Source organism: Musa acuminata, chromosome BXJ1-5, assembly GCF_036884655.1.
Source record: "Musa acuminata AAA Group cultivar baxijiao chromosome BXJ1-5, Cavendish_Baxijiao_AAA, whole genome shotgun sequence".
Taxonomy (NCBI): domain Eukaryota; kingdom Viridiplantae; phylum Streptophyta; class Magnoliopsida; order Zingiberales; family Musaceae; genus Musa; species Musa acuminata.
In genome coordinates, this window is record NC_088331.1 from 37,485,120 (window position 1) to 37,555,090 (window position 69,971).

At 37.9% G+C, this 69,971-nt stretch overlaps 5 protein-coding genes and 2 long non-coding RNA genes across 12 annotated transcripts in view; 2 read left to right on the top strand and 5 right to left on the bottom strand.

Annotated features, from left to right (window-relative positions):
• LOC135586092 (ABC transporter C family member 13-like) overlaps positions 1-20,952 on the bottom strand; it is a 135,705-nt gene extending 114,753 nt beyond the window's left edge. For 4 of the 5 annotated variants that reach the window (XM_065183713.1, XM_065183712.1, XM_065183714.1 and 1 more), the window contains exons 1-6: positions 20,879-20,952; positions 20,631-20,671; positions 20,467-20,551; positions 19,997-20,161; positions 19,769-19,900; positions 19,333-19,433 (exon numbers count right to left, since the gene is read on the bottom strand). In XM_065183713.1, coding sequence (XP_065039785.1) covers positions 19,333-19,433; positions 19,769-19,900; positions 19,997-20,161; positions 20,467-20,551; positions 20,631-20,671; positions 20,879-20,908 — 554 coding nt within the window. In that variant the 5' untranslated portion in view covers positions 20,909-20,952. The remainder of the gene's footprint in view (positions 1-19,332; positions 19,434-19,768; positions 19,901-19,996; positions 20,162-20,466; positions 20,552-20,630; positions 20,672-20,878) is intronic. The other variant, XM_065183715.1, reaches the window with a different exon arrangement.
• A 4,542-nt stretch (positions 20,953-25,494) lies between these two features.
• LOC103985161 (WRKY transcription factor WRKY71-like) lies at positions 25,495-26,693 on the top strand. The gene is made up of 4 exons (XM_009402789.3): positions 25,495-25,642; positions 25,712-26,026; positions 26,101-26,217; positions 26,288-26,693. The coding sequence occupies exons 1-4, from the start codon at positions 25,571-25,573 to the stop codon at positions 26,555-26,557; spliced, it is 774 nt and encodes a 257-aa protein (XP_009401064.2). The 5' UTR covers positions 25,495-25,570; the 3' UTR covers positions 26,558-26,693.
• A 1,007-nt stretch (positions 26,694-27,700) lies between these two features.
• LOC135674166 (bHLH transcription factor RHL1-like) lies at positions 27,701-30,806 on the bottom strand. The gene is made up of 7 exons (XM_065183721.1): positions 30,162-30,806; positions 29,967-30,059; positions 29,733-29,870; positions 29,451-29,516; positions 28,645-28,710; positions 28,317-28,385; positions 27,701-28,234 (listed from the first exon to the last, which is right to left on the bottom strand). Exons 1-7 carry the CDS (start codon positions 30,690-30,692, stop codon positions 27,872-27,874), a joined length of 1,326 nt encoding a protein of 441 aa, XP_065039793.1. The 5' UTR covers positions 30,693-30,806; the 3' UTR covers positions 27,701-27,871.
• A 2,178-nt stretch (positions 30,807-32,984) lies between these two features.
• Positions 32,985-33,378, bottom strand: LOC135674167 (uncharacterized). Its single transcript, XR_010513536.1, has 2 exons — positions 33,240-33,378; positions 32,985-33,159 (listed from the first exon to the last, which is right to left on the bottom strand). It is a non-coding gene; the product is annotated as an uncharacterized LOC135674167 (long non-coding RNA).
• A 231-nt stretch (positions 33,379-33,609) lies between these two features.
• Positions 33,610-46,742, bottom strand: LOC135583872 (sister chromatid cohesion protein PDS5 homolog C-like). 2 transcript variants are annotated; one of them, XM_065183723.1, is made up of 15 exons: positions 46,584-46,742; positions 46,302-46,463; positions 45,295-45,498; positions 44,998-45,179; positions 43,219-43,345; positions 42,973-43,146; positions 42,134-42,184; positions 41,240-42,040; positions 39,112-39,222; positions 37,449-37,534; positions 36,462-36,513; positions 36,270-36,356; positions 36,158-36,201; positions 34,745-34,819; positions 33,610-34,670 (listed from the first exon to the last, which is right to left on the bottom strand). In XM_065183723.1, the coding sequence occupies exons 2-15, from the start codon at positions 46,401-46,403 to the stop codon at positions 34,118-34,120; spliced, it is 2,649 nt and encodes an 882-aa protein (XP_065039795.1). In that variant the 5' UTR covers positions 46,404-46,463; positions 46,584-46,742; the 3' UTR covers positions 33,610-34,117. The 2 variants fall into 2 exon arrangements, with proteins under 2 accessions (XP_065039795.1, XP_065039794.1); XM_065183722.1 differs by having other exon boundaries at positions 46,302-46,478.
• Positions 46,743-49,474: 2,732 nt separating this feature from the next.
• LOC135674169 (uncharacterized) lies at positions 49,475-54,770 on the top strand. The gene is made up of 2 exons (XR_010513537.1): positions 49,475-50,059; positions 51,045-54,770. It is a non-coding gene; the product is annotated as an uncharacterized LOC135674169 (long non-coding RNA).
• Positions 54,771-55,325: 555 nt separating this feature from the next.
• On the bottom strand, positions 55,326-57,232 carry LOC135674168 (temperature-induced lipocalin-1-like). The gene is made up of 2 exons (XM_065183724.1): positions 56,824-57,232; positions 55,326-55,710 (listed from the first exon to the last, which is right to left on the bottom strand). Exons 1-2 carry the CDS (start codon positions 57,199-57,201, stop codon positions 55,525-55,527), a joined length of 564 nt encoding a protein of 187 aa, XP_065039796.1. The 5' UTR covers positions 57,202-57,232; the 3' UTR covers positions 55,326-55,524.
• Positions 57,233-69,971: the final 12,739 nt, after the last annotated feature.

The following is a 69,971-nucleotide window of genomic DNA, read 5'->3' on the forward strand; positions in this document are numbered from 1 at the left end:
TTTTAGCCTAAACCAACTCTGACTTTGGGCCCAGTTGGCCTCTAACCAGGATATAGGATTATCTCTTAATCCTAATCCTAATTACAAGTGGACTACATAACCAAAACACATCCTAAGCAAATTTTCAACCGCGAACGTCGAGTCTTGTTCTGGCGAGCTTTCCGACGAACTTTCTGCTGACGGGCTTCTAGCAAGCTCCCGAACTTGTGATGACTTTAATGAGTAGCCGAGCCTTCTCGGTGATCTCCGTGAACCTCCGACGATCTCTTCGGCGAACTTCCGAAAATTCCGACAAGTTCCCGATTTCTTCTCGGTTGGTTCTGGCAGCATCTCCGACGATTCTTCGGACTCTTAAACGTCCATCGAACTTGACTCCGGTATTCTCGCTTTGTGTTTTCTGGTTATCGTAGTTAATCCTGCACACACAAGCAAACACTCTACTCCGATCTAGACAATTATTATAACGCAAATTGACATTCTGTTGCCCGGCACGTCATTGGTTGGCGCTTCATCCGATTCTTCGGTGCATCGTCCTCTCTTGCGGCTTGTTGCCCAATCGGCGGTTGACCTCCGCAACCCCGATATCCTTGGCGCAATTTCACTCTCCTTGGCCCGATGCCCGACGCCCGAAGCCTTCTGCCATCCAATATCCTGACGTGATCTCCTCCGACGCAACGTCAATTCCTCCTGCGTTAATTGTCTAATCCTGATCGAGTAGACCTGTATCACTCAAAATGTAGTCAAACATTTAAACATAATCAATTAGTTTCATCATCAAAATCCGAGATTCAACAATCTCCCCCTTTTTGATGATGACAACTAATTGATGACTAACGGAGTTAACCTTAACTCCCCGGAGTTTAACTAAACTCCCCCTATCAATATGCCATTGATAGAACACTTGGATTATCCCAAATCCAAGTAACATTCATCACATGTTATGAAAAACATTTAAACTATCATGCAAATATAAAATATTTAATTCAATGCATGAAGTCATCAATATACTTCTCCCCCTATGTCATCAACAAAAAGGAGAAGTAGCTCTAGCTATTTTAAAAGATATACAAGTTTTTGCAACATAAAGCGAGATTTTCATCACAACATATAAGCACAAAAGTATAGCAAGATTCTTAAGTTCAATCATGGCAATTCAACACTTGCTTCTTGTGCACGATTGCACTTTGCTTTTCTTTGCAATGTGCATGATAGTATTTCTTTGTAATATTCAAAATAGCAAATTGTACATCATGCTAGCTAGCATATTAAAGATGTTCAAGACAGTAAGTTTTTCTTCTCTTTTGAGAAGTGTTATTTTTGCTTCCTTTACAAAGTGCAAGCTAGCAAAGTATTTGAAAAAGTGAGCAAGTTTTGTAACATACAAGCTAGTAAAAATGTCAAAAGCAAATACAAGATAGCTTTCTTATTGAAGTGTGTAAGCTATCGATTCTTACTTCCTATTGCAATGTGCAGGTTGCAAGTCTTGCTTCTTGAGATGGGCAAGATAATGATGTTCAAGAAGACAACTTTTGCTTCTTGAAATAAGCAAGTTAGCAATCTTTGCTACTTAAGATAGGCAAGCAAGCAATCAAGTTTTTGCATCTTCTTGACTTGTGCAAGCAAGCTATCTCCCCCTTTGTCATTGTCAAAAAGAAGGGAAGACCCATTACATCAATTATGACAAAGGTAAGTATCAATCTTAATTGTGCATCATCATATTTTCAAATTAGAATATGCACATTTTCAAAAACCTTATATTCATTCATGCATGATATTGAATAAATCGATCAACATTATAAGGATATCATACATGATACTAAAATTTTTAACTATTTGTCAACATTTTGATCATGATACCAAATATTCATCATTTAGAGTATTCATGATACAAAACATTAAATCAATATTTATAATACATCATTTTAGCGACAACTCATAGTATTTTAAATCATGATTTACATCATATGTAATACATCACATCATAATTAGAAAACACAAGTATTGCATATATCATTGCAAATCATAAATGTTTCATATCATGATGGTATCAATTTGTCAAATTATATCCTACCAAAAACTTATCCCCATTTGTATTTCATGCATAATTTCACTTCATCACATTAGGAGTATCAAGAGGAATTAATTGGGTGATGAGATTAATATTTCACGAATACATGGAATTGTATAAAAAATCATATCATAAGTGTTTCATACATTCATATCATCACATGAAGGAATATAAACAAAAATTAGTGATGAGATCTTACTTCATGAATACAATAAAATTCATATAGCATATCATGGTTTATTAGAATTAGTCTTCCTTTTGGTGAATAGCAAAAAGAGTGGTAGGAGAGCAAGATCTCAATTCATGCATATCAAATATTCAATCATCAAAATCATGAACCATCTAGAAAATTCTCCTCTTTAAATATTCAAAGAGAGAATCATGATGAACATTCTTGGTTTACATAAAGTTTCAAAACATAATTGTCAAGATTATGAATACTAAAAGACTATGAAACATTTCGACAAATCTCCTTTTAAATAGAAAAGAAAATGTTGATTCATAAAGGATTTCATGTTATGAATTTCAAGAGATCAAGATCATGATTTCAATAAAAAATTATTTAAATTTAAATCATCAAAATCATTATCAAAATCCAAGAGATTCACAAAGATGATACAAATGAATTCATCAAAATCAATAAGATTGAGCAAAATAATTTTCAAGAATGTTATCCTCTTTTCGATTATTTCAAAACATATGATTTTGTTTCATTTATACCAAATAAAAACATTTATCATGTTTAAAACCGAAAGAGTAAGATTTATTACAACAAAAATCAATAAGGTACTTTCATTATGGTAAAAATCAATGATCCATAAATCGTAAAAGATTCATCATCCATAATTTCGAAATTTATTAAGCATGATCATTAAGCATAACACTAAAACATGGTTTCAAAATGTTTAATATTTTCATGCATATCAAATATTTTCAAATTCGAACATGCAAAATTTCAAAACTATATCTTCCATTTTTCATAAATAACTCAATCATCATTATGAGCATATTGTACATGATATTCAAGTCATAAATTATCAAGATGTCAAATAGAGTAGGTTAATTTGAATGTATCATTTTTAGTGAATACCAAGAAGAATCACATCATGAAAGAATTTTGATTCATGGAAAAATTTCATGTATCGAATATCGAGAAATCAAGATGAAAATATATATGTAAAAATATTACAATTTGTATTCAAGAGAAAAATCATCATTTGTTTACAACTCATTCAATTTTGTCAAATCAATATCATGATTTTGATATAACTCATTTCTAATTCAAATCATCAAACCAAAATCATTTTCAAGGGATTCATATAAATCAACAAGATAGAGAAAAATAATTTTCAAGAACAATGCTTTTCTCTTTTTAGTTATTTAAATTCATGTCATTTATGCTAGATAAAAAAGTGCATCAACATTTAGGATCGAAAAATGAATTTTATCATAAAAACCATCAAGACCAATAAATCATAAAAATCATCATGTATAACTTTACAATCTCATGCATAAAATCATCAAATCATAGCATCAAAACTTTCAATGGTTTCATTACAACATCAAGTAAGGTTTTATTGAACATAATTTTGAATGATTCTTATAGATATTTAAAATTTCTTTAGTTTTACTTTATATGATTGACTTTATATTAGCATGCTTCAAATTTTTGTTCTTATGTCAAAACTATACATCATGTTTGAAAACCAAAGATAAGGTTCATAAAAAATCATCAAGCCTTCCATTCAAAAGTCATGCATCGTCATTGAAAATCAATATGGAAATCGTCAAAATACAAATTCTTGCTTCTCAAGCACATATATAAGATTAATCTTACTAGGTGTATAAGCATTAGATTTATATTTAACATTTTACTGCATTAACATAACACATGCAATTTTCAAGAAAATTAATCCTAAACTAAATTAAAAATAACTCAAGAAAGTATTATGTAATTTCGAAATAAATTAGTGGGATTTTGATTACCTCATTGTTGTAAGAGGGTGAGGCATAGTTTGCCACCTCGCCTTTCTTGATTTTCTCCTCGTCTTCGGAAGAGCTCAATTCATCCCAACTTTTGTTCTTCTTGCGTTCAAAGCAAGTAGTTCCATTCTTTTTGCTTTTTAATTTTTGTTTCATTTGTAGTTTAAGTTCACCATCACTTGAGCTTATGCTCGAGTGGTCTTCATGTGTTCTATGTCCCAAATCCTTCCTATCATTTGGAAGGTTGTTCTCGAGTTTCTTTTTTGTCACATTATTCATTTCGTAGGTCATTAGAGACCCAATAAGTTCTTCGAGAGGGAATGTTTTAAGGTCCTTGGCCTCTTGAATGGCCGTAACTTTTGGATCCCAACTTTTTGGAAGGGATCTTAAGATTTTAGTGACTAGTTCAAAATTAGAAAAACTTTTACCAAGAGCTTTGAGTCCATTGATGACATCCGTGAACCGGGTGTACATGTCTCCGATGGACTCACTTGGTTTCATCCGGAAAAGTTCGTAAGAATGCACAAGAATATTGATTTTGGACTCTTTCACTCGGCTAGTGCCTTCATGAGTGACCTCTAGAGTTCTCCAAATATCAAAAGCCGAGTCACACATCGAAACGCGATTAAATTCACTTTTGTCAAGTGCACAATATAAGGCATTCATAGCCTTTGCATTTAAAGAAAACATCTTCTTCTCCAAATCATTCCAATGGTTCATTGGGAGAGAAGACATTTCAAATCCATTTTCGACTATGTCCCATAAATTCAAATCCAAAGAAAGTAAGAAAACTCTCATTCGAGTTTTCCAACAAGTGTAGTCCGTCCCATTGAAAAAGGGAGGACGAATGAGAGAGTGACCCTCTTGAAAGCCATAAAGAGCCATTTCTATTTGGGTGTTAAACCAAAGTAGAAAACCGTGGCTCTGATACCAATTGTTAGGATCGGAGTGGCACTAAGAGGGGGGGGTGAATTAGTGCAGCGGATTAAAACGTTGATTTCGACAAATTTTTCGTACGATAAGAACGGAACTTGAAAAGCTTAACTTGAAAGCGTATTCTTAAAGTTGCGCAGCAAAGGTAATGATGAAACAAAGCAAGTAAGAAGATTTGCAGTAATGTAAATGACAATAAGAAATGCAAACCAGAGATTACGCCGTTTTTAAAGTGGTTCGGTCAAGTGACCTACATCCACTTGCGAGGCCCCTCTTCGATGAGGCTTCCACCTTCCACTAGCAAATCTCTTGAAAGTGAAGGGTGAATACCCCTCTTACAACTTTTACAAGCGGTTCACTCTCTTACAGATTTTCAACAAGAAAGAAGGAGGTGAACACTAGCAAATTGAAAACAAGACAAGCTAACACTTTTCTAAGGCTTTTCTCTCAAACACTTGCTGCTCAAAAAGTTGTTCTCTCAGCTGAGATTTGAGGGGTATTTATAGGCCTCAAGAGGATTCAAATTTGGGCTTCAAAATTTGAATTCTCTTTGGGTTCCCGCTGTTGGAGGTGCCACCGCCCAGCCAAGCGGTGCCACCGCCCAGGGCTCGGGTGCTGGGCGGTGCCACCGCCCAGCCAGGAGGTGTCACCGCCCAGCTCTCGGGTGTTGGGCGGTGCCACCGCCTACAGTGTTTTCAGCCCGACTACAGTGTTTTCAGCCACTAGTTGGGCTTCAATCTTGGCTCTCTAGTTCGCTGGTTTAGCTTAATTTTTAGCCTAAACCAACTCTGACTTTGGGCCCAGTTGGCCTCTAACCAGGATATAGGATTATCTCTTAATCCTAATCCTAATTACAAGTGGACTACATAACCAAAACACATCCTAAGCAAATTTTCAACCGCGAACGTCGAGTCTTGTTCTGGCGAGCTTTCCGACGAACTTTCTGCTGACGGGCTTCTAGCAAGCTCCCGAACTTGTGATGACTTTAATGAGTAGCCGAGCCTTCTCGGTGATCTCCGTGAACCTCCGACGATCTCTTCGGCGAACTTCCGAAAATTCCGACAAGTTCCCGATTTCTTCTCGGTTGGTTCTGGCAGCATCTCCGACGATTCTTCGGACTCTTAAACGTCCATCGAACTTGACTCCGGTATTCTCGCTTTGTGTTTTCTGGTTATCGTAGTTAATCCTGCACACACAAGCAAACACTCTACTCCGATCTAGACAATTATTATAACGCAAATTGACATTCTGTTGCCCGGCACGTCATTGGTTGGCGCTTCATCCGATTCTTCGGTGCATCGTCCTCTCTTGCGGCTTGTTGCCCAATCGGCGGTTGACCTCCGCAACCCCGATATCCTTGGCGCAATTTCACTCTCCTTGGCCCGATGCCCGACGCCCGAAGCCTTCTGCCATCCAATATCCTGACGTGATCTCCTCCGACGCAACGTCAATTCCTCCTGCGTTAATTGTCTAATCCTGATCGAGTAGACCTGTATCACTCAAAATGTAGTCAAACATTTAAACACAATCAATTAGTTTCATCATCAAAATCCGAGATTCAACAATCTCCCCCTTTTTGATGATGACAACTAATTGATGACTAACGGAGTTAACCTTAACTCCCCGGAGTTTAACTAAACTCCCCCTATCAATATGCCATTGATAGAACACTTGGATTATCCCAAATCCAAGTAACATTCATCACATGTTATGAAAAACATTTAAACTATCATGCAAATATAAAATATTTAATTCAATGCATGAAGTCATCAATATACTTCTCCCCCTATGTCATCAACAAAAAGGAGAAGTAGCTCTAGCTATTTTAAAAGATATACAAGTTTTTGCAACATAAAGCGAGATTTTCATCACAACATATAAGCACAAAAGTATAGCAAGATTCTTAAGTTCAATCATGGCAATTCAACACTTGCTTCTTGTGCACGATTGCACTTTGCTTTTCTTTGCAATGTGCATGATAGTATTTCTTTGTAATATTCAAAATAGCAAATTGTACATCATGCTAGCTAGCATATTAAAGATGTTCAAGACAGTAAGTTTTTCTTCTCTTTTGAGAAGTGTTATTTTTGCTTCCTTTACAAAGTGCAAGCTAGCAAAGTATTTGAAAAAGTGAGCAAGTTTTGTAACATACAAGCTAGTAAAAATGTCAAAAGCAAATACAAGATAGCTTTCTTATTGAAGTGTGTAAGCTATCGATTCTTACTTCCTATTGCAATGTGCAGGTTGCAAGTCTTGCTTCTTGAGATGGGCAAGATAATGATGTTCAAGAAGACAACTTTTGCTTCTTGAAATAAGCAAGTTAGCAATCTTTGCTACTTAAGATAGGCAAGCAAGCAATCAAGTTTTTGCATCTTCTTGACTTGTGCAAGCAAGCTATCTCCCCCTTTGTCATTGTCAAAAAGAAGGGAAGACCCATTACATCAATTATGACAAAGGTAAGTATCAATCTTAATTGTGCATCATCATATTTTCAAATTAGAATATGCACATTTTCAAAAACCTTATATTCATTCATGCATGATATTGAATAAATCGATCAACATTATAAGGATATCATACATGATACTAAAATTTTTAACTATTTGTCAACATTTTGATCATGATACCAAATATTCATCATTTAGAGTATTCATGATACAAAACATTAAATCAATATTTATAATACATCATTTTAGCGACAACTCATAGTATTTTAAATCATGATTTACATCATATGTAATACATCACATCATAATTAGAAAGCACAAGTATTGCATATATCATTGCAAATCATAAATGTTTCATATCATGATGGTATCAATTTGTCAAATTATATCCTACCAAAAACTTATCCCCATTTGTATTTCATGCATAATTTCACTTCATCACATTAGGAGTATCAAGAGGAATTAATTGGGTGATGAGATTAATATTTCACGAATACATGGAATTGTATAAAAAATCATATCATAAGTGTTTCATACATTCATATCATCACATGAAGGAATATAAACAAAAATTAGTGATGAGATCTTACTTCATGAATACAATAAAATTCATATAGCATATCATGGTTTATTAGAATTAGTCTTCCTTTTGGTGAATAGCAAAAAGAGTGGTAGGAGAGCAAGATCTCAATTCATGCATATCAAATATTCAATCATCAAAATCATGAACCATCTAGAAAATTCTCCTCTTTAAATATTCAAAGAGAGAATCATGATGAACATTCTTGGTTTACATAAAGTTTCAAAACATAATTGTCAAGATTATGAATACTAAAAGACTATGAAACATTTCGACAAATCTCCTTTTAAATAGAAAAGAAAATGTTGATTCATAAAGGATTTCATGTTATGAATTTCAAGAGATCAAGATCATGATTTCAATAAAAAATTATTTAAATTTAAATCATCAAAATCATTATCAAAATCCAAGAGATTCACAAAGATGATACAAATGAATTCATCAAAATCAATAAGATTGAGCAAAATAATTTTCAAGAATGTTATCCTCTTTTCGATTATTTCAAAACATATGATTTTGTTTCATTTATACCAAATAAAAACATTTATCATGTTTAAAACCGAAAGAGTAAGATTTATTACAACAAAAATCAATAAGGTACTTTCATTATGGTAAAAATCAATGATCCATAAATCGTAAAAGATTCATCATCCATAATTTCGAAATTTATTAAGCATGATCATTAAGCATAACACTAAAACATGGTTTCAAAATGTTTAATATTTTCATGCATATCAAATATTTTCAAATTCGAACATGCAAAATTTCAAAACTATATCTTCCATTTTTCATAAATAACTCAATCATCATTATGAGCATATTGTACATGATATTCAAGTCATAAATTATCAAGATGTCAAATAGAGTAGGTTAATTTGAATGTATCATTTTTAGTGAATACCAAGAAGAATCACATCATGAAAGAATTTTGATTCATGGAAAAATTTCATGTATCGAATATCGAGAAATCAAGATGAAAATATATATGTAAAAATATTACAATTTGTATTCAAGAGAAAAATCATCATTTGTTTACAACTCATTCAATTTTGTCAAATCAATATCATGATTTTGATATAACTCATTTCTAATTCAAATCATCAAACCAAAATCATTTTCAAGGGATTCATATAAATCAACAAGATAGAGAAAAATAATTTTCAAGAACAATGCTTTTCTCTTTTTAGTTATTTAAATTCATGTCATTTATGCTAGATAAAAAAGTGCATCAACATTTAGGATCGAAAAATGAATTTTATCATAAAAACCATCAAGACCAATAAATCATAAAAATCATCATGTATAACTTTACAATCTCATGCATAAAATCATCAAATCATAGCATCAAAACTTTCAATGGTTTCATTACAACATCAAGTAAGGTTTTATTGAACATAATTTTGAATGATTCTTATAGATATTTAAAATTTCTTTAGTTTTACTTTATATGATTGACTTTATATTAGCATGCTTCAAATTTTTGTTCTTATGTCAAAACTATACATCATGTTTGAAAACCAAAGATAAGGTTCATAAAAAATCATCAAGCCTTCCATTCAAAAGTCATGCATCGTCATTGAAAATCAATATGGAAATCGTCAAAATACAAATTCTTGCTTCTCAAGCACATATATAAGATTAATCTTACTAGGTGTATAAGCATTAGATTTATATTTAACATTTTACTGCATTAACATAACACATGCAATTTTCAAGAAAATTAATCCTAAACTAAATTAAAAATAACTCAAGAAAGTATTATGTAATTTCGAAATAAATTAGTGGGATTTTGATTACCTCATTGTTGTAAGAGGGTGAGGCATAGTTTGCCACCTCGCCTTTCTTGATTTTCTCCTCGTCTTCGGAAGAGCTCAATTCATCCCAACTTTTGTTCTTCTTGCGTTCAAAGCAAGTAGTTCCATTCTTTTTGCTTTTTAATTTTTGTTTCATTTGTAGTTTAAGTTCACCATCACTTGAGCTTATGCTCGAGTGGTCTTCATGTGTTCTATGTCCCAAATCCTTCCTATCATTTGGAAGGTTGTTCTCGAGTTTCTTTTTTGTCACATTATTCATTTCGTAGGTCATTAGAGACCCAATAAGTTCTTCGAGAGGGAATGTTTTAAGGTCCTTGGCCTCTTGAATGGCCGTAACTTTTGGATCCCAACTTTTTGGAAGGGATCTTAAGATTTTAGTGACTAGTTCAAAATTAGAAAAACTTTTACCAAGAGCTTTGAGTCCATTGATGACATCCGTGAACCGGGTGTACATGTCTCCGATGGACTCACTTGGTTTCATCCGGAAAAGTTCGTAAGAATGCACAAGAATATTGATTTTGGACTCTTTCACTCGGCTAGTGCCTTCATGAGTGACCTCTAGAGTTCTCCAAATATCAAAAGCCGAGTCACACATCGAAACGCGATTAAATTCACTTTTGTCAAGTGCACAATATAAGGCATTCATAGCCTTTGCATTTAAAGAAAACATCTTCTTCTCCAAATCATTCCAATGGTTCATTGGGAGAGAAGACATTTCAAATCCATTTTCGACTATGTCCCATAAATTCAAATCCAAAGAAAGTAAGAAAACTCTCATTCGAGTTTTCCAACAAGTGTAGTCCGTCCCATTGAAAAAGGGAGGACGAATGAGAGAGTGACCCTCTTGAAAGCCATAAAGAGCCATTTCTATTTGGGTGTTAAACCAAAGTAGAAAACCGTGGCTCTGATACCAATTGTTAGGATCGGAGTGGCACTAAGAGGGGGGGGTGAATTAGTGCAGCGGATTAAAACGTTGATTTCGACAAATTTTTCGTACGATAAGAACGGAACTTGAAAAGCTTAACTTGAAAGCGTATTCTTAAAGTTGCGCAGCAAAGGTAATGATGAAACAAAGCAAGTAAGAAGATTTGCAGTAATGTAAATGACAATAAGAAATGCAAACCAGAGATTACGCCGTTTTTAAAGTGGTTCGGTCAAGTGACCTACATCCACTTGCGAGGCCCCTCTTCGATGAGGCTTCCACCTTCCACTAGCAAATCTCTTGAAAGTGAAGGGTGAATACCCCTCTTACAACTTTTACAAGCGGTTCACTCTCTTACAGATTTTCAACAAGAAAGAAGGAGGTGAACACTAGCAAATTGAAAACAAGACAAGCTAACACTTTTCTAAGGCTTTTCTCTCAAACACTTGCTGCTCAAAAAGTTGTTCTCTCAGCTGAGATTTGAGGGGTATTTATAGGCCTCAAGAGGATTCAAATTTGGGCTTCAAAATTTGAATTCTCTTTGGGTTCCCGCTGTTGGAGGTGCCACCGCCCAGCCAAGCGGTGCCACCGCCCAGGGCTCGGGTGCTGGGCGGTGCCACCGCCCAACCAGGAGGTGTCACCGCCCAGCTCTCGGGTGTTGGGCGGTGCCACCGCCCAGCTAGGCGGTGCCACCGCCTACAGTGTTTTCAGCCCGACTACAGTGTTTTCAGCCACTAGTTGGGCTTCAATCTTGGCTCTCTAGTTCGCTGGTTTAGCTTAATTTTTAGCCTAAACCAACTCTGACTTTGGGCCCAGTTGGCCTCTAACCAGGATATAGGATTATCTCTTAATCCTAATCCAAATTACAAGTGGCCTACATAACCAAAACACATCCTAAGCAAATTTTCAACCGCAAACGTCGAGTCTTGTTCTGGCGAGCTTTCCGACGAACTTTCTGCTGACGGGCTTCTAGCAAGCTCCCGAACTTGTGATGACTTTAATGAGTAGCCGAGCCTTCTCGGTGATCTCCGTGAACCTCCGACGATCTCTTCGGCGAACTTCCAAAAATTCCGACAAGTTCCCGATTTCTTCTCGGTTGGTTCTGGCAGCATCTCCGACGATTCTTCGGACTCTTAAACGTCCATCGAACTTGACTCCGGTATTCTCGCTTTGTGTTTTCTGGTTATCGTAGTTAATCCTGCACACACAAGCAAACACTCTACTCCGATCTAGACAATTATTATAACGCAAATTGACATTCTGTTGCCCGGCACGTCATTGGTTGGCGCTTCATCCGATTCTTCGGTGCATCGTCCTCTCTTGCGGCTTGTTGCCCAATCGGCGGTTGACCTCCGCAACTCCGATATCCTTGGCGCAATTTCACTCTCCTTGGCCCGATGCCCGACGCCCGAAGCCTTCTGCCATCCAATATCCTGACGTGATCTCCTCCGACGCAACGTCAATTCCTCCTGCGTTAATTGTCTAATCCTGATCGAGTAGACCTGTATCACTCAAAATGTAGTCAAACATTTAAACACAATCAATTAGTTTCATCATCAAAATCCGAGATTCAACAATCTCCCCCTTTTTGATGATGATAACTAATTGATGACTAACGGAGTTAACCTTAACTCCCCGGAGTTTAACTAAACTCCCCCTATCAATATGCCATTGATAGAACACTTGGATTATCCCAAATCCAAGTAACATTCATCACATGTTATGAAAAACATTTAAACTATCATGCAAATATAAAATATTTAATTCAATGCATGAAGTCATCAATATACTTCTCCCCCTATGTCATCAACAAAAAGGAGAAGTAGCTCTAGCTATTTTAAAAGATATACAAGTTTTTGCAACATAAAGCGAGATTTTCATCACAACATATAAGCACAAAAGTATAGCAAGATTCTTAAGTTCAATCATGGCAATTCAACACTTGCTTCTTGTGCACGATTGCACTTTGCTTTTCTTTGCAATGTGCATGATAGTATTTCTTTGTAATATTCAAAATAGCAAATTGTACATCATGCTAGCTAGCATATTAAAGATGTTCAAGACAGTAAGTTTTTCTTCTCTTTTGAGAAGTGTTATTTTTGCTTCCTTTACAAAGTGCAAGCTAGCAAAGTATTTGAAAAAGTGAGCAAGTTTTGTAACATACAAGCTAGTAAAAATGTCAAAAGCAAATACAAGATAGCTTTCTTATTGAAGTGTGTAAGCTATCGATTCTTACTTCCTATTGCAATGTGCAGGTTGCAAGTCTTGCTTCTTGAGATGGGCAAGATAATGATGTTCAAGAAGACAACTTTTGCTTCTTGAAATAAGCAAGTTAGCAATCTTTGCTACTTAAGATAGGCAAGCAAGCAATCAAGTTTTTGCATCTTCTTGACTTGTGCAAGCAAGCTATCTCCCCCTTTGTCATTGTCAAAAAGAAGGGAAGACCCATTACATCAATTATGACAAAGGTAAGTATCAATCTTAATTGTGCATCATCATATTTTCAAATTAGAATATGCACATTTTCAAAAACCTTATATTCATTCATGCATGATATTGAATAAATCGATCAACATTATAAGGATATCATACATGATACTAAAATTTTTAACTATTTGTCAACATTTTGATCATGATACCAAATATTCATCATTTAGAGTATTCATGATACAAAACATTAAATCAATATTTATAATACATCATTTTAGCGACAACTCATAGTATTTTAAATCATGATTTACATCATATGTAATACATCACATCATAATTAGAAAGCACAAGTATTGCATATATCATTGCAAATCATAAATGTTTCATATCATGATGGTATCAATTTGTCAAATTATATCCTACCAAAAACTTATCCCCATTTGTATTTCATGCATAATTTCACTTCATCACATTAGGAGTATCAAGAGGAATTAATTGGGTGATGAGATTAATATTTCACGAATACATGGAATTGTATAAAAAATCATATCATAAGTGTTTCATACATTCATATCATCACATGAAGGAATATAAACAAAAATTAGTGATGAGATCTTACTTCATGAATACAATAAAATCCATATAGCATATCATGGTTTATTAGAATTAGTCTTCCTTTTGGTGAATAGCAAAAAGAGTGGTAGGAGAGCAAGATCTCAATTCATGCATATCAAATATTCAATCATCAAAATCATGAACCATCTAGAAAATTCTCCTCTTTAAATATTCAAAGAGAGAATCATGATGAACATTCTTGGTTTACATAAAGTTTCAAAACATAATTGTCAAGATTATGAATACTAAAAGACTATGAAACATTTCGACAAATCTCCTTTTAAATAGAAAAGAAAATGTTGATTCATAAAGGATTTCATGTTATGAATTTCAAGAGATCAAGATCATGATTTTAATAAAAAATTATTTAAATTTAAATCATCAAAATCATTATCAAAATCCAAGAGATTCACAAAGATGATACAAATGAATTCATCAAAATCAATAAGATTGAGCAAAATAATTTTCAAGAATGTTATCCTCTTTTCGATTATTTCAAAACATATGATTTTGTTTCATTTATACCAAATAAAAACATTTATCATGTTTAAAACCGAAAGAGTAAGATTTATTACAACAAAAATCAATAAGGTACTTTCATTATGGTAAAAATCAATGATCCATAAATCGTAAAAGATTCATCATCCATAATTTCGAAATTTATTAAGCATGATCATTAAGCATAACACTAAAACATGGTTTCAAAATGTTTAATATTTTCATGCATATCAAATATTTTCAAATTCGAACATGCAAAATTTCAAAACTATATCTTCCATTTTTCATAAATAACTCAATCATCATTATGAGCATATTGTACATGATATTCAAGTCATAAATTATCAAGATGTCAAATAGAGTAGGTTAATTTGAATGTATCATTTTTAGTGAATACCAAGAAGAATCACATCATGAAAGAATTTTGATTCATGGAAAAATTTCATGTATCGAATATCGAGAAATCAAGATGAAAATATATATGTAAAAATATTACAATTTGTATTCAAGAGAAAAATCATCATTTGTTTACAACTCATTCAATTTTGTCAAATCAATATCATGATTTTGATATAACTCATTTCTAATTCAAATCATCAAACCAAAATCATTTTCAAGGGATTCATATAAATCAACAAGATAGAGAAAAATAATTTTCAAGAACAATGCTTTTCTCTTTTTAGTTATTTAAATTCATGTCATTTATGCTAGATAAAAAAGTGCATCAACATTTAGGATCGAAAAATGAATTTTATCATAAAAACCATCAAGACCAATAAATCATAAAAATCATCATGTATAACTTTACAATCTCATGCATAAAATCATCAAATCATAGCATCAAAACTTTCAATGGTTTCATTACAACATCAAGTAAGGTTTTATTGAACATAATTTTGAATGATTCTTATAGATATTTAAAATTTCTTTAGTTTTACTTTATATGATTGACTTTATATTAGCATGCTTCAAATTTTTGTTCTTATGTCAAAACTATACATCATGTTTGAAAACCAAAGATAAGGTTCATAAAAAATCATCAAGCCTTCCATTCAAAAGTCATGCATCGTCATTGAAAATCAATATGGAAATCGTCAAAATACAAATTCTTGCTTCTCAAGCACATATATAAGATTAATCTTACTAGGTGTATAAGCATTAGATTTATATTTAACATTTTACTGCATTAACATAACACATGCAATTTTCAAGAAAATTAATCCTAAACTAAATTAAAAATAACTCAAGAAAGTATTATGTAATTTCGAAATAAATTAGTGGGATTTTGATTACCTCATTGTTGTAAGAGGGTGAGGCATAGTTTGCCACCTCGCCTTTCTTGATTTTCTCCTCGTCTTCGGAAGAGCTCAATTCATCCCAACTTTTGTTCTTCTTGCGTTCAAAGCAAGTAGTTCCATTCTTTTTGCTTTTTAATTTTTGTTTCATTTGTAGTTTAAGTTCACCATCACTTGAGCTTATGCTCGAGTGGTCTTCATGTGTTCTATGTCCCAAATCCTTCCTATCATTTGGAAGGTTGTTCTCGAGTTTCTTTTTTGTCACATTATTCATTTCGTAGGTCATTAGAGACCCAATAAGTTCTTCGAGAGGGAATGTTTTAAGGTCCTTGGCCTCTTGAATGGCCGTAACTTTTGGATCCCAACTTTTTGGAAGGGATCTTAAGATTTTAGTGACTAGTTCAAAATTAGAAAAACTTTTACCAAGAGCTTTGAGTCCATTGATGACATCCGTGAACCGGGTGTACATGTCTCCGATGGACTCACTTGGTTTCATCCGGAAAAGTTCGTAAGAATGCACAAGAATATTGATTTTGGACTCTTTCACTCGGCTAGTGCCTTCATGAGTGACCTCTAGAGTTCTCCAAATATCAAAAGCCGAGTCACACATCGAAACGCGATTAAATTCACTTTTGTCAAGTGCACAATATAAGGCATTCATAGCCTTTGCATTTAAAGAAAACATCTTCTTCTCCAAATCATTCCAATGGTTTATTGGGAGAGAAGACATTTCAAATCCATTTTCGACTATGTCCCATAAATTCAAATCCAAAGAAAGTAAGAAAACTCTCATTCGAGTTTTCCAACAAGTGTAGTCCGTCCCATTGAAAAAGGGAGGACGAATGAGAGAGTGACCCTCTTGAAAGCCATAAAGAGCCATTTCTATTTGGGTGTTAAACCAAAGTAGAAAACCGTGGCTCTGATACCAATTGTTAGGATCGGAGTGGCACTAAGAGGGGGGGGTGAATTAGTGCAGCGGATTAAAACGTTGATTTCGACAAATTTTTCGTACGATAAGAACGGAACTTGAAAAGCTTAACTTGAAAGCGTATTCTTAAAGTTGCGCAGCAAAGGTAATGATGAAACAAAGCAAGTAAGAAGATTTGCAGTAATGTAAATGACAATAAGAAATGCAAACCAGAGATTACGCCGTTTTTAAAGTGGTTCGGTCAAGTGACCTACATCCACTTGCGAGGCCCCTCTTCGATGAGGCTTCCACCTTCCACTAGCAAATCTCTTGAAAGTGAAGGGTGAATACCCCTCTTACAACTTTTACAAGCGGTTCACTCTCTTACAGATTTTCAACAAGAAAGAAGGAGGTGAACACTAGCAAATTGAAAACAAGACAAGCTAACACTTTTCTAAGGCTTTTCTCTCAAACACTTGCTGCTCAAAAAGTTGTTCTCTCAGCTGAGATTTGAGGGGTATTTATAGGCCTCAAGAGGATTCAAATTTGGGCTTCAAAATTTGAATTCTCTTTGGGTTCCCGCTGTTGGAGGTGCCACCGCCCAGCCAAGCGGTGCCACCGCCCAGGGCTCGGGTGCTGGGCGGTGCCACCGCCCAGCCAGGAGGTGTCACCGCCCAGCTCTCGGGTGTTGGGCGGTGCCACCGCCCAGCTAGGCGGTGCCACCGCCTATAGTGTTTTCAGCCCGACTACAGTGTTTTCAGCCACTAGTTGGGCTTCAATCTTGGCTCTCTAGTTCGCTGGTTTAGCTTAATTTTTAGCCTAAACCAACTCTGACTTTGGGCCCAGTTGGCCTCTAACCAGGATATAGGATTATCTCTTAATCCTAATCCTAATTACAAGTGGACTACATAACCAAAACACATCCTAAGCAAATTTTCAACCGCGAACGTCGAGTCTTGTTCTGGCGAGCTTTCCGACGAACTTTCTGCTGACGGGCTTCTAGCAAGCTCCCGAACTTGTGATGACTTTAATGAGTAGCCGAGCCTTCTCGGTGATCTCCGTGAACCTCCGACGATCTCTTCGGCGAACTTCCGAAAATTCCGACAAGTTCCCGATTTCTTCTCGGTTGGTTCTGGCAGCATCTCCGACGATTCTTCGGACTCTTAAACGTCCATCGAACTTGACTCCGGTATTCTCGCTTTGTGTTTTCTGGTTATCGTAGTTAATCCTGCACACACAAGCAAACACTCTACTCCGATCTAGACAATTATTATAACGCAAATTGACATTCTGTTGCCCGGCACGTCATTGGTTGGCGCTTCATCCGATTCTTCGGTGCATCGTCCTCTCTTGCGGCTTGTTGCCCAATCGGCGGTTGACCTCCGCAACCCCGATATCCTTGGCGCAATTTCACTCTCCTTGGCCCGATGCCCGACGCCCGAAGCCTTCTGCCATCCAATATCCTGACGTGATCTCCTCCGACGCAACGTCAATTCCTCCTGCGTTAATTGTCTAATCCTGATCGAGTAGACCTGTATCACTCAAAATGTAGTCAAACATTTAAACACAATCAATTAGTTTCATCATCAAAATCCGAGATTCAACATATTATACGTATCATAAAGGCAAGTGAGCCCCACCTAGATCACATCAACAAGCCCTAGATATCATTCCTTTGTTTCTAGCATGGATGGTGCTTTGGCCTATAATGGTGGACATATGTTGTTCTTTCTTTGTCTAAGGTACCTCTTAACATAGTGTGATTTCTTTATTATTTCCTTTAACCTTTTGTTGACTTTGCACAACATGAAATTAATCCTTGAACATGAAAGGATTTGAAAAAGAGAGGGAAAAAAGTAACTAAGAAGTTTTTCTTTTTCCAGAGTCAAACAAGCAATTGCCTACATATTATTAGGCAACATCTAATAATCAAAAAGAGAGGAATAATAGTTGAGCTCAATCCCCCACTGATTATATGGTTATTGGTTATTGTTATTGCTATTTAATCTTTCATCAAAATAAAACTGATAGTGTTATAATAGGACAAGCATCTCCATACCATGGTATAAGCCATCCCTTGTACCATGGATACATATCCCTTATTGTGATTTAAGTATGACTCTATATAGTATACTAAAAGAAGCCATCCCTTGTAAAGACTTACAGTCACTTATAACTCTTCCAAATCTTTAAAAAAGTGATAATTTAACGAATGAACCTGTCAAACTTCTCTAAATCACTAAACAATTTCCAATTAGGTACAATCTCAAATTTCAGTACCACAAGACAAGAACAACAAAACCAAAACCATAGCAATTAATGCTAAACATCACAAATAGAATGACACAAATCCAACTGGGAAAGACAAATTGATCGAATCAAATATTGAAGTTCCAAATTAGATCTAAAATACTAAGCTGCATACCATAACTAAAAATCAACAAACTAGAAAGATTTGTATGCCAATATGATGTATTAAATACATAATAGAAAAAGCATACTTAATGCAGTTCAACATTGTTAAGTATTGTTATTCATCAATTTTGTATGCTGTGTTGCAACTCTAACAATTTAATACCAGACCTAAGCACTCAGAAATCCTTAATGTGATACCATTTAAAGCTTTAAGCACCCAATTAATATCTTGACCTTCATTTTTTTTGTCAACAAATGATGTACTTGATATATGTTTATATATCTATCACCAAGTAAATGTAAAACATCAAGCACTTCTTTAAACAAAAGGCACATCAAGGATTACAAAAATAAAGTAATAAGTAGACAAAGTAGAAATACAGAAACAGATCATCCAGTGATCTATGAGCTAAAGATAACAATACCTCTTGTAACTGGGAGCATGCATCAATCTAATCACAATGACAAAAAGACCAAACACGAATTCCGCTAAGAGCGAAGAACTCTCCTTAAAACATGTAATCACCTGTTACATCATACTCTTAAGAAATCTCAATGGTAGATGTTACTAAGATAAATAATTGCATTTTGATTATGAAGATATGCTATAAAAATTTAAAAAGTACATGTTTTGTATTGAATTTCAGAATACAATAATGTGTCTCTTCACATTTCCCTCTGTCAAAAGGCAAAATGCTTAGACTATTACAACTTCAGTTATGCTTTTAAACCCTTTTTCGATCAAGAAAATATTTTTTTTCCAGATTTCATGATAGAAAATGAATGACATCAGATAAAATTTTATATCAGAATTTGGTGGGACCCTAGTTTGATACATTCAAGTCTCCTTTTAAGTAATACCTCTAGCGATGATAAACTCCACAGAAGATGAGGGATCTCCAGAAGAGGCTTTAGGATCCACCAAAAGCACAAGATGGGATTACAAAACACATAGAACCAGTGCTCCAATTTTGAGGCTAGAAGAAGTACCATCTGTAGAAATGCTCGATACATAGAAGAGGTTAAGAATAGGGTGGATATTATTTCAAGTGATCTTGGCATATATATAAAAAGGTCTAGATAGCTTACCCAAGAACTAAGCTGAGAGCATCGGTAGAACCAATAATGACTCTCGCTAATATGTCCTTCAAGATTGTTCTTAACAAGCAAATATATTTCGTATAGACCAAGGATAACTCCAAAAGCTGAGACAATTTGTAAACAGACCAGTTTTAAGTGGTCTACCCTGACATTCTGTAAAACAAAAGAACGGTTATGAATGACTGAAAAATAGATGTTATATGTGTACTTGTGTAGAGTCTTGATCCTCTAATGTTGCATAACTGTACCAAGCTTATTGAAATTATAATGATGTTTGGTCCAAGTAGTGCTGTAAGAACCAAAAGTCTACTAAAAGAAGTGCCAAGAAAGAGTGCGCATTATAAATAGCACCAAACAAGAAATTGTTGGTCCATTCAGAAAAGGAACTGAACAAGATCAAACAGATTAAGTTACCGTTAATAAGACTATAACAAAGTAAAGAATGTAAATCCAGTTACCCTATTTTTTCCAGAGCTCCTCTGTGTCAATCCGAGAATGAGAACCGCACTCACAGTCACCATATTTGCTCCGAACCCCAATACCGTGTCAAACTTAAGGAAAAGATGAATCGAAAACCAATAAGAAGCGAGTACAGAGGAAGCACAGCAAGCAAAAAGGATATATATTCTCGAAGCATTGCGTGAAGCCTTTCCCATCCCACACCTGCAAGACAAAAGACGAACGGGAAACAGTCGACCGAAACACGCATAAACTAGCTCTAATTGCGAGGAATCAAACAAAACCAAGCATCAGAACACCGAAACTGAAACACTTGTGGGATGTCATCGGACTCTAGTGATTACAATTTTGCAGAGTTGGAGAAATAAACAAGATCCAGAAGAAGCGAGAGGAAGAAGAGCAAGACCATACCGTCGGGTCGTTAGGGCAGACGAACTCCATGGTGCGCCGGAGTGGGAGAAGAAATCCGAGGGAGAGAGATGCCGTGGCATTAATACACGAGAATAGGGGTAAACTGGTAAATTTGAACAAAGAAAAGACGAATTCTTTAACCGATGATTCGGAGGGTCCCTCCCACCTTCGAAGTTTGACGATGCGAATTGGGAAATCTCCGCCGTCGATTTCATTGATAACTTCTGCCTTCCGAAGTTTAAACGGACACGATGCGATTTCGCATGTATATTCAATGTATCATGTGGGATGCAAACAATAAAAGAGGGAGAGAGATTCGCAGGCGCGAGATGGCATGCAGCGATATAAAGCTAGGGCAAAGGTCACGGAAATAACTATTTACTCTTATGTTCGATACCCGTCTCGCAACCTTCCTTTTCGTTGGCGGCAGGGCGGCAATTCCACACCATGACATCGGAGGTACACGAGCGGGTAAACGGCAGGGGATGTAAGACTACGGTTTGTGGTTGGTACAGTTAGAATACTGGTGGAAGAAGGTGGCTGCTGCGTCATCGAACCACTTCTCCGGACGCGGATTCCGAGTTCCACCTCGTGGCATGCGCTAATAACGATAAGGTCCTTTGTAATTTCTATATTTCTATCTCTAAATCCAGCTTTATCAAAAAAAATATATACATATATCATTATGAAATAATTACAATTTAATTAAAATTCCAAATAATAAAATATTATATTATGAAAAAAAATTATTATTATTATAGTTAATTTATGTATTTGAATTTAATTAATTATTAATAAAAAGATATGCAAAAACTTTTTCAATTTATTTAATTATTGAAAAATCTGAGTTTTTTTTTTTTTAAATTGGTGTTCTATTTTATTTTTCTTCGTCAGCTTTCGCTTTTTATATACACTAAAAATGTCCGGCAAAGAAAAGCTTCCATCCTTTTGCATTGGATTGATCCATAAGATGATTGATACATTACTATGTCAATTACAGTCCTATTTAATAGATTTAAAATGTTTTTTAGCCTCAATAGAAATACTATAAATTAATTTAATTTAATAGAAGTGGGTCTTTAAATATTATATCCGCATGACCTAATAATCAGATTGGTTTGATCTTTAATTTTGCCTTGACTTCATCGTCAAGTCTCCAAAAACAAAAGACCTTATCCCCTCCCTCTCAAATTCCTTTGACTGATATCCTAAGAAAAATTCTTCCAATATTATTAGTCACTGTACAAATAAATGCCAGTAGACCTTTGCATCATTAACATATCAAAGATCCTTTGAATTTTAGTTAGCGTAGAAAAGTCAGTAGAGGTTTGGCATCCAACTTCAGATGTTAGATGGAATTAGTAATTCTTCTTCTCCCCCTGTGGAGATATTTCAGATGTAGGTCGAATCATCTGCTCCGGTGGAAATGGAAGGGATGCCACCACCAACTTCAGCTTGATTCGGAGATTTGATCCAAGGAGTGATATTTCTGCAACAGTCTGCATCAAAAGGAAGCAAAAGTCACTCGATGATTCAAGAAACCAGCCTCCTCCTTCCTCCACTTGCGTCTTACATAGAGCAGCCTCCATTTAGGGTTTCCTGTTTCTACTCCCACCGAACCCTACGCCAAGATTGAGCTCTCGCTCTCGCTCTCGCTCTCTCTCTCTCGACAGCTGATTGGTAGATGCCGTCCTTCGTACATGTACATCCATCAACATCGTCACGTAGGAACGTCACCGTATCCACCGCATCATCTGCCCGAGGCTGGAAGCGACCATAGGATGCCTGTCGACAGCTGATTGGTCATCGGGGTCCTTCGTGTACGTGTACCAAACATAACGTCACCGTACTGACGCATGATCTACCGCCAGATGCTCTCGTTTACGTGGTAACGTATGCAGCCGTCAGATTTGATTGGACCGCGATTCCGCCTCTTCACCGGACAACGATTTTGGCGGATCAATTCGTGGTTTGGTTCGCCCGCTAGCGGTGTCGCTTTGATGTGCGTGCTTTTGGCTCGTCGAGGTGCGACGCGCGTGTCAATCATAGGTCGACGGTCAACGTATGGATGACGTGGATATTTGTAGGATCAAATATTTATATCAAATTGAATCTCATCGATTTTATGGACGAAAATACTGTATCTACTGTCATGCTTAAAAATAATATTAAAATAATTTTATAGAGAAAATATTATAGAAGGAGATAAGATATCCTTTCTATTAATATCTCACTTAATTTTTTAATAAAATCTTCGAAAACACAAAAAGAAAAGATGAAACAATCGAATGGCATAATCTTATTTCGTTTCCCAACAAAACTTATTTCTCTTTTAATTTTTAATCATATAAAAAAAGTTTAATTTTATTTCAGTAAGTGATAATACGTATTGTATTTTCGTCAATAAAATAGAGAAAAAAAAATATATAATTAAATATTGTTTTTATATAAATATAAAATTTTTAATATAATTATTAAAAATAAAAAAAATAAAAATATTTTATTATAAGAGATAATAAGTCCCTCAAAATGAAGTGGCCCTCCAAACCAACAGGAGATGACATGACACTTGTTATTGCGAAAGGACAAATCTGATGCTTCCGAGTCTCGTAGGGTTAGACCTCGAGAGAAGACGACACATGCGATGATGGCAAGAGAAAGCTAATGTGGAGATCTAACCAGCAGATAGCAGCCGATGATGCAGTGGTGATGGCGACGAGAATCGCGACGTGGGAACTTTTGGTGGTGTGGAAAATGGATGCATCGAGCTTCTTTTGTTCTGATCATGAAAAGTTCATGGAAACTTGGTCCTTTTTTATGCCTTCTTGTTTTGTCCTCTTAATTAGATTGACATGAACAGTATATAATCGAATAAACATTGACCGGAGATGATCACCTCAATCAGTCCTCTAAGGACCATGTGATTTAATGTTCTTTATGTCTCGAGTGGGGCAGAATATATTGGTGATTAATTATCATTAGGTGTCAAAAATCAAAAGAACATTTTAAAAGTAATAATACAAAATTATATTAAAAATTAACATAAAAAATAAATATGATAACTTTCTTTCTATGTCTAAAAGTAAACTCAAATCTCAGACTCATTGTACTCCCTCTCAAGAAGAACATCTAAATTGTCTAACCTCTTTCTTTCACTAAAATCTTATGGCTCTTTTCCAATTAATTAAAATCTAATTACAACTCTAAACATAGATGTGGATTTGCCAAGTCATGGAGAAACTCAATTGTCTCCGAAAAAGAATAGTTATTTTGAAAGTAAAGAATATGGTCGATAAGTATTTTTTGGATTTTATAAGTGAAAAGATAAAAACGAAAAAGTTTGCATCAAGAATGAGGAATGCAAGTTCTAAAAGAGTTTGGTTCGAATGAAAAATAATAATTATAAAAAAACAACGACTAATTGCTCTATAGATATTTCTATATATCTTATGAAAAATATAAATATTTTTTTAAGCTTTATGAAAAATTTATATGACATAAACGACAAGAAACTCAAACTTTTAGTGTATAAATTAAGTAATTAATTAATTAACAAGCAAAAAAAAAAAAGATTCATTTCATGCATAAAAAACGTAGATAGCATGAGTTCATGCTTTGAGTTATCGACGTGGTATAAATTCTTAGCGTTAATTTATATGTTTCTTGATGATTTTAAACATAATCTATGCCACATTTATTTACACGATGAAAATTGTCCACATAGAGCAAATCGTAGGCACTTCGTTTTCTTCATTTTTTTTCTTTGGCAAAAATAGAGGAGAGTCGTAAGTCAACGCAAAAGCAAGTCTTCTAAGTCAACTGTTGTACTCTAACAAAGGAGAGTCGTAAGCAGTATGACGTACCCACCCACTTTGCGTCACCAAACGATGAGTTTGGATCTTTCCTAACTTTACGAGGATCCAATGCGTAATCGAACCTAATCTTACACCAATCGAAGAGAAGAAACGAAAGAGAATTGGACATGTAGAAGAGTCGACTCGCTATCAAAACCATGTCAATATGATGAATTGCCAAGCATAGTTAGTGTGTGGATGCAATCGAAGGTTTTGAAAGATCCAATTGACTTGAGAAGCTCAAAGACTCAAGCTTGTGTTCACATAGTTGTCCTTTAAATCCAATTTGACATCTTCTTTCTAATTATTCTATACAAAAAATAATAATAACAATAATTAATTACAATGTCGGACCTCAAATTGATTGTGATTACAGAATTATGTATACAAAAAAAGAAGACAATACTAAACAAATGAGACATCATAGTCAATCTTTAGCATTGTAGTAGGTCTAGTGGCTCCTTCAAGATCACCACAGGTTTGACCTATCAACCTATAGACGAGACTTCAAAGTTGTTAATTGAATCGCTTCGAGATATAATACACATCATGATTGAAGGTCACTGTCAACTTATCGCAATGCTTCCATTGACTCCCGATCCCCGGTGAATGGCTTCTGTGTTCTTTCCTATCCCAACTTGTCGTGGATAGACGCATGAGAGATGTGCACCGAGTTACAGTCTGCTTTGAATTGATGACATGCAGAAGCTGACGTCTGGTTGGTGATGCAGCGTCTCCTACCTCACCATTTCTGCACAACTTCCTGTGAGTCTCCATCTTCTTTGTATAAGAACACTCCTCTCCTTACACCTGTTGGATATCTTCTGTTTGGGTTCTGATGGATTCGAGGTGGGCGACTCTCAGCCTTGACCTCGGCGTCGGCCTTCTTCCGTCTCCTGGCCAAGTTTCGGTGAGTTTTAGCTTGCACGGCCAATAATCTGCTCGATCTAGGGAAGCTGAATGCATAAACATTATGCAGAGAGAGCGTGATTCAGTGCTGGTCGAAGGGAGTTCTTCGAGAAAAGAAGAGGCTCGTTTGGCGAGCACACAGTTTGGAGATTTAGAAGCCGAGCTGAACCGGATCAGTGAAGAGAACAAGAGGCTTAGTGAGATGGTCAGCAACATGCTCACGGACTGCGTTGCTCTAAGCGGCGGCGTGCCTGCGTTGCCGAAGAGGAAGAGGATCGAGACGAACACGCCAGGTGACGACGACCCATGCAAAAGAGTGAGAGCAGATCCCGTGCCCAACGCCTCGAAGGCCTACGTGCGGATCGACCCGAAGAACACGAGCTTGGTGAGTTCCATCGATCGATGATCGACGTCGCAAATGAAAGGAGCATTGATCAGGTGGTGTTTTGGCGTTGTCAGGTGGTGAAGGACGGATACCAGTGGAGGAAGTATGGTCAGAAGGTGACGAGAGACAACCCATTCCCCAGAGCTTACTTCAGATGCTCCTTTGCTCCTTCATGTCCTGTGAAGAAGAAGGTACAGAAAGATCGAGCTTACTCATGTCCCATACGACAGACCGACTCACTTGCTGTGTTGGATTCATTAGGTGCAAAGAAGTGCGGAAGACGGATCGATCTTGGTGGCCACATATGAAGGCGAGCATAACCACAAACACCTTGCGCAGGACGAACTCTACGTCGGAGGAATCCCGTGCCGGCCATTGCAGCAGCGATTCGGAAACCAGGAATCGCCGGGGTTTCACAGGATCCTGGTGGACCAGATGGCCTCCTCGTTGACGAAGGATCCAAGCTTCACGGCTGCTATCGCTGCCGCCATATCCGAGAGACTTCTGCAACAGACACCGGTTCCGAACTAGGCGTGCGATTGAGTACTCAGTATCCTTCCTTCCTCGCGCTCCCAATACAACTTCATTTCATATAGGATCGGGTGGATGTAATCGAGATTCCAACTTGTATATTGCTCATGCAACTTTATATATATATATATATATATATATAGTGCCCATTGAACATATGTTACCTACTGAAATATTTAGGATACGAGATTTGTCAGTCAAAGAGAACGTAACGTTAGTTCATTGGTTAGATCCGCATTAGCTAATGAGATTTTATCAAAAATAATTTAAGAAATATTTATTTTAATGTTCTTAATTTAACAACATGTAATGATCGATCCCCAAATAATCGAGACATTATTTTTCGTTATTGAACTTGAATTCATCCCGATAAGCATTGGTGTTATAGCAGTAACAAAGTTGGATTGTTAACCATATTATTAGGAACTAAAAAAATAGATGTGTTTCAGTGTATATTTGTTGATATTAGAGAAACGTATAAGAATAATACATTTTCCTTCTAACCGAGCCTAGAATACTATAATAGTTTACTATAAACAAACAACTATATACATACGTATATATATACATACAACTGTCGATGATTTAAATATTTTAAATAATATCAGAGCCGACCTAGTAAACGTGGATTGAAGATACCAAAATACTAGGTCTAGAACTGATTTTAAACAACTAAAAATAATAATAAAAGGACTTATCCGATTAGAAGAACTAATCAAATCGACTGATAGTATCCAAATATCGACCAAGAATGACTTTCAAACAACTTCAAGAAAATAATAGATGAACTTATCCAATCGAAAGAGTTAACCAACTAAAATAACATATCAAGCAGCGATGAGTTAATAATCACTGTTGCATTAAGTCTCACCTGAAAACCCAACAAATCAAAATCATTCTTCTAGTGTTAAGAACTTGAAACCCTATCTTCCCCCTCAAACCGACAATAAATAAAGTCATCACTCCCAAGCCAATAATAGACTAACGCACTACATCTTACTCGACTTCCACTACCAAACACTTTCCGCTCCACATCTCCTTTAGTTTATCACCACCACCATCATTCCTTGCCCCCTCACCACATTCTCCTCCAACCCCACCACTGTATTATATTGATTTATCTAATGCAAAATCCCATCCATCTACATGAAAACGACAAGCTTCCAATGAAATCGAATGGAAAGGCATGCTTGTGAATGATGGGAAAGAGAAAGCAAAGTAAAGTCGATAACAGATAGACACGAAGGAAAGGGAAAAGCTAATGGAGGATGAAGATACCCAAAAGAGAGAACTTTGACGTGGGCCTTCCTCATCTCAAGGAATGGCGGCTCCGTCCTTGCTCCCGGCCGGCCATGGGGCGTCGGCTTCCGTGCCGCTGCCGTTAGTGGACTGAACTGTCAGCGCGGAGATGGTCGGCGATGCAGGTGCGTCGCCAGCTGCATGATGCGTCGGGCGGTTGAGCTGGCCGAGGCAGCCGGAGCCAGGAGGCCGGGGATGGCAGGCGGCGGCCGAGGAGATCGCCGAGACGAGGGAGATGGGTATGAGGCAGAGACCTTTCCCCTGGAGGTACTGCATCGCCGACCCCATGTCCTCCTCCATCAGCTTCGCCACCTGGTGCTCCGCCACCGTCATGCCGCCGTCGTCGCCGCCCACCACGCCATCGACTCCCGCCCCGTTCTGCCACCACGTAGAACATTTACTCCGATTTCTTTACACGAGTGCCATGCACAGTCTCCGTCAAGATAGAGCGAACGAATACCTCTGAAGACATATCAGCCACGAGGGGCGCAACCGCCGCCGCTCCGCCCAACCTGCTCATGCTCAAGACCTGTGTGTTACCGATGCATGTAAATTGCTATTAGTATTCCGTACACAATAAAGCAGCAACATACTCCTTAAACAGTCATCTGAGAACCACAGTGGCAGCACTTGCACGATCACTGCACTGTGTGCAAATCTAGCATATCAATAAAAGCATCAGCCAATGGCTAACTACGTTAATGTATCAGTCTCCATGAAAGAACAATGACGAAGTATCAGCCAAGGAAAACTTTTGAGGCATTGTAAGGAGGGAGGGAAGTTTTTGCCTTGACTTGGAGCTGGAGGAACTTGACGTAGTCGATGATCTCATCCAGCATCAATGCCTTGTCCGTCTGCAGTGAAAATTATAATGCAAGGTTTACTGACAAGTTTGGAAGGCAATTGCTGGGGAATTGACTCGTAGAGAACACTAAAAATGCATGGATATTCAGCACACATTCCTCTTACTTCTATTTGACATTTTAACTTGACTATATAAATCTTTTTCATGTTTGTAGTCATTGTTAGATGATCAACATTGTCCACTTCTGGATTAGGTTGATTCAGCAGTTAAAATATGGCATCTTGTTCTTCCAAGGAGTAGAAATCTGCATAGTCGGCTTCCAGATGAGGTAGATATAGCAGCGAAAGACAGCATCCAAAGAGTAGACATGGCATCTTTTTCTTCCAAAGAGTAGAAATCTACATTGTCCACTTCTAGATAAGATAGATGTAGCAGTTAAAACATTGGCATCTCTTTCTTCCATGACATTGCCATTTCCAGATGAGTTAGACGCAGCATTTAAAAGATGGCATCTTGTTCTTCCAAAGAGTACAAATCTATATTCTACACTGTCCACTTCTAGATAAGTTAGACAAAGCAGTTAAAAGATGGCAGGTTGTTCTTCTTCCAAGTACTAGAAATCTACATTGTCCACTTCTGAATATGGTAGATGTAGTTGTTAAAGATGGAATCTTGTTTCTCCAACAAGGACAAATTACATAAGGTGAACAAGTATCATAATGTAAGATTATTAGTTTGCTCACCAAAGGAGTATAGGAGGGAGAAGGGAACGAAGGGGATGGTGCGAACCTTATTGCCGTTGGGCACCAACTCCTGCAGGGCTTTCATCCTCTCCGCGATTCTCTCCCTCCGAAGCTGTGCCACAGGAAGCAAACAGAGTCCAACAAGAAGACAAATCAGCTAAAACAGGGTACTGAAGACAAAGAGTTTAGAACAGAGAATGGATGAACGCAGCCAAGAAGAGTCCAAAGTTTGGAACAGAGAATAAAAGACAGGAAAAAACAAAGAGCATTGAGGAGGAATTGTTCCCCAAAAATTCCATTTTTCGCATGGAAAAGCGATGAGACTTACTCTTTCAGCAATGCTATGTGGATCCGTCGCCTGCCCTCGCCTCGCCCTCACCCTCGGCCTCGGCGGCGCCGTGACCCCGCAAGCGGGTGCCGAAGCTGCCGCCGTCCCCGTCCTGGTGCCCTGCCCCATCCCGTAGTTCTGACACGGTTTGGAATTCAGTTAATTCCCAACTTCCCCCAAAAAAAGAGTCTCCTTTTTTGGTCTACAACAGAGAGAAACGATGGTTCATGAAACCTGGGGATGATGGAGAAGCTGCTGCTGGGTAGGCGCTTGAATCGCCCGCTGGAGCGATCCCCCGAATCCATTGCTGTAAAGCCCCTCCGCCTCCTTCCGTGCATTAAAGATCGAGTTTTCAGCAGGAAAGGGAATGTTTTTTCCCCCCTCTTTTTATCGCTATTAAAGGAGATTAGGAAGTCATTGAGAGCGTACGGTGAGATGGGGGGATTTGAAGGGCGCATCGACTTCGTCTCGGGATCTGTCGACGAGGAGGCCGGAATCCCCGGAACCGCCGCTCCCGAGGGAGAGCGGCAGCGGAAGAAAGCCCCTCGAATCTCCACCGCCGGCCGCCGGCGGTTGCGCGATCGACTGAAGGAGCAACTGCTGCTGCGCCTGGTGGTGACTGTGCTGACCCAGCTGCAGCAGCATCGACGTCTCCGTCAGCGAGCTCCCACCTCTGCTGGCCTCCTGCTGCCGGAGCCGCGAGGCCAGCAGCGAGGACTCGTCGTAGGGCACGTAGCGCACTCCCTCTGCCGCCGACGCCACCTCCGGCGCCTTCCCGCCGACGCCAGCCCCGAAGAGCAACTTGGGGTCCCCCAGCCCCGGCGGCCAGGCGGGGGCGAGGCCGGAGATCATCTGATCGAAGAAGTCGTCGCGGCCGGCGCCGCCTCCGCCGTTCTGGAGCTCCTGGAGAGCGACGTGTGGCGCCGCCATCCCCTGCACGTCCTTGCCGCTCCGTTGCATCACCTCCGTCACCGAATCTAGGGGTAGGGATAGGGTTTCGCTCTGTTTCGTCTCTCTCGATGGTGCGCGCGCGCGGGAGGAGGAAGGGAAGACGGCCGTTTCGTGGTGCGTTTCGTGCTTATGAATCCACAGTTAAGCTAAGCTAACTAAGCGGCTAATGCGATCGCAGTTACCGGCGTTGCTTCGTCGCAGTCGACTCAAGCTTAGTTGAAGTAGCTACCTCATAATTGATTGTGGTGAAAGATGTCATTTCATAGGTAAATTATCTATTAATACTCACATTTTGGGTTAAGCAGTTTATAAATATTTTAATATTAATACTTATTATTTTCATAGCTCATCAAATTGATAGCTGTTTATAAAATTTAGGCCAATGGTATTGCATTCAAAAAAAAAAAAAAGAAATTTTCTCAATCAGTCCTTTACAAGCAGATTAACTTCCTTTTCAATGTAAAGATTTATAAATTCTTTTAATTTATAAAAATATATATTATTAGACTAATAAAATCTTTATATATATATATATATATATATATATATATATATATTGTAAGAAAAATAAAATTAGTATTTACTTTGTTAGATGTTGGTGGGGATAACGTGGCTTGACCTGAGGAGTCAAGGTGGAGGTGAACCGTCGATTGGAAGTAGAATGATTCAAAGATTAAAAGAGTAAGGATATTATTATTTATAGTCACGGCTTCTTGTGATTAGAAACGATCTTACAGTTATCACTTTGTAAATATATTCCCTTGTATAAAAAAATATCATAAATGGTATACTCATGAACAATGAGACACACAACAATTCTAATTATATTCTTAACCCTCCAAGGAGAATGTTTCTCCTATTTAGCAGCTCCACCAGATTCTCTAATTGGATTCTACTCTGAATTCTCTACACTGCATAGTCCATCTTTAGACCATATGCCTCATGTACAGGGAACAAAGGGGCCAATTGGTAGGCCAATTTTGACTGTATGGAAAGAGAAACACTTTTGTGGGTGGCCAGATGAGTTCTTTGCTATTTTGTGTTCTGGATGAGGCCTGTGTGAGACTGACTAATTAAGCAATTCATATTTCTTTCAGAAAGAAAGAAAAAATAAAAGAGATCATGGATGAGATCCATCAAAGTTGAATTTGACCTAATCAGTTGACATATCTCATAAGATCTCCGGATAAAGCTAATCCAGGTTCAACATCATGAGCTGTAGAAGAGCTACAGCCTTGCAACTCACAGAGAACCAAGTGCAGGACAACCTGTAACACACACCTTTAAGAGATCACTAGTGACAATCTTTAAAGTTTTTTTTTTTTTTTTTTATCAATATCATTCCATCTAAAGGTTCAAGATGTGATTATATATTCTTATGTTTCTATGCATTTTAGGTGAAAATATGTTGTCATGACTCCCTATTAGTGAAAAGACCCCCTGTGCTGAACAAGTATAGTAGTAGTAATGTGGAGTTAGTGAACCGAGGGAGGGCTTAGAAGGCCAGGAGATAGCTTAATCTCTATAATTACCAAATAAGTAGGTGTCTATCTATCCTTGTGCCAATCATGTACAACCCTTCCCTTCCTTGTTTCTTCTTTTGCCTGACGACTATGGCAGCTTTCTAAACTGCGACACCAGCAAAAAGCCAGCATCGGTAGGGTGCTACTCCCTCTCTAGAAGAGACACTGGACTCCCACAGGTTCCACGGGATTTGATATGTTAATGCGGGAGGAGACCATACTGCTTGTAGAATTGAAATGGGAAATGTTGTTGCTCTCGTGTAATAAAGACGCATATGATATTGCTTGTAGAATTTGTGGCGTATTGGTTGACAGCTCTTTTTGGTCCTTGGATTATTAGTATTTCATGCTAACTCGGGTGATGGGTCTGTGCGTTAAATTATGTAGTACATTTTGGATGGCTTCCAGCTAAAAGGCTGCCGTTTAAACAATGGAATAAGCTGCCGTAGTGTGTCAGTTCATGATTGAATGATTGTACCAAAGTTGCCTTTATGCTTGTCGAACAAAGCTGCAGCCACAGAAAAAACAAATGATTGATTAATGACCATCATACTTCCTTCATACTATTTCATGAGATTCATGCGAATAATTGACTAATGACCATCACATTTCCTTCGTACTATTTCATGAGATTCATGCTAAATCACATAGGCATCTCATGTGTAACATGATTCATTCCTTCGCAACATCCGGACTAGAAAACGACAGTGTTTTAGCCTTCAACAATGACAAGGAGATGTAACCTCGAGAGAAGCCACTTGATTAAAAGAAAGAAAGAGAAACCAAATAAAGACTTTTTGGTGATGAGCACTGAAGCTTGGAGAAACATTAAGGTTACAAAATCCATCAAGAATTTTCAAGCATTTAACAAGAGAAAATAGCTGTTTTAGCTGGAAGGATGATGAGCGGTTGAGGAAACCAGCAAGCCTCTCACATCACTCACCTGCATACAGCTGACAGAAATCAAAGCCATCATGAAAGGAAAACCAAAAAATGAAGGTACAAAAAGAACAAAACAAAGTAAGATTGCAACCATCATTTCATAAGTGAACCATCTAATTATGTCCAGATGCATGTCCAACATAAGGGGATCAATATGCTCGATCAACTTGGCACATTCTCATGCATGTCCAACCGAACAGGCCTCGCCCAGCCGATGAAAGTTTGGACTCTGGAATTAAGCCTGCAAACATTCTGGTGTCTCTTCGCTTTTCCCAGCAGTAGATCACCAACATTTTAGCATGTACAGTAAGAATATAAAAAAAAATTGAAGGCGTTAAGCAGAGTTAAATGCAGCAGAGAATACTGTAAAGCATAATAAGCCGAATACATGAACTCGTTGAGCAGAGTAAAATGCAGCAGAGATTTGTGCAAGCATAATAGGGCCCAATAGGACACAAAACTAGCAGAAATTCCCATCTTATGGATGCAAACATACTCCATACTTTTGTGCTACAAAATGAAACAGATGGCCAAAATATGAAGTTTCACCTGAGCTACACTTCACACTATCTAATGACTTGGTAGATGTACCACGTAAAGCACGAGAGACTCCACAGATTGGCCGTAATGAAGAACTTCCGAACTGGTTTTACAGTGGCCTGGTCAGAATTTTAAGAAGGTAATTTTGCCAAGAGAACTATATAAATAGACCAACTGTAAGCTACCTTACAATCTGTTGAAGCTTCCAAAAGCTTGCACTTTTCACCCTTACCAAGGGAATTGGAGTATGGCCAAAAGACAAGATCTACATATACGAGTTCCTACACCCACTTTGCAACTTCTCATCAACAGCCACGTGGGTTCTTGGCAAGCAATTGGTAAAATACAATGATCCTGTGACAGATCCACCGGCGTGACAGTGGCAACCAAATGATGACTATGCATATAAACTATTAAATATTTGCAAACTCAAGTTTGGCCCCTTCTCTTGCGCTTCTTCCCAGCCGAAGCTTCACTCTCTGGTGCCTTGGTTGTTGCACATGACGGCAACTCTGCCAGTGTCTCAGACTCTCGAACCTTAGCTTTCCCCTTCTCAAAATCAATATTCGCTTCTGATTCACTACCAGTTGTTGGAGAGGTGGTGCCCCTCAATTTCTGGCCTGTCTTTGGGCTGTCTTCACTAGATTTACTTTTTGAAGTATCCTTTCTTACCTTGCTGACAGCACTAACAGTATCATCCATTAACTTGCTGGCTGATTTAGGAGTGCCACCAATGGAATTTCTGATGAACTTGTGAACATTATCCTTTTTCTGACTTCCAGTTTTAGAGGTAGACTTATCAGCATTATCAACTGTGGACTTGGCGTCATCCTTAAGCTTTACATCAGATTTAGAACCCTCATCTTTGGATCTGCTTGTTGCCTTCTCGTTTGCCTTACTTGATGAGCTGGGACCATCATCAAGGTTCAAAACACCAGCTTTCCGTGGTCTACCTTTACGGCGACTGCCGGATGGTTTGCCACTGACCAACAAAAGACAATATGGTCTTAGAATATACATGAAAAAGATTGGATAAGTACTAGTACTGTAATTGACCTTTTTGTAGGTGTCTCTGTATTTGTTTCCTTGGGGTTGGAACTTGAACTTGTTTTCATTCTTTTGCTTTTTGACCTGATTCACATGGCAATATGTAGAATCAAACACCAAAAACATTTGGCATAGAGCACTATGTCGTCAATATTCACAAAACTACATTCTATTTCATCATTCGAAATGTTAAAATTCCTTCAAGATTAGTAAAATAATCTTCTGTTTCTAAACAGCTTCTCTTAGATAGCAATGTAAACCAACCCAAGAGAAAAATCATTATGGAATGTGCAGATTCTTTTTTTTTAATTAAAAAAATCAAATTTCTTGTCATTAGAGCTACGTCATGTTGCAGAAAACTTAAGTACAGAACAATACTAGGAAATCAATTCCCTAACAGAAAGAAAGATCACAATTTGGTTACGCCATTACATTATAGAAACACAAAAGAAACCACATATTCTACCAGAAAATAAAACGGGAAATGGTAGTAAGAAACAATGTGTAAATTTTAGGGGTTTCTTTCTAATGCAAGTTTCTGTAACAGGCAAAATAAAGCACATCTGACAGAGTAAATGTAACAAGTCCAATGTGATAAAGCAACAATACACATGTTTGGCACAAATTGATCTAAGAGATTCTCTTTGAAAAACCAGACCCTAAAGAGGGCCAATCTACTCAAACTTATGACCTAATATGGATCATAAAACATTCTCCCAAGTTGGTCTGATGCTGAAAGGCCAAATCAGCCAGGTCAGTAGTCTAGAAAATACCTTGGTACCAAGCAATCTGATTATCAGATCCTATTTGGGACATCAAAACTGGATAACTTTTTTATATTCCTTGGATAAAATGGAGGACAACCATCTAAGCTTTTATAAGTTGAAAGAAGATCACAGGAATGTAAAAAGAAAGCACATTGTGTCAAATCATAGAAAAGGTGCTAACAAAAAGAAAAAATGACCAAAAAAGGCCAGAAGAAATAGAAAGAAGAAAACGATCACCCTTGGGTTAGCATACTATTATCCACAATAAAGGCACATGTTGGGAAGGATCCACAGAGCCAATCCCAAAAGTAAGAAAAATGACCTACTATTGCATTATTGTTGCACCCAAAAATGATTATATCAAGTCATGGAAGAGAGAACTCTGTCCAGGCTTTCATTATTGTTGCAAAACCAATAGATCTTTATTATTTAGGCCATCCTGAATGGATGGGGCATCATAGAGGATATGTAAAATGGTGATAAAAACAAACCTATTCAAGTTTCAAACGGACAAAGTCTACAGTTGAAAATTAAGGAAATTGAAATATTTATAAATACAGAATAGTATTAGTTCTAAATAATGAAATTGAAATATTTAAAAAAATGTATAATAGTATTAGTTCTAAATAATGCTTCAGCTAAAAACAATGCTTACTCTTCTGAAGCAGCATCAGAATTACTAGAATCTTTTGCTTGCTCCTGCAAATCAAATCAGCAGAAGTTAGCATCAAGACAATACATTTAAAGAGATGAAAATTATGACCCACCATATCATTTTTGTTATCATCCTTAAGAAACTCCCAGCGTTCTTTCTTCATCAATAATATCTCTACATCTCCATCAGTATAGACAATCTGAACAGCAAAAACAACATAAGTATAATATAATTCATGTACTAAAAAAAACAACACGGTCAACAGAAACTATACACATAATCCAGCATTGTCATAACTTTTTACCTTGTGCTTTTTGGAAGCATGATCATAAGAATCAACAACACCATTATAAAATCTGCATTAAAGAAAGAATATTGATGTAATGCAGAAGTAACAAATATGTCCAACAGTTAGTGACAAAATAGTCTACAAAGCAACATCATGTAGAACTCAGGAATGCCAACTCAGTCTCACTAAACAAAAACACTACAAAAGAACAAAGACCTATTACAGGAGCATACTTGGGAGCTAAGAAGGGCTTAAACTGATGATAACCCATGATAATGCTGAATTTGCAAAGTAAACAAAACCAAATCAATCTGCACTTCTGCAGCATGAACTCGATTTAATTCTCAATATGCTTAGCACTCATGTTGAACAGACGAGTAAGAAGTCAGCTAGCAATCAGTATTGCTTCCTGCTTGCATTAGACCAGATACATCAAAAGTTTCATTTTATAAGTACAAACTAACTAAAACGTAGATAAAGCAAATCTTCCATAAGTATCAACTTCCTCTGTTGGATTATGCTCCAATTATTAAAATATGGCTATGCAATCACTTGGAATCTATCATATGGGAAAAGAACTTAATGATACATGGTAATGAGAAAACATTAAAGAACTTAACAAGTCGAATAAAGAAAATTGCAAAAACATTGGCGATAAAGAAGTTACACATTGAACTGCTGACCATAGCAAAGCAAATGATAAGAAAAAGAACTATAATAAATTATAAGAAATAAATATACACCGAATACGAAGAACAATATTTAGTAACATGGCAATGCAGATATATTAACATGTCCATAATATTGTATTCTGTAACAATAACATTATTCCAATAAATCATGAGCAACATCACAGAATATATATAAATTAACAAGAAATCAATATTTTGTCTAACGCAAACCTTGTTATCAATATCACCATTATCAACTAACAGCAAATAAGACAATAAAAGTTCATTCAAGTCTGAATAGTTCTTTTGAAACACATTAAGTTAAACTCACTTCTTATCCATTGGCCACCATACCCTGATTCTGGAGCCAACAAGACCACCGTCTAGCTCTTTGTTGACAGTTGGTGTTTCAGAAATCTAACATCAACAAGAGCAACAAAATTAAAACCTCTATAGGCTGTAAAGGTTAAATAATATACGATGACAACAAACACTAAAATAGATAACAAAACATCAAAATCACAAAGCTGAAAAGCAAATGTCTGAAGTTCACTAGTTGCCTAAATCAGAACTTCTCATCACAAGAAAGGGAATGACAACTCCAAAAACACATTAACCAAAGAGTTCCAACGTCTAACAGATCTAGAACAAACTAAAACTATGGGGTAGTAACATCCAACCAAATGTACCACTGCTACAAAAAAGAACACATAAAGTGAGCATCCAAGAGCTAACACTCAATATACCCAATCCAAGGACAACCTTTAGGCCTTTAGTTAACAAATAGTCAAAAAGATTGGCACAGAAAACTAAATAAATGGGAATTTGATCCATTATGATCCAGTTTGAAAATAAACAATTTACTAGGCTTATTAATTATTTTCTCTTAAAGGGTGGAAGGAGAAGCCCTGTAACCCGTGAAACTTCTGATCGATGGTGAAACTTCTGCAGACTAGCCATTTAACTACAGCAAATATGTGCATGTATATCTTTATTAAGCTTCACATACAATCTATAAATCTTAGCCCTCCAATAACAAAATAATTAAAAAAATACTACACAACTCCAAACGACGTTCAACAAAATTGAACTTCATCACTATGAAAAAAGAAACATGTAAGGTAGTAATGGTTAAATACTTATACTTCTGGCATGTTCACCTCCTAGATGATGAGACCCTCCTATCAGCAAACCTTAACAAAAAGAAAGAATTAAAGCAAGCAAAATAGAAGAGATCAAAAGAACATGCACAATGATACTACTTGGTGTACCATATTTTTAGACCTAATTCCTGACTTTCCATGTCGGTGTAAATTACTAAGAACAACACATACAAAAACAACTACTTGCCAAAACAGCCACTTTCTCCGACTACTCTCACTGATGATTTAAAAAAAACATAGGACAATTGCAGCCAGAAATCACATATTTTACTTTCATAAGCTGGCTATGACAACAAAACAAAATGCAATCATAAGCACGTAAACTGAATTTTCATCTACATGATTGAATTGCACAAGAATAACGACACTATGAATATGCTCATTGAAGCCTCTGCTGAAGAACTTCATATTTCCGAAGAGTGCAAAACTGAACCAAGCCAAAAATGACAACTGGATATGTATTATACCACCTCTGAAATACCAAGCAAAGGAAGAAACTTGCAACATGTCCCTGCATGATCCTCCACAGACATATATATATATATATATATATATATATATGTATGTATATGTATGTAAATATATGTATGTATGTATATGTATGTATATATGTATATGTATATATATATGTGTGTGTGTGTATATATATATATATATATATATATATATATTCTTCATACACACATCACAGAAGATGAGCAGTGCAATGTAGTCATTTTAAGTGCAAGTAGTGTCATGGGATGCAGAAGCTAAGTATATATATTGCTTCATTAATACACTTCTACATTTTCATATCTCAACTGATACTAAAAAGAATCTATATATACACACCTCTCTGCCACCATGTTCACGCTTCCTCCCAGATTTAGTTTTAGCACTCTCCTCCAAGATGCCTTGATCTTTAGGTGATTTTGCAGCAGACCTTAAGGATGAAACTGTTTCCTGAATAAGATGCCAGAGAAATAAGAATTTGATCATTCCTTATTAGACAACATGAGTGCAGATATTGATGCTAAATATTCTAATGTAAGAATGTTGGGGAAACAGTATCTGCCAAAAAAACAAAAGATAGATCATTTCACAACACAAAAACAAATTGTCTAGCAAGCCTAGGACAACAAACGAAATACAGCAAAGAAAAAAAAAAGAAACCAGATACCACATATATTCATAAACAGTGATCAAAGAGAGGTAATAGAATGTCTGATAAGCATCTATAATTGCCATTGCTCCCCATAATTAGATGTCAGTTATTGCCAAAGTTGCTTCTTTTTTATGTAAGTTTAAACCGAAACCAAAAGAGCAAAATGTTCTATTTGTCAACTAGATCAGGAAATTCTTTCCTGCCTGACAGAATTTAACAAACTTATATTTGTCAAATCATTCACAAAACCTTGTCAAATCAACTTGTGTTCTAGAGTCATCCTAAAGGTAATGAAATCTTTGGACAAAGAATCATCAGTAGCATAATATCATGCAACTACCGGAGAGTCATACCAATCATCATTGAAGCTATCCAAAAAGAAAAGTATCAAAGGAGATATCAAACCCTTAAAAGTAAATTTTAAATGTACTAACACTGTATAGTGTATACTATATTTGACCTAAGAAGAAATAAGAATAGCAATCAGAGCACAAACAGTATGATTGTCATATGACAATTATGACAGTTTCAGCACTAGTCTTCTTAAACTTGAATAAAACTAATTTATGTGGAATAATTGAACATTAAGAATATTAGCAATAGCAATTTTGGATACACCATAGGAATGTTGAAGCTGTTATCAATGGAGGCTACTTCATTTAACAGGACCAGTGGAAGGACCGGAAAAAGCAGATACACCTTGAGGTCATTGATGATAGAAACTAAGACTTCATAAATCAGACATTTTTATTTTACTCACAAGCATGGTTCAAAATCACAATACTGGACCCGAATTGGTCCATGGACGGATTCATATGGGTCCAGTACATCCTGTTGTATTGACATGTGATATGCCAATATAATGGTTGGTACAAACCAAAGAGACCTGCTGTTGACAGCCTAAACAGTTATAAACAGCGAGCTGGAAATATTTAAAAAATAAAAAAAAAACAGTTTTGGACCCAACTGGGAGAAATCACCCAGTCCAAGTGCTGGGTTCTGGTCAAATTGGTAAACATTGCTTGGTACATAACGATCCAACCGTTTTTTAACTATGCTAACAAGTACAGTTACACCCTAGACTTCCTCAACTTATCAGCATTGAATAGATCATACAAGGTAAAGATTGCTCAACATCCATGCACACAAGCTAATTAAAGCATGTGAAACAAGATAAAGTTGCATAATGTTGGCAAATTTTATATGATAAACACCATTCAATGCATTTATTAAATGAAAAAGAAAAGCCTTGATAACAGTCTAGTGCCAAAATCTGATTTCCACAGTTTTTTGAAATATCAAAGCTATAAATATTGGTGGGAAAAACTTAGAGAATATCTTTTCAGTTATCCAATAAACAAAAGTTTTTACAGTCACCACAACTGCTTTCTAAAGATATCAAAAGTACCAATTTCTTAAAATTTTAAACATAATATCAGTGTTTTATAGAACAAGATGATAAGATATTACGAGGCTTTCAAGCACAAACACTTGGCGAAGTGATTAGACTAATACAAGAAAAGCATTAACATTACCCAAAAAAGGGAATATAAACATCTATAATCAAAGACAGATTAAAAGGGTACAAATCGCCGCAACAAAATTTACTAATTAGATGAGAGTATAGAATAAGAAAAGCAGAAACAGGTCAAAAATAATAATTTTTCTTTCAAAAATAAGTGTAGGTACATTTCCAAGATGAATCCAAAGATGTTTGAGGCTAAGGCAACAAATATACAAGGATCTGTTACTTGTTAATATGGTCAACATGAGAAGCCTACATGAATAATAGACGATACAATATAATAAAGTTACCTTCAAAATTGGTTCTCCAGCTTTATCTTTTTTGGCTTTGAGGTTGTCCTGCTGTTTATTTTTTAATGTTCCCGATTTTTGAGATGAATCTCCACGTTCAGTCTTACTTGTTGAACTTTTTCTATTTTGCTGCCTTCGGGATTTTTCCTCTGAGTCTCCTGTACCAATTGGTGATTCTTCAATGTCTTCAGGACCAGTGATACCATCAGATTCCTTCTGTAAGTTAGAATCTTTGGAAGATATAGCTTTTTCCCCCATCTCAGATACCTTCTGTTGCAAAGGGGAAGCAGATGGTGCAGCTACTGCACTGTCATCATGCCTTGTTGCAGCTAGTTTTGTACTAGGTCTGCCTCGTTTACGCCGAGTTGCAACAGGGATCTCTGCTTCGGCCGGCAATGCATCTTTAACAGCTCCACTATCTGCTCCAGATAGAGACACCAAGTCATGTTTACCAGGTACTTCTTTTCCAATCGAGTCAGAACAATGATCACCGCTATTTCTCAAATCAGACAAGGTAGTTTGCTTGCCCCTAGTTTTCTTGGGTTTAACATCTGAGATGGCATCTGGCTTTCCAGCCACAGGCTCCAAGTTAACCGACATATCCCTGTTGGATGCATTCGCCCTTTTGGATTGATCACCAGGACAAGAAGGTTCAGGCTCCTGCTTTGGAGAAGAAGGTTCTGTTGTTGATCCGCCATTACCCATCCGGACAGTACCATTGCTCATCACTGATTTTGGTGATTTCTCAGTAGAAGTTACTTCTTCAGGGCAATTAACTTCCTGTTCCATTTTATCAGAGCCCTAAAATAAAAAAATTTAAAAAAAGTTGTAAAAATTAAATGAAATTACATTGATGAAGTGTAATAAGTGATAAACATCTATACAAAAGTGCACCTGAACCAATTCATCAGACACAGTTCTTTCAGACTGTTTGCTGTCATCTACCTGAAATAATAAAAATATCAATAATCAAAAAGCGAAGAAATGATAAAATAATTTGAATCCAACATTCAGTTCTACTAAAATTTAGAGAGTAACAAAAATATTATATTCAATAGCAGTAGCCATGATTTGATTCCCTCTGATCAACAACGTACTCACTGTTAGATAACAAATAGCTGAGTGAACAAACTAATGATGTAGAAATCAAGAGAACATACATAACAAAGATTCCCATAGGCAGACTTCTAAATACACAGCATCTACAACATGATGAGGTCAGAGGATTTGGATAAGACATATATCAAAGCTCTTAATAGATAAATTTTGAAAACACAGGCTTCCAAAAAACATATGTGAAGCATCGACATAATGATTAAGGCCAAAGGAAAATAACATCAGAAGAGATAAGTGCATTATGTGCTAGTACCCAAAATACTGGAAAATATATTCTCACGAAATGAATAGACAACAAAATTGACTGTTTAGTCTGAACAAAAAAATTCTAGAAACATAGTCAGTCTATGAGTGCAAACTATTCTTATTCCCTAGTATGACATAGAACTATATAAGTATGTGCATGCACAGATTGGCTTAGAGTACCGGCAAGATAATCATTTAGTATCATGCAGCTTAAAATTATGTGGACAACGATAATAGGGTGCAGGTGCTCAAGATAGTAAAAAAGCAGCAGTTTTTTGGTCTATATTGCATGTTCAACTTTTGGCATCGCAGAATGCCAAAATGGATTTTATGATTAATGACATATAGAGAGAGTTGCCAGAAGCACTTACGTCATTTTGCTCAACGCTATCCAAACATTCTTGGCATATAGAGGCTACAACTTCGCCATATGTGTTTAAAGGCATGCCAGTGGATTCAGATAATTCCACAAGATAAGGTTTTAATTTCCCAGCACACTTACTGATAACTTTCTCCCCTAGTCTGCGTGCAACTGGCAACATATCCTGAGGACAAGCATAAGGTAGATAAGAAAAATAGTTCCTGGGACCAGTAAAAATTAGGAGATAGATATTTACTTTGTTATAACTCTTTACACTATCCAGAAGGCATAAAATTAATTCAGGCGATATATCTTCACTCTCCTCTAATACAAGTGTCATAATGGTTTCCATTGAAGAAAATATCTTTTCCGAATGATTTGGCCTGTAAATATATACAAATCAGTTTCTAAGTGTTATCTTGGAATAATAACGGTAAAAAAAACTAGAAGTATAACATAAGCAAAAAATCTTTGATCATTTACAAGGATTCAAACAAAATATAAACAGTAATATCGTAAGGAAGTTTCTTTGCATGTGACGGAACGATGAACAAGTGAAAGCGATGGTCTATCCATTAATTAAAACATAAAACTAACTAAAAGTTGCAACTAATTAAGGCAAAATGAGTTGGAAGCAACTTTAAATTAATATACCAGCCTAAAAGTCACAAAATTTCACAGCAAAGGTAATTCAAGAAAGCGGATTCAATAAAATCACCAAATTTCACTCAATATACAGGCCAAAGGCCATTCAAAGATTTTAAATTTATAATGTTCATTATGGAAAAATAAGATCAATATATGCTAAAAACAGAATATTTAATGTTTGCAAAAGTCTATAACACTGCAAAGAACGTTTCAGCCAATGGAGATAAGATTTGAAGACCCAACATAAATCATGATTCAGAGTTCAGTCAATAACACCTATGCATAGGTAAGTTCAGTCATTCATGACAGGGACTTTTCCTGTAATCACTCGTGCACCAAATAACAGAGCTGCACTTTGCACCAAAAGATGATTCGCAGAAGGGATTTTTTTCATGAAAATCTCATTTCTATATCAATCAAAGTTAGAAGCCCAAGTTCTGTAACATGGCTGGAGATTTCAGGGCATATCAATTACTGATACTACACATACCAAATTGTGAAAAAAAAGACATAAATGATGCATAAACATGCATCTATCTATTTAGGGATTCTGGGTTCCATGAAATGCTTTCTGTATAACTATATATTAAACCAACATGCAGTCGGGTGTGAAATCCTTAAACATGATAATATATGGTTTTAGTAATAAAAAGGCCATAGTTCTTAAACAGCCAACACAATACCAGGCAGTGATGCCCTTAGAAGTCCAGGCAAACTAGAAAGTGACCAAGGTAAAAACAACCAATGGAGTTGCTTATTCAAAAGAAAAATAGCTAACAGTCATGAACTTCACAAAATTCACTTAAATTTATTAAGAACACAACTATGACAAATAATAAAAGAGGTACTAACTGCTGAACATACACTATTATAAAGCATGTAGCTCAACTGATAAATACTATTTACAAATGGCACTGTGTTGTAGATAAACTAATACTCCAGGTAACTAGCTCAATATATGGTTAATCCATTTCTAAATATGTCAGTAAGACTTTTAAGTCTCTTTTTATAAGCATAGGAAATTAAAAAAAAAAAAATATAATTGAAGTTGTTTTAACTTTTGACAAATACATAATAACTAAAACTTCTCACGTCCCATGACTTTCAATAATCTGTAACAGGAAATGTGGACAACATAGAAGAACTGACCTTTAACACCTAGGTAAAAGACTAAACTACCATCCAGGCTCTAGATTATCTACTTCATCTGAAACCCCTAAAAAGCAAATAGCACTCGAACACTGGGGGCAAGTGGTCAGTCAGTGACACCAACAAATTAAAGGGACTAATGCAACACGAAAACAGCAGACTACTGGATGCAAGTTGAAGTGAAGAACAGGAAACAATGGAAAAGCAAACAAAATAGAATATCCATTTACTTTGTTACCTTATTGTCTTTAGGAAATGACGGAACATTTCTGTAATTAAAGAATCACATTCAAGATCCAACATCACAACACACGACCGAACTTTTGCAACAGTTTCGAGAACAGAAACTCTCTTTGGAAATGAACGGCTTGACACATCATCCAAATTTTCAAAGGCTTGAACAATCCTCTGAAACACCTCCTGAACATCAAACACAAATTTACAAAAGTTTTTAGAATAATACATAAAAATTGTGCAAATTTGTGAACCTACAATCAGCTACATGAAAAAACACAAAAACACAGCTACAAATAACCTTCATTAGATCATCTTCATATGGAGCCTCTGGAGCTGTTATTCTTGTGATTTCACTGACGCAAGAAGCAACAGCCACTTTGACATCAATATCTGAATGTCCCAGGAGCTCCTTAACCACCAGTGCTTTCATTGAGGGCCTAAGCGCATTTGACATTGATTGTGTTGGAGATTGGTCCACTCTCGATAACAAACTCTCAGTTTGCTGAAACATGAAAGATCAGAGTGGTGTATTGCGACATGCATAAACAATATACAATACAGTTTACATAAAGAAGCACAAAGCCACAAACAAACGGTACGGTGTGTGCTGCAACTAAAATATCATGGTTTTGGAGAGTACATTTTATGATCAACTAATAATTTAGATGATATCATTATTGCGTCGAAAAATGTTCAAAGACTAATACAGATGTGTCATTTTGCAACGGAAACAGCTTCAGATGGTCCTCCATGAAGTTCACAAGAGGGTTCAGAGGGGGAAAAAAAACGTTTGATAAATGGCACAGGTTTGATGCCACACCAAAACCACCTATTAGCAGGTAACATCAACAAGCCATCAATGGAAGAGAAACATAAGACGGCAGAGATGGAAATTCCATCTGGAGAAAATATTATAGTTGACGAGCAACTAAAGTAGCTTTCAGCATTTCAATGATTGTCCAAAAACCAATATCTTCTAATTTCTGCAGTCTAGAAACACCTTGGGCAGAAACAATTTGCCACTGAACACATGAAATAGCTTGAATTACGCATCAACGTCGATAACAAATGTTTAAACTACAACTCATGAATCAAAAGCCTAAACGTTGTTTAAGCAAGGACCACTTGCATCTATAATCAATTAAGCAGCCACAACGAGACAGGGATGACAAGATTCACAGACTCTATCATTTGGATCAACTCAAATCTTGGCACGATCATTGGAGAAGAGGGTCATCAAATGTTACCGTTCAGAGGAAATAGAGCCAGAGGAAACAGAAAAGAACCAGGACAGCTAGGGCTTACGTCGAGAAGCGGCAGGAGTTCATCGACGGCAGAGGGAGGCGAAGCGAGCCGGCTCCCGACCTCCCGGAGCCGATCCTCGAGGTCCTTCTCCTTACTCGCCATTGCTCCAAGCTCCAGACACAAAGCTCCTCGATCTACCGTAGCGCTCAGGCCCTCCAAACCCTAGGTCACAAAACCCTGGAAACCCGAATCAGTGGAAGAAATGGCAAAAGATTCGATAACAGAAGACGCCAGAAAGAGACCGAAATCTCGGGTTCCGCTGGCTAGGGTTTTGATTCTTGCCTTCGTTCTCTCGTCCGGGATGATCTGTTTCGCCTCGGTTCGATCGCCCTGCGTGCGGGAGGAATCGGGAGAACGAGTGATGAGTCAGGGGATGCGTCTCGTGAGGCGAGCGGAGAGAGCGAAATGGAACGCTCGAGGAGAGATGTGCGAGAGAGAGAGAGGGGGGATGGGCTACTTGGTTTGAAGCCAAGCCGGACCCGTCGGATCCGAAGGAAGTTTATGCAATCGGATTTACCGAGGGACGTTTGACGTCCGAAACGGGTTTCCTTCGACTTCGCGGTGGGTCTGTTTTTTTGGTGGGGGGCCATTTTTGCCCCACTTGGTTTACCCATTTTGCTTATTGTCATCGTAAGTTTTCAATCTGTAATATAATGGGCCCCAAAAAACTCTTTTAATAATCCATTTTAAATTATTGGGATGTTAATTTAGCTCGAGAAATAATGAAATTAATGAAACAACATAATTACATCGAGAAAGAAAATAAAGATTGTATTCTTGGAATATAGAAAGAAAATTTTTTTTCGAGGGATATGGTCTGACAATTATAATTTGGTTGAGGGAGAATTTCTGTGGAAGTTCAAAAATATATATATTCATCTTTTTTAGTTCGTTGCTATAAAATAATATTAGAACAAGCATAATGTTATATATTTGTATATTTTATTTGAGAAAAAATATTTTTATAATAGTTCACTCTACGATTTATAGCCACCGTAAATCAATCTTCATAATACTAATATCGATTAATAATCTTTTTTCGACCGACGACAACGTTTATGAAACCCTAAACTAATGACATGATAACTCTGATAATCCAAAAGTTAATACTAATAGTCATTTCAAAATGAAAGAAAGGAAGTATTTTTAAAATACTTATTTTGTATTCAAATACTGAATCTTTTCAAAGAAAAATAACTTAATTAAGAAATTATTACTTTACCCAAAAAAAAAATGTTTTATACCTTTCTCATTTTCAAGACTACCAAGAAAAGCCTACACTTTCTTTATAAAAAAAATCAAGACAAAGATTAATTAAATAAGAGAATTTATAAAATACATCCCGATTGGAGAAGACTTAAATTAACTTATAAAAGTTTGATGAATTTGTTATGATTAAATTTTAAATTAAATATTTTTACTAATTATTTAGATTAATAAAATTGATAGATCAATTAAGCTCGAGTATTTGGATATGGTGATAGGTTTGAACATAAAATAATAAATTAAAAGTTAAGAATATGTTTGACCAATACCATGCTCTTACAAGTTAATAATATAACTAATATTTGGTACTATCATCATTTTGCAAGAATGAGTTTGTGGACAACATATGGACTAAATTTAGTCTAATTCAGTCTTCAATCCAATTTCAGCCTTTACCCAATTTTAAACTACTTTCAACATAAGATCTATCGGGATTGTCTGTCTTCTTTTATTAGAAGTACATATTTATTCATTAAAAAGGATTAGTTCATCAAATTTATTATTAAAATAAACAAAAATTAATAATTTCTTTTATGATGGCATTCCATTAATAAAGATGATTAAAAGCTTTGCCATGTTTATACATTATAATTTTTAAGTCATTCAAAAATTTAAAATGCAATGTCCGTTGCATCCTTACTCAAAAAATACAAATTAGGAATTAAAGATATCATAACTTTAACATTATAAAAAGTTAAGCATATTTATAATAAGATATCGTTAAAAATTGATATTCCTATAGCCATTATCACCCTCGATTTCGGGCTAATATGTCGATCGCCTAAAGCCATATCAACCACATGTGATTGATAATAAGTAAGTGGTTTGGATAGCATACCCAAATTACATAATGACACATGACTGATATGTCAATCGCCTGACATGATCATGTTTGATTGATAACATATGTTTTAAACTTAAATTAAGAAAGTCAAAGAACATTTAGAATTCAATAAATACACCGTTATCCTGATTTGACTCAATAATAACACACATTCGTCTCACATTTGTTGATGATCCGAAAGTAATGATCCTTAAAGTTAGTTATAAAAAAGACTCGGTATATGTTGCTCACATATTCTAAATTTTTTTTCCACTTATAACTAATTATAGTAATTTAAATTTAAAACTGATTTATTCGTCGGAGGAATATTTTTTAAGAATATCCTTGACCTATTTTTGTATATTTGACTCTCATTAACGATGATTTAGACGATATAGAAAAGTCCTTAGTTGGATCTAAAATATCCTCGATAAATTAAATTTTTTAATATTTTCTTATTTCTCAGTCTTATCTAATGTCCATTCAAGTTTCAAATTTTTATACAAAATTTCTATCTTCATCCCTTTATATATATATATATATATATATTATAAATTAAAATCTACTTAAGGCTTTCAAAGGCTAAGATATCACAAGACATTAATTATCAACGTAAAAGCTTTGTTATTTTAAACGATAATACAATGAACTTAATAGATTTCTTAGACTCATTTTTAATTTTTTTTATTTATAATAATAATAATAATAATAATGATAATAATAATAATAATAATAATAAATAATAAAATAAATAAAAATAAAATAATAATAATAAAAATAAAAAAATAAATAATAATAATACAATCCTAATTATTTGGAACCGAATACATGAAATATTTTGGTTCATACTACTTTTTAAGGATTTTAAAAAATTGATGAATAGGATGACAAAACATTATTTATATTTACAAAACTTGATTGAGACGTAGTTTAGATGATTTCTATCGCTGTTTATGAAATATTCTTTATCGCTTGTGAACAATATGGGTAAACTAACGGGTCTGATCGACGAGTTACACAAAGAAACAAAAAGAACCCACGGAAAATAACACCAATGAGCACGAGAGATCGCAGTGGACTCCACTTGCTGATCCCACTGAGCATGGACCGTGTAGGCAGGTAATCCTTTGGGTATCTATTCGGAGTAGAAAAATAAAACTAGTTTACTTGAGAGAGAGCGTGCGAGCGAACCCCATTCGTTTAAAGGGTCTCGGACCAGACAAAAAACAAAAATAAAAAGAAAAAGAAAGTGCTATATAAAGTGCAAGGATATGCGATTGGGTCGGTTAGGTCACGATGGCTCTCCGCGTCCTCTGTTCCCGTCCTTCCTCCCTGATCTGCCACCGCTTCTTGGGGACGATCGATCGTCTTCTAACTAAGAATATTAGGGTTCGTAAGAAGGCAGCCGCCGCTGCATAGGGGAGGAGGATTTGATTTCTCTTTTCCCGATCAATGGGGTTACTCTTTATGTTTCCTCTGCGTGGCACCCTCCATCGGGATGGCGTGGTAGCTCGGATGGCCTGCTTCTCTGAAGGCAACCGCTGCCGCCATTCTCTTTCGGAGAGGCGCTAGTAAGGAGGACATCGACAAATTAAAGAATGATTTGATAGGGACCCTTTGCGTGGAATTTGTGATCTTCGTTTGAGGCGGCTTGGAGCCTCTTCCTCTGGTATCTCTCTTCCAAGAAATGAATCTGTTCGTTCATGCTTGTGCGTTGTTTCCTGAAATTTCTAAGCAGGATGATTGATTGCCTTAGTTCGGAAAAGAAGTTTCGTATGTAGCGGTCGGTGATTGAGATTTAATTTGCCCTTTTTTTTTTTCCGCCTTGACGTGCGAGCGAAATAAATTTTCTTGGATCTGAAAAATCCATCGACTACGCTTTTCGGCTTGATCCTCACCATCCGTCGACGAACTTTCCGGAGGAACCTTTAGGTTTTCGGGGCATTCGATTCTCACCAATATTTTTTGGGTGGCTCGTTTATGTCAATTGCCTATTAATATTTCAAACTTATACTTCTAAGACCAATTCTCTCAAATATTTTTCCTTTTTTGGTGTAAACGGAAAGTGGTGAAGACATGATATGATTCCAGGACCTTTCAATATAAACAGATAAAGTCTTTACATTCTAAGTTGGCCAACACCTTCGTATCAATGTTTTGTATACATTAAAAGAATTGCGGTGATCAACTCACCTCACGTCATTACCTTCCTGTGAAGGGGGTCGAATACAGAATTTCCATTCTCAGATTTCAAAGCCTGTAAGTTTCAGGTTTTGAAATCCCACGTGGCAATCTCCAGATTTCACCACTGTGCCCTTCAAATGGTGGCATGATATCTTGTATATTATGCTTCTCCACATGCAAGTGCTGCCACCATTCCTCAAAGAGAGACATGTTTAGAGGAGGTAAAAAAAGGAAGGAATTCTGGTCTCTCCTTGTTATAGTGCTGGCGGATCTGAGATTCTCCTTATGGTATCTCTTGCTATTAATAGAGACCAATCCTTCTGTTCATGTTTGTATTTTTTTTCTCAAGTTTATAAGTAGTGAAATAATTTAGATGTGTCATTTTTCATCTTCGTCTCATATTCTTAATCTGTGGTGAATTGAGATTCTGATTGGTCATTTTTTGTTTTTTTTAATTGTTTGTATTCCAGGATCTTTTGAGGTTCAGAATTTCACAAAAAAGGAATCACTTTTTTGTCCTTTCAGAAAGATTGATAGGTTTTTTTCTTGTTTGTCAACTGGCCATTACTTTTTAACTTACCTTTGTATCTGAGCAATTGACAAGTCAGTTGACTAATATAAGTTTAATGGTATCTAGGAGCAGTTGTCGGAAAGGTCAGGTGCTCATCAACACAATTTTCTTATAAAAGGTTTTGCTTGTATCCTTTTAAGATAACTGCTTTTTTGTATCAATTGCCATATCTCTTCTAGTGAAGTGAGGCATACATTCATGCAATTTCCCCACGAAGGGGTTGTTTTTTCATTTCATAAGGGTTTATTTAGGCTTTATGTAAATTGCCTTTCTTATTTCGAGCTAGCATGCTCTCTATTTTCTACAAACTCAATTCTCCCACCAATTATCAGATACTACCGTCCATCTATATTTACTCTTATGCATGCGTGTGAAAAAGGTGTGACGGTCAATTGTGAGGTTTTTATGTGTGCATTGCTTTAGTCACCCATGAATGAAATTCCAAAAAATCACCCTAGAAAGCAGAATAAGGCAAAAATCAATGACATTGGCACCATTCATGATCAGTAAACCATTGATGATATTGGCGGTTAAACCATCTAGGTTTCTTTTGAGCTTGTCTTGTGGGTGTAGAAGGCATTCTCATTATAAATATCTGTCAAGTTGGAAGGAAGGAGCCTTCATCTTATTGTCTCTTTCATGGCATTTATTTTTACAATTATGGCATGTAGCTAGGTGGCCTGGTTTTTCCCGGGCAACTGTTGCTGCTATTCTTTATCTTCTACGTTGAGGCACAGTAAGTAGATTCCAAAAGGATGGATGTGACTTTTCTATCCCTGATTGATTGAAGGCAGATCTGAGCCCTTATATGATATCTTTCTTTATTTAAGATGATTCATGTTTAGATAAAATTTCCAGTTTGTAGAGCTAAATTGTTTACAATTTAATAAATTCCATCTTGCTTTTCTGTATGGTGATTGCATTTTGATTTTCTATATTCTGTTCTTTTATTGCATGTATTTTAGATTTTTTTTGTATTGTAGCTGAATTTTAATGTTGCTATATGTTTATTTACCTGTTCATGGCTTTTGCTTTCCTTCTTTATGTTTGAAAATCTGTACAATTGATTTGCCAAAATAATAAGTTCGAGCAGTGAAGTTTGCATTTAGTGAGTAGTTCACTAAAACTATGACAAATTTATGAGGATTGTTTGTGTGCATAAAAGAATGAATGTGAGCATGGCCAATGAGACCAGCGATGGATGGAATAATGTATTACATCCCAATGATTTCTCCAGAAACATCCTCTTATGCATCTCCTTGACAAACCTAATGTTTGCGTCCGGCTGAAAATTGCCATAGAAAATTGCTTTAGACATCAATACAAGAAAACTCCAAAAGGAAATCCTGGTCAGTTTTAAAAAAAATAAAGGGGAACTCTGCTGTTATGTTATGTATGAGATTGACGTGATTGACAATTACGACCATATGTATTTTCTTCCCTGGACTTCTTTTGTGGGTGAAAAAAGCAATTGTCATTGCAATCTTTTATGCTAACCAGGTGCCACTTTTGTGTTCCTTTGTGGGTGACTGAATCACTCCTTGAAAGTGGTCAGTTATCCTTTTGGGTTTATATGCTCTGATTTAGTTTATTATCGGAATCTTTCAAGTTTCCCATTTAACATTGAATGTCCATCTGCCATACAAAGTGAATGGACCCTTCCAGGTGTCCTCTTCTATACGGAGGCTATGATGATTTATCTGAATGTGAGGCCATATTTGTATATCAGATTTTGTAAGAAACAACCACTATTGGCTCCTCTTTTTGGTTAATCTTTAAGATGGCATGGTAGCTCAGAGGGCCTGCTACTTAGGCAAGGGCTGCAGCTTTTCTTAAGAGAGACAGGGAGGGGACAAAGTAAGGAAGGTTTCTCTATATCTGATCGATTGAAGAAAATCTGAGCCTCTCTTAGTGCTGTCTCTGCAATCCCTTGGTATTGAGGCTGGTAAGGCAGAAGTGGCAGGGAAGATACCACTCATTCATCTCATTAGTTTAAGTATGAGGCTGTCGAGGAAGCCGATGATTCTTTTTATCTTGTGTATTTAGAGGCTGTGATGATTGGCCCTCACAGTGGAATGTGGGGGTTCATTAATATCATATAGATGGAAGAAACAATCCTGCCTCTGAATGGCTTCTCTGTTGCATTTGTTTATATGAAACAAAGGCATGGCAGCTTGGACGGCCTGCTTCTCTGCAGGCAACCGCAACCGCCTTTTGTTAATAGAGGCATGGTGAGGACATTCTAGGAGGAGGATGTATATGTCTCTCCACTGATGTGTTGAAGTCCGATCTGAGCCTTCCTTTGGTAGCTCTCCTTATTTTAGCATGGTTGTTTTTTTTTTTAATGAAATTACTAGTTCTCATCAGCAATATTATCCACTGCATGATTAATTTCACCTTTCTTCTTTATTTGGTGATCACTGTTTGATTTTACTAAATTTTGCTTCTCACAGTTTTTGTACTTTGGTCGGATTTTAGATGTTTTCACCTTTTTTGTTTCAAAATTGAACAATCACTTTTACTAAATTACAGCTTCTTGTCGTGTCATAATTAGTCTCTAAATAATGCTCTTTTGGGCACTCCAATTGCTATTCTTTTGTGAAATTGTGATTTTGTAAATTTCCCTTCCACATAAATGTTTCTTGTTCTGATGTTCCATTAATTGTGCAAATAAATGTGATTAAGCTTAATCCTATTAGCATATCTCTGTGTTTTTAGAAAAAAAAAATCAATATAACTATTCAGACCGTTTGTTGTATTAGTAAGTGGTTTCATATTGGCTGCTGCACAAGTGTATTTGAACTGGACCATACAAATGAGTGGGATTATAGGATTGCTCATCCGTGTGGGGTTATTACAAGCACATACTTGGCTGCTTTATGCTTACGTTCTTGACAAAATCTTTGTATTTGTTACTGTTGTTTATGATGTGCTATAAACTCCTTTTTGCTGATTAGTTGGAAAAAGCAGAATGATAGATCTGATAGTTATGGTTCTTCTAGTTTAAATGATCTGTGGCAAACCAGGAAACAATTATGGCCTCTTATGAATGCCAACGAGATCTCTGATAAGTGAAAGCCCTGGTGGCCTCTCCCGCCCAACACTTAGAACTTTCCTCTTTTGAGTATCACAGTGTTAATATCAGCTTCATATAAATTTGTGTATCTCCATGTCCAACAGTAGCTTGAAGATTTTTCTTTCAGACAAGTCACAGTTCTCTGATTATCAAGAGGTTCTTATTTCAGTTGCTTTCAAGGTCACCGAAGCCAACTGAGTTTATGTTACGATTGGTGACACTCTTCTGTGGGGTTGCTGGAAATTACATCTCGTCCTGTATTTCTTTTTCTAAATTAGTTGAGACAGCTACATCTGCTGAGGATGGATGCGGGCCACTTGTGATGTTTATTCTTTCAAGAGACTTAAGCAGTGCATTTTTCATCTTTGATCTTGCTGAGAGATATAAATTAACAATTTTAGTAGAAGTGGCATAAGAGATGCTGCCAAAAATCAGATACAAGTTTGCTGATCTGATTGGTAAATGGTTCTTACCATCAGCCATCTTAACTACATCTTGGAAAGATATTCGATCTACTCAAAGATCAGATACAAAGGCCTTTACTCTTTATCTTTATGTCAGCCAATTCTTTCAAGTTTACTATTTCATCATTTTGGGACATTAACAGACGAAACTATCTGGTTTGGCGGTATAAATTAGTATGTCACAAATTTATAATTCCAAATTTTTTTTTATTGTGTATTGACTTTCCAGGGCAGGGATTGGCTCACGCGAACTTTTAGTCAAAAAGGTGTTCTGAAAATCAACCCTTTTTTATTGCCAGGCTATTTTTCGCCTTCTGTTTCCATTAGCGAAACGTGGTATCAAGTTGCAGCTTGAGCTCTAGCCAGGAACAATTGTCTGGATCCGAAGGAATTGTGTGCTAATACACCAAAATTCTGCCGAATTGTTTTGATCGAATTTAAAAGGTAATTTATTTTGTCTTAGCCTCTTGATGTTTCCTGATTTATGCAAAGTTGACTATTCGTTTTAATTCCCCCAGCATCTACTTTATTGTTTTGACTTATGTTTTGTTTTATGAAATCAGAGTTTGATGTGTTTTAGAACATTATATATATATATATATATATATATATATATATATATTTCACATGATCCCATCTGTTGTGCTGAATTTGTACATCATAATCATATAAAAAAAATATACAAGTGAAATATATCACACCCAAGAAACCAAAAGCAATTTTTTTTGAACATACATGATGACACTATTATGGCACACATTGAAACAAAAAACTGATGACATGCAACAACATATGGACCAGACCACCTATTGCCATTTTATTCAAAGAAATGGCTTGATTCATTTGCCAAGCAGGGATTTGATCCACCAGATGCCTTTCTTGTCCTCAGGAGCTGACTCCTCTTCTGGAGGAGGATCTGCTTGAGGTGTTTTGTGCAGTTTCTGCACATCATAACCTTCTTCCTTAGCCTTCTCTAACAGCATGTTGTATACCTCCTCATCCATGTGTGTTTGCCTGCACAGTATCTGTGATACCATCCCAAACACAATTTCAAATAGGAAGTGATGACACGGATTCATATAGACAACATTTGGTTTAACAATACTACAATATAAGTGATGATAACAATAATAACACACGCATCTGTTTATGCATTTAAGTTACATGATAATAATAACAAATTAAAATAATAATAATAAAAAAATCTTGTGTTCACATCTTCCAGGTTTGAACCATCCGTAGGTAGTTACTGTGTTTTTGCTTCACAACACTACTGTCCATATCTAAGCCATGTTATTATGTTTACATCTTGTAATGTCTTTTACATGAGACTCACGGAGACTTAGCTTAGCTGATACTGGTTGTTCATCATTTGACCGGTGGATCTCTCTCGACGGCAAGAGAGAGGTCAACAGTACCAAACCACACAATCGAGCGGTTGGTATATCGTCTCTCTGATCTGTTTTGATAAAGATACCTGAATCTCTCATAAGATCATACGAGATGTTTTGATAGGGACAGGTCCAAAACTAGCATTTTTAAGGCCCAGAACTAAATTTCCCCCAAATACACCAACATCATAGCTACATTCTACCAATACTAGTAATCGAACAGGTCTCCGTCAAGAAATCCCATTTCTAACCATCAACAAAGTAAAAAAGGAGAGAGTTTTGTTCATGGTGAGCGAAAACCCACAAAGAACCCTAATCAATCCATGGTATTCGAGAATGTGGGGAGAAGAAGACGAGGAAGAGAGGACTGATTTGTCAAGTCTCAGATGATAATACTAGTAATCGAACAGGTCTCCGTCATGAAATCCAATTTCCAACTATCAGCAAGTAAAAAGGAGAGAGTTTTGTTCATGGTGACAAAAACCCACAAAAAAACCCTAATAAATCCATAGGATTCGAGAATGTGAGAAGAAGAAGATGAGGAGGAGAGGACCAATTTGTCAAGTCTCAGATGATAATACCAGTAATCGAACATGTCTCCGTCATGAAATCCCATTTCCAACCATCAGCAAGTAAAAAGAAGGGATTTTTGTTCATGGTGAGGAAAAACCCACAAAGAACCCTAATCAATCCATGGAATTCGAGAATGTGGGAAGAAGAAGATGAGGAGGAGAGAAAACTGCGTACCCAGAGGTAAGTGCGGGAAGGCTGGCCGATGAGGGCGTACTGATAGTCGTCGTCGAGGTAGAGCACCCAGTAGTCGCCGACGACGGGGAAGATGGGGAAGAAGGGGGGCACGTAGAACTTGACCTTGAGCTTGGCATCGTCGCTGGCGGGGTCGGCCCTGTAGGCGGTGCCCTCGATTGATCCGCGCCGGCCGCCGCTCCAGGTCTCGTTGAGGACATGGACGGTGCCGTCCGAGCGCAGCGTGTAGGTGGCGCGCGTGTTGGCCCCGTCCCGCGGCTGGAAGCGGGAGGGGATGGAGGCGATCTCGTACCACCGCCCCATGTACCGCTCCAGGTCAACCCCCTTCACCACCGTCATCTCCTTCGCCGTCTTCCCCATTGCCGCTGCTGCGAAGCACGATACGGGATGGTGCAGTGTCGGCCGTGGGGGCTTTATGGTAAGAGAGGGCGGTGAGGGGATTCGTGGTGGATAAGGGGGAGGGCGACGTGGCAATGCTACAGCAACACGTTCCTGCACGAGAACAACAACGACTCCTGCGTGGTACTCGATATGCCGTCCGATTCCTTCTCTTGCTGGATCCACACCATCGATTCACCTGATTTGATAGATGAGAGGGAGGGAAATGCTTGCTTCGGGCGCAAGGGATGAGGGTGCGAAGGAGAGGACAAAGGAGAGTGTTTCTTGGGGAGAAAGGCTGTTATGGTTGTTTCTAGTTCTTGGGATTTTTGTTGGGTTTCATTTGGTTTTTATTTTTTTATTTTTTATTTTTATTTAAACCCAAATCAGTTCATCTCTATTTTAACTTAATTCTGATAAAATTCTTTTCATAAAATGAACAATACGTCAATAAAATCATAAAATATTTTATAATATAGTCAAAGAGTATGGTAGGAAGAGGATAAGAATCACAACAACATATCTTCTGTTGAATTTTTGTAGTAAAAAAAAGATCAAATATCCTTTTCAAAATTCAAATATCTCAGATAATATTGATACGTTTCAATATTAGAAAAATCGGTGTTATTGATAGGAGCAATATTCAATCAATCATAACGATGAAGAATAAATACTAAACAAATATTCTACTAATATTTCAAAATATTTCTTTCAATTACGATGCATTACAAAAAGCCAAAAAAAGAAAAAAAAATTGGAAGAGGAAGAAACAAAGGAGAAATCACCGTATTATGATTCCTAAAAAGCCTTGAAACTATCTCGGGTGAAAAAAAAAAAAAAGCTCCTGCTTGTGAATATGCAATAAAACTCAAGATATCATCGCATAATAAATATAAAGAATTACGTGATCTTCATTATACAAAAATGAGTCCAACATGATACAATTTTAAGTATCATTCCCAATAACTTGTGAATGTTTTTGTTCGAAAAATTTCCAAGAACAACAACGTCGATCATGAAAAAGCATTAAAACTTTTAACAAGTAAGGCCACCGGAAAATATAAAAAAATTAATCGCCTAGAATAGAACCCATCTTTAAGGTCATCCATGAATCCTTCGAACAGATGAGATCAATCATGGAGAAAACTGAACTGAACTTGTGAATGCTCTACAAGAAGGAAAAAGCTTCGAGGAAATCAGGTTGATCTTTAAGCAAACTAGTCACCTACTACACACTAAAGACACAGCTAAAGTTTGAATCAAGAAGACTCTTATTTCATTTATTTTTTATAGTACTCCCAACAGATAAAGCCATGTTGATGGGTTTATGATCGAAAACGACACTGATAGAGGAGGATGAATTAGTGCGTTTACTAAAATTTTGTTCGATCAAACCTATGTCAAAAATATATTTAACTTAAAATGTAAGTGGGAATACCAGATAATTAAATTTATAATGAAAAGCAGAATAAAAATGTACACCGAATTTATAGTGGTTCGGTCGTCGTGACCTATGTCCACTTCCGATTCCTCTTCTATCGATGCCACCGTCGTTTACCAACGATCTTTTTTCAACGAGCAGAGATCAGCTACCCTCTTTACAACTTTCTCTTTTTCACAAGCTCAAAATAGAATCTTGACACATCTCTTTTACACAAGACCTCACTCTTCTCTTAGAAAACTTCTAACTATAGGAGGAAGAGACTCTAAACTTTAAAAGAGATTACAACACTTTTTTCTCAAGGATTTTTTTTCCCTTTCTACTCTATTTCTTGCTTACCCAAGCATGAATAATTATAGTATTTATAGACCCCAACTAGCTTCAAAAAATGGAACCAAAATTTAAATCTCCAGGATTTTGGGATACTGGCGGTACCACCGCCTGTAGTGCAGTGTACTGACAATACCACCTGCTAGTCATAGGTGCCCTACAAGTCAATCACGTGAGTGATTGCACGTGTGACATGATATGCACTCTTTTTGCTTATTATTATTATGATAATTTCTCATATTATATTGCTTGTTGCATAAATATATTATGATGTCTATGGATTTGTGTAGTGAGAATCGGATCGTGATAAGATCACGATAATGAGATCGATTCACCTTTAAACACATACCCTAAATAATCCTGGTCATAGGTTACTCAAGATAGATATCAAGACAATTGGACAGACTAATGTACTGTATATCCCTCCATATGATGGAGGCGACTAGTCTCATAGTTGCTCATGTGGGGACACTAGGGCTATAGTGTAGGTGCTCATTGGATAATGAGTTCACTGATCGATCTGCTCATGGAATGCTGGATGGTTGAAGATACCTTATTGTCAAATAGTGATTGCGTCGTCTCAGTGGTATACTTGGTCCTTAGACTTGAGATACCATAGATGTCCTGTATGAGTACTTAGCTCTTTGATACTAGACTTATATGATTGGAAGTTCCAGATCTAGTACAACTAGTCATCGGGAGTGACAACAAACCTTACGAGGGCTATTGAGTATCGATAGAGGATCATTCACTCTCGGTATCATGAGAGGAATATCCCATGTGTTCTTGCTCAGACAAAATCCTTAGCTAAGGTTATTCGGATTGAGAGAGAAAGAGTTATCCGGGAGAATATGATTAGAGCGAGACTCGAGGAGAAATCATATGAGCCTGACAACACCATGCCTTGTATATAATCTTTGGGATATTAGATAGATGAGGGACTATAAGTACATGGTAACTAAGGATTGATAGGTCCAAATGATTGGATTCCCTTGTATCGTTTGAGACTGCAGCGTAGTGGCATAGTACGTCAATAGTCGATGATTCGAGTGAATTATTATAAAGATAATAATTCATTGAGTCAGAAGGAGTTTTGATAGACATGACTCATGGTTAGCTCAATATTGAGTCTAGAGGGTCATATACATATGGTAGGTGTTATGACGAGTAGAGGTTCGAATATGAGATATCCATCGGAACCCCTATCTTATTGGATATCCATTAAGCCCATAAATTATTGGATGCCATAGATAAAATCCAATAAGAGTTAATAAGAGATTATTGGGTAGAGACCCACTAATCTAAGATACTTGGGTAATTAGATGGAGATCCAATACCCAATAGGGTATGATCTATTAAGGTTAAGTTGATAGGGGACCTTTATAAATAGGAGGGAACCAAAGGGCCATAGGTTAGGCTTTTTGGCTGCCACCTCTTATTCTCCTCTCCCCCTCTCCTTCTCAGCCAGCAACCCTTGTTTGGAGCGTGTGGACAACAAGAAGCGCCGACCTCTTCTTGATTACATGGTGCGTGCAACGAGGAGTTTTGAACATCGATTTGAGGAGCGTCTTTGTAGCCCTTGCCATGTGGATCATCGCTAGAGAGGAGAGCACTTGACCTCCTTCATCCTCTCCCATAGATATACAAAAATTCATGGATATACAATCTCCTTAGTGCTAGTCATAGGTGCCCAGCAAGCCAATCACGTGAGTGATGGCACGTGTGACTTGATACAGAATCTTTTTGCTTATTATATTTTGGCGTATATCACTTTATAACTATTGCATAAATGCATATATATATTGTGATGTCCTTGGATTTGTGCAATGGGAATCGGATCGTGATGAGATCACGATAATGAGATCGATTCACCTTTAAACACATATCCTAAATAATCCCGGTCATAGGTTACTCGAGAGGGACATCGTGATAACCGGATAGACTGGTGTGCTGTATACCCGTCCATATGATGGATGCAGCTGGTCTCATAGCTGCTTGTGTAGGGACACTAGGGATACAGTACAGGTGCTCATTGGAGAATGAGTTCACTGATTGATCCGCTTACGGAATGCTGGATGGTTGATGATGCCTTATTGTCAGACAGCGATTCCGTAGTCCTAGTGGTGTATCTGGTCCTTAGACTTGAGACACCAAGGATGTCCTGTATGAGTGCTCCACTCTTTGATACCATACTTATAGGTTTGACTGTCCCCAGATCTAGTACAGCTGGTCATTGGGAGTGGTAGTCGACCTTACGAGGGCTATTGAGTGTCGACAGAGGATCATCCACTCTCGGCGTCATGAGAGGAATATCTCATGTGTTCTTGCTCAGACAAATCCCTGGCCAGGGTCATTCGGGTTGAGAGAGAAAGAGTTCTCCGGGAGAATCCGATTAGAGCGAGACTCGAGTAGAAATCGTATGGGTCTGACAACACCATGCTCGATATACGGTCTCTGGGATATTAGATGGATGAGGGACTATAGGTACATGGTAACTGAGGACAGACAAGTCCAATGGATTGGATTCCCCTGTATCGTCTGGGGACTACGGCGTAGTGGCCTAGTACGTCCGTAGTCGATGAGTCGAGAGAATTATTACAGAGATAATAATTCACTGAGTTAGAAGGAGTTCTGACAGGTATGACTCACGACCAGCTCGATATTGGGCCTAGAGGGTCACACACATATGGTAGGCATTGCGATGAGTAGAGGTTCGGATATGAGATATCCGACGGAGCCCTTGTCTTATTGGATGCAGATCCAATACCCACTAGGGAAGGACCCATTAGGGTTTGACACGGGATCTCTATAAATAGGAGGGATTCACAGCCTCATAGGCTAGAGTCTTTGCTTGCCTTTCCTATTCTCCTCTCCCTCTCCACCTCAGAGTAGGCCTGAAGTTTTAAGGAGCGTCGTCGCAACCCTACTATGTGGATCACCGCTAGAGAGGAGGACGCTTGACCTCCTTCACCCTCTCCTAAGGATCTGCAAGGAAACAGGGATATACGATCTCCCTAGGTAACACAATCTCTATACGCAGTTTTGTGTTTTACGGATTTTTGCGCACCAATCTTCGCACGACGACGAACATCTTTTTGGGAATCGGGGATTTTTGTTTTCTTGATCTTCCGTTGCGCATATGATGTCGCCCCCAATGATTTCCCAACAGTGGTATCAGAGCCAGGTTGTTCGTGCGAATGATTGGTTTTAAACTGCGTGTATTGTGTTTAGGAAGAATTTTGACGTCAAAATCGTTGACGCAAAAGCGAGAAAGGGCAGCAACAGTTGTTGCCCTCGATCTGCATGCGTGCAGCGCAGGGGCTGCGTCTGCAGCAGCCGGCCGGCGGCCTGCTTGCAGTAGGCTTGTTGCCGGCGGGGCTGGCAACCCACGGGCAGAGGCGCCGCAGGGTAGCGGCGCCTGTCGCCGAAAGGAAGCGGCGCCTGCCGCCGCAGGGCAGCGACGCGCGACGCTTGCCGCCGTTGCTCCCGCGGGCGAAACCCCCCCCCCACAGGGGCGGCCGCCCGGCGGGACAACACCGCCTGCGGAGGCAGCGACGCCCGAAGGGGGAGCCCACCTGCAGCGACAGTGCCGCCAGCGAGCGTGCCGCCTGCAGGCGAAGGCAGCGCCCTCGCCCCGCCGCACAGGCCGCCGCCGGCAAGGGTGGCGGCGGCGGCAGCAGCGAAAAGGGAAAGAGTATTAGAGTTTTCTGGGCAAAAGATAGTTTTGCCCCTCAGAATTTGAGAAATTCCAGTTTCTGTCTTTTATCTAAATTACGAAAATACCCTTAGGAATTGAGAAATTCCCTGCATGTCCCTGATTTCAGAAAAATATTAATTAATTAAAAGGTTTAGTTGATTATTATTTTTATTATTATCTAGTAGTCCTACATGATGATGATTATTTATACATGTGATGTATGATGTGTGGACGGATGATCATGGACCGTGTGATGTGTGTACTTGTGATTATTATTATTGAGGTCTGTGAACCTCCATTATATTTCTCGTTTATTGTCGGGCCTGCGTGCCCATGATTAAGTTGTAATCACATGAGGAGGCGCAGCGGGAGCGTGGATGCGATAGCGGGACCCACGAGACGGACGATCGTGATGCATGGAGATGCATCAAGATGTCGACGGAACCGACGAGGACGAGATGGACGATCACAAGGCATGGAGATGCACCGTTGCACACATAGATCTTGATGTGAGTGATTAGGCCTACTGGCTCGGGCCTAATCATATTAGGTTGTGGTCCATGATCATCTGATGTGATTGCTTATACACATACTAGATATGTATATATATTTGCATGCGATGTAGATATATATTAAATATGTATATGTGTGACATGTCATATTAGGAGACCAAATTATAGAAACATCTCTCGATAATATTAAGTCGGTAAACGTGAGGCAATTAGATTGACCCACGTGGCCTTCCATCGTTATGAGTAGGAACCGATTCCCGGTGTAGGTTGAGTTGGTCAAGTCCCTCGAGACTCACCTATATCGCGATTCGCTATCTTGCTTACGACATAGAGATGTCACCGGTGACCTGAGGGCATGGTATGCTTGGTCGAGTCCCTCGAGGGTATATCATCAAATCAGACTCATCTTGTAACGAAGGTGTTGACTTAACCGAGCATCATGGTTGGTCGAGTCCCTCGAGGCCATGGTGATTCGGAGGCCGAACAGGACGGGAATCATAAGGAGTTGTGATCGGCAAGAGTTGCCTACCTTTTAGGCTTAGTGTGATTGGTCGAGTCCCTCGAGGTTACACTAAGACGCTGATTGGATCCTGATCCCCACTAGAAGTCTGCCGGAGACTTCCGTTTCACGTGCTGAGGGTGTCGCGTGACTCGTTAGTAAAATAGTGGGAGCATATTAAGATAGAAGTCCATATCTTGATAGTTTATTTCTTGCAAAATCTGCATGTTATTCATTTCTGCTACATCTTTATTTTCAGAAAATGTCGCTTTCAAATCCCTTACGTGACATACTTGATGTCAACCGCCTCACTAGTCCAAATTATACGGATCGGCTCCGTAACTTGAAAATTGTTCTCACAGCGGAGAAAATCGTGTACGTCCTTGATACAGTGATGCCTACGCCCGAAGAAGGGGCAAGCGAGGATGAGATCGCTCGCTACGTGAAGTACATTGATGACTCCACTCTTGCTCAGTGCTATATGTTGGGCTCTATGACTCCAGAGTTACAGAGACAACATGAAAAGATAGATGCCAGATCCATTCTCCTACATGTCCGTAAATTGTTTGAGGAACAGGGAAGGACTCAACGATATGAGATATCCAAGAGCCTTTTCCGCGCTAGGATGACTGAGGGGACATCGGTTCAGAACCATATCCTAAAGATGATTGAGTGGATAGAGAAACTCACAGGTCTAGGAATGGTCCTATAGGATAACTTGTGTGTGGACATTATGCTTCAGTCCATACCAGATTCCTTTTTACAGTTCATAATGAATTTTAATATGAACAAGCTTGAGGTGACTCTCCTAGAGCTCCTCAATATGTTGAGGGAGGCAGAGAGTACTATTAAGAAAGAGAAGCCAGTTCTCTACACTGGTGAGACTAGAAAGAAAAGGAAAGCAAAAAGGTCCCTTAAGAAGGGAAAGGGCAAGGGCAAACAAGGTAAAGCAAAGGTTGCTAAGAAAGACCCAGCAAAGGACAAAGGCCAGTGCTTCCACTGTGGTAAAGATGGGCATTGGAAGAGAAACTGCAAAGAGTACCTTGCAGAAAGGGCGAAACAAAAGCTTGATGAAGCTTCAGGTACATTCATGACCAGTCTCCATTTGTCAGACTCTTATGATAACACATGGGTATTGGATACTGGTAGTGCTTATCATATATGCAATTCATTGCAGGTTCTGGCAAGACCTAGGAGACTAGAGAGAGGCGAGATGGACCTCAAGATGGGTAATGGAGGAAAAGTTGCTGTATTAGCTGTTGGCGAGGTCGGCCTACATCTGCCTAGTGGAGCTTTTATTGCATTAGATGCATGTTATTTTGTTCCTTCTATTATCAAAAACATTATCTCCATTTCATGTTTAACAGTTAGTGGATATAAATTTGTTTTTGAGAACAATGGTTGTTCGATATTATTAGATGATAAGATCATCACGAAAGGAACATTGCATAATGGTTTATTTATGTTAGACACCACTCCACATATCATGAATATAAATGTGTCCAAAAGGAAACGAGATGAGTTGAACAGTGCATACCTGTGGCATTGTAGGCTAGGTCACATCCATGAAAGAAGGATTCAAAAGTTGCTAAATGATGGATATCTAGATCCATTCGACTGTGTGTCATATACAACTTGTGAGCCTTGCATTCGTGGAAAACTGACCAAATCTCCATTTAGTAGAACTGGAGAGAGAGCCAATGAGTTGTTGGAACTCATACATAGTGATGTATGTGGACCCATGTCAACTCATGCCATTGGAGGTTACTCCTACTTCATTACATTTACTGATGATTTCTCAAGGTATGGATATGTGTACTTAATGAAGTACAAGTCCGAGGCCTTTGAGAAATTCAGAGAGTATAAGAATGAGGTGGAGAACCAGACTGGAAAGAGTATCAAAAGTCTTCGATCAGATTGAGGAAGTGAATACTTAAGTACAGAGTTTACTCAGTTCCTCAAGGACCATGGGATATTATCCCAATGGACACCTCCTTATACACCTCAGCTCAATGGTGTCTTTGGAAGGAGGAATCGTACGCTATTAGATATGGTACGGTCCATGATGAGTTTCGCTGACCTACCCATCTCATTCTGGGGATATGCCCTAGAAACCACAGCTTACCTTCTGAACAGAGTTCCAACTAAGTCGGTAGTGTCTACACCATATGAGATATGGAAAGGGAAGCAGCTTGATCTTAAGGTTGTTAAGATTTGGGGCTGCCCTGCCCATGTTAGAAGACACAACCCCGATAAGTTAGAATCAAGGATAGAGCGATGCAAATTTGTGGGACACCCCAAGGAAACTTGTGGGTATTATTTCTATCATCTCGAGGATCAAAAGGTCTTTGTAGCTAAAAGAGCAGTGTTCCTTGAGAAGGAACACATTCTTGGCGGAGATAGTGGGAGAATGATAGAATTGAGCGAGGTTGGAGAACCAAGCTCAAGCACCACTCTACAGCCCGAGTCTGTTTAGGTACCTAATACACAAGTATCAACTTTACGCAGGTCTGATAGAGTATCCCATCCTCCTGAGAGATATGTGGGACATATTAGAGCAGAGGATGTAGAGGATATTGATCCTCAGACCTACGAGGAGGCTATTATGAGTATAGACTCCGGGAAGTGGAAAGAAGCCATGAATTCTGAGATGGATTCTATGTACTCCAATAAGGTTTGGAACCTAGTTGATGCGCCCGAAGGTATTGTACCCATCGGTTGCAAATGGATCTTTAAGAAAAAGATCGGAGTAGATGGAAAGGTAGAGACCTATAAAGCAAGGCTAGTGGCTAAAGGGTATCGTCAAAGGCAAGGTGTTGACTACGACGAAACTTTCTCACCCGTAGCAATGCTAAAATCCATCAGAATTCTATTGGCTATTGCAGCACACTATGATTATGAGATCTGACAGATGGATGTGAAAACCGCGTTCCTCAACGGGAACCTCGAGGAGGAGGTGTATATGATGCAACCTGAGGGATTCGTGTCCAAGAACTGCCCAGATAAGGTGTGTAGGTTGCTTAGATCCATTTATGGACTAAAGCAAGCTTCCCGAAGTTGGAACATAAGATTTGATGAGGCAATCAGATCTTATGACTTCGTTAAGAACGAAGATGAGCCTTGTGTATACAAAAAGGTAAGTGGGAGCACTATCACCTTTTTGGTGTTATATGTGGATGACATCCTCATCATTGGGAATGACATAGGAATGCTATCCACAGTAAAGGCTTGGTTATCTATACACTTCTCCATGAAGGACTTAGGGGAAGCATCTTATATCTTGGGGATTAGAATCTATAGAGATAGATCCAAGAGGATGCTTGGCTTGTCCCAGTCCAGGTACATAGAAACTATTGTCAAAAGGTTTGGCATGGAAAATTCCAAGAGAGGTCTCATACTGATGAGACATGGGATATCGCTTTCTACGAGTATGTCCCCAAAGACTCCAGAAGAAAGGGCGAACATGGATATGATACCTTATGCCTCAGCAATAGGGTCTATCATGTATGCCATGCTATGTACTAGGCCTGATATAGCGCATGCTTTGAGTGTCACGAGCAGATATCAGGCAGATCCAGGCTTGGAGCACTGGAAAGCAGTAAAGTGTATCCTTAAGTACTTGAGAAGGACTAAGGATCTTTTACTAGTATATGGAGGTAATAACCTTAAGGTTGAAGGCTACACTGACTCAAGTTTTCAGTCTGATGTCGATGATAGCAAGTCGAATTCAGGGTATGTGTACACCTTGAATGGAGGAGCAGTGTGCTGGAAGAGTTCCAAGCAAGATACCACTGTTGACTTGACCACAGAGGCGGAGTACATTGCTGCATCAGATGCAGCAAAGGAGGGAGTCTGGGTAAAGATGTTCATCACAGATTTGGGCGTCGTTCCGAATAGCGGGAAGTCGACTTCCTTATATTGCAACAACTATGGGGCGATTACTCAAATAAGAGAACCCGAGTCTAATCAGAACTGTTCTGAAGAGGTTCCAGCTTATCAGAGAGATCGTAACCCGAGGAGATGTAGCAGTGGAAAGAGTTCCATCCGAAGATAACATAGCAGATCCACTGACAAAGCTGATGTCTCAGATTATTTTTTAGCGTCACATGAGTCTGATGGGGATCAGACACATAGGTGATTGGCTTTAGGTCAAGTGAGAGATTGCTAGTCATAGGTGCCCAGCAAACCAATCACGTGAGTGATGGCACGTGTGACTTGATACAGAATCTTTTTGCTTATTATTGTTGAATCTCGGATTTTGATGATGAAGTCAATTGTCATTTGTTATCTAATCTATGTTTTGAGATAAGTGTGCAGGATTAACTACGATGAGAGTAAGACAAGCAGCAGGTGTTGCGCCGGAGTCAAGATCATGATCACGTTGGGAGTTCGAGAGTTCAACGGAAGTTCGGACGGTCGTCAGAGGTTCAGAGAGAACAGATCCGAGAAGTCCAGAAGCTTGCCAAGCGAAGCTCGTCGGAACTCGCCAAGTGGATCGTCGCAAAGTCCAGGAGTATGCCGGATGTCCGCAGAAGGATCACCGAGGGTTATCGGTTGATCGACGGAAGTTGGCAGGAAACTCGCCGGAAGAAGCGATTGACGCATCGGAGCAAAGCTGCAGAAGTTGTCTTAGAGTTAATCGTAGTTAGCATGATGATTAAGCATGAAAATGGGAGGTGATCCCATTAGCTTAATCTTGGGGCAATTGGGCCCCTGAAAAGATTCAAAGTGGGCCGAATGGAGTGAACCATTCGGACCCTGATTGCACCAGGAGGTGCAACCGCCCCAGCCAGGAGGTGCAACCGCCTGGGCTGTGGGGTTGGGAGGTGCAACCGCCCCAGCCAGGAGGTGCAACCGCTAGGGCTGCGAGGCTGGGAGGTGCAACCGCCCCAGCCGAGAGGTGCAACCGCCCAGAGCTCAGTCTTCGAGCTAGACTGGGCGGTGCAACCTCCTCTGCCAAGAGGTAGCACCGCCAGAGCTCAAGTTTCGAGCTCTGCCAGGCGATGCAACCACCGAGCTCAGTCTTCGAGCTCTGGCAGAGAGGTGCATCAGCCTGAGCTCAGTCTCGAGCTCTGCCAGGTGATGCAATCACCGAGCTCAGTCTTCGAGCTCTGGCAGAGAGGTGGATCAGCCTGAGCTCAGCTTGGAGCTCTGCCAGGTGATGCAACCACCGAGCTCAGTTTCGAGCTCTGCCAGGTGATGCAATCACCAAGCTCAGTCTTCGAGCTCTGCCAGGTGATGCAACCATCGAGCTCAGTCTTCGAGCTCTGGCAGAGAGAAGCAATCGGCAGAGCTCAGTCTTCGAGCTCTGCCAGGCGGTGCCACCTCTCCAGTCGAGAGGTGCAACCGCCTGATCCCATAATTCTGGGATTTGATCGATTTGATCGTTTTGAGCTCGAATTTTGAATTGGGTTGGGGCCTATAAATACCCCACCCATTCAGCACTGAAAAGATACAGACCTACACCGAAATCTTGATCTTTTCTGTGATTCTAAGAGCTCAAAAGTGTTGTAAAGCCTTTAAGTCTCCTCCTTCTGTTCTTCAAGTTTTCAATTGTAAAGTGAGGAGAGAAAGGTCTGTAAAGGTTGTCTCCTAAGCCTGTCAAAAGGAGAGAAACTGTAAGAGGGAAGTTTGGCCTTCGCCCATTGAAGGAAGGCACCTAGTTGACGTCGGCAACCTCATCGGTGGAGGAAGCCAAAAGTGGAGTAGGTCAAGGCTGACCGAACCACTCTAAATCTCTGGTTTGCGTTTATTTTCGAGCACTTTATCATTACTGCAAACCTCCCTCATCACTACTGCTCTCTGCGCTTTCACGAACAAGTTCTAAGTGCTGTTCTTCCAAATCTGCATTCAGACGTAAATTCGTATTTTCATACATTACAGTTTACGTTTACGTTTGATTCTGCAGAACTGTTTTCCGTGCTTTTACGAACGAGTTTCTTTGCAGTTTACGCTTACATTTTAATCCTATTAATAACTGCAATCTGTCCTCTACGATTTTACGAACGAGTTTCAACATTTAGACGTAAAACTGCATTCAGACGTAAATTGGCTTTCCTCGCTCAATCATCAGATTTCAGTTCACGTTTACGTCTTGATTTCAACTGCATACTGCCTTCTGCGAGTATACAAACGAGTTTCAAAGTTTAGACGTAAATCTGCGTCTAGACGTAAAACTGCGTTTAGACGTAAATCTGCGTTTAGACGTAAAACTGCGTTTAGACGTAAATCTGCGTTTAGACGTAAATCTGCGTTTAGACGTAAATCTGCATT

Excerpts from the sequence above, each read along its gene's own strand:
- LOC135583872 (XM_065183723.1), bottom strand. The coding sequence starts at position 46,403 with ATGGCGAGTAAGGAGAAGGACCTCGAGGATCGGCTCCGGGAGGTCGGG. Across the intron at positions 43,346-44,997 it reads CATTTCCTAAAGACAATAAG|GCCAAATCATTCGGAAAAGA; the intron begins GTAACAAAGTAA and ends ATATATTTACAG. Across the intron at positions 37,535-39,111 it reads GTGAACATGGTGGCAGAGAG|ATTTCTGAAACACCAACTGT; the intron begins GTGTGTATATAT and ends TGTTGATGTTAG.
- LOC135674168 (XM_065183724.1), bottom strand. The coding sequence starts at position 57,201 with ATGGGGAAGACGGCGAAGGAGATGACGGTGGTGAAGGGGGTTGACCTG. Across the intron at positions 55,711-56,823 it reads CTTCCCGCACTTACCTCTGG|ATACTGTGCAGGCAAACACA; the intron begins GTACGCAGTTTT and ends ATGGTATCACAG.
- LOC135674166 (XM_065183721.1), bottom strand. The coding sequence starts at position 30,692 with ATGCAACGGAGCGGCAAGGACGTGCAGGGGATGGCGGCGCCACACGTC. Across the intron at positions 29,871-29,966 it reads AGCTTCTCCATCATCCCCAG|AACTACGGGATGGGGCAGGG; the intron begins GTTTCATGAACC and ends AAACCGTGTCAG. Across the intron at positions 28,386-28,644 it reads TCCTCCAGCTCCAAGTCAAG|GTCTTGAGCATGAGCAGGTT; the intron begins GCAAAAACTTCC and ends GGTAACACACAG.
- LOC103985161 (XM_009402789.3), top strand. The coding sequence starts at position 25,571 with ATGGATTCGAGGTGGGCGACTCTCAGCCTTGACCTCGGCGTCGGCCTT. Across the intron at positions 25,643-25,711 it reads CGTCTCCTGGCCAAGTTTCG|AGAGAGCGTGATTCAGTGCT; the intron begins GTGAGTTTTAGC and ends AACATTATGCAG. Across the intron at positions 26,027-26,100 it reads ACCCGAAGAACACGAGCTTG|GTGGTGAAGGACGGATACCA; the intron begins GTGAGTTCCATC and ends TGGCGTTGTCAG.